The 72,089-nt window shown below is 37.7% G+C and overlaps 1 protein-coding gene and 1 non-coding gene across 2 annotated transcripts; one reads left to right on the forward strand and one right to left on the reverse strand.

Annotated features, from left to right (window-relative positions):
- Window positions 1-7,076: 7,076 nt before the first annotated feature.
- OPN5 (opsin 5) lies at window positions 7,077-33,845 on the reverse strand. The gene is made up of 6 exons (XM_072831591.1): window positions 33,716-33,845; window positions 29,711-29,830; window positions 25,707-25,877; window positions 22,036-22,370; window positions 10,279-10,520; window positions 7,077-7,140 (listed from the first exon to the last, which is right to left on the reverse strand). Exons 1-6 carry the CDS (start codon window positions 33,843-33,845, stop codon window positions 7,077-7,079), a joined length of 1,062 nt encoding a protein of 353 aa, XP_072687692.1.
- Window positions 11,633-11,739, forward strand: LOC140637477 (U6 spliceosomal RNA). The gene has a single exon (XR_012034578.1). It is a non-coding gene; the product is annotated as a U6 spliceosomal RNA (small nuclear RNA).
- Window positions 33,846-72,089: the final 38,244 nt, after the last annotated feature.

The raw sequence follows: 72,089 nt of genomic DNA on the forward strand, positions 1-72,089 counted from the left end.
GCTTCATCTATGCCCCCACATTCAGGCTCAACTGCAGAATTGGATTATCTTTTGGATGGATGCCCTGCCAATTCCCCTCTGGCAGCACATTCCTGCAAAACACTAGTTTGGAAGTGCTTGTATAATCTCCAGGCCTGGGCCTATATTTAGAGAAAGGTGCCAGTTTCTCCACTCACTGGGAGTATTCAGAGTGACTTGCTGTTTTAATACTATTATTCCTCACTTCCAATGCTTTAAAGCTTTTTATCAGTCTGGGCTCATATATGGCTTTGCTTCTACATGGATGGAGTGTCAAAATTTGTAGATTCAGATATAATTCTAGGCAGTTTGGATAAATCCCACATGCTTGCTGCCAAACTTGGCTCATTTTTCAAGTGGATCAGATGCTTTTCTTTTCCTCTAACAAAATTAGATTTTGTTCATTTGGGTGTGTGTATATGTGGGAAGGGTGGGTGTTACAAGTGGATGACTCTTTCAAAATAGAAAATACTTACAAAAATGTAACTCTTGGTATTAAAAAATATATATCCTTCTCTGTGAACAAGTTAGCTCTGGGTAGCTAAACCCTACTAATACTGCTGTATGTAAGGAACATGCTGACTCACCCAACAGCCTCTTATTCCCTTCCCTTGGTTCTTGGGAAGGAGAATGGGAGCCTTGTACCCAGCATTCCAGAGGGAATTATTGTCTTAGATTTCTCCCTCCAGAACACCTTGTGTCATACTATACCCTTGTCCTGAAGATAGAACACAGCTTAGAGCGTATCCTTCTCAGAGAAGACTCTCATCCCCAGTGTCCAAGGACACTTTCAAGACCCCAGTTCCCTCCTGTCATACCAGCTGCCCATTAGCTGGGTGCTACTACTAGGCAAGTTCTGTTTGTTACCATGTACAGTGGGGAAAAACTCATAACCACATTAGTCTTAACATAACCACCGACTTTAATGGACATGCAAACTATCTTGTGAAATCGCAAATTCTGATTCAGTAGATCAGGGTTTTGGCCCAAGTTTTGGGTATCTAACCAGCTCCAAAGAAACACCCAGGTTCTGTGTCTGAAAAACTACACTCTGGGCAGCAAGAATTTAGACCACACTGTATACAAATCATACATAGACATTAGTAGGTTAAAAATCCTAGATAGGCCTTCAAAATGGGACATTTTCTGCTTTAAATACACTCTCCAGCTAGGAAGCAGGGGTCAGGTAACTAAGAATTTCTATAACTAACTCAACCCCCAGAATTTCTGACTCTGCCGCTTTCCCACAAAGAAACATAGCGGGAAATTCTAGTGTTCTCACCTCAGTGAAGTGTCTACGAAAGACTGATCATCTTGATCCTTCCATTAGAGCTAAACAGACAAAATACTCTGGCTGCCTTATTCCAAGATGACTCCCACTGTAATAGAGCAAACCTCTACTCTCTTGTTCTAAACCACAACCTGCTGCCCCCAGCCATGGCTCAGAGGAGCCAGCATCTTTCCAAGATGGCAGTTCTTAACATTAGTAGTTCCCTGTGGCAGAGATACCAGTGGCCACTCCCACAGAATCTTGGTATCATGTTTCTCACCACCTCAAATAGCTTGAACATTTGCCAGATATATAGTTACTGGACAGCTTAAAGAACATACTCATATTACCTTTAGAAAAGCATTTACAGTTATCACTATAGAACCCACTTGGAATAATTCTATGGTTTTTCTCATAGTGATGATAATAATAGCTTCCATTTATTGAATACTTTCAATGGGCCAGAACTGTCTTAATAATCTTACAAACTTTATTCAAATTACAATAAATCCTAATAAGGGTAAGACTGTCCCTACTTCACTGCTAGGACAACTGAAAAGACTAAGAGATCAAAGGATTTGCCCATTTCCATGCAGCAGGTAAATGACAGACCCTGAGTTTGAGATCAGGCCTAGCTAACTCAGCAACTGTACTATACTTTTATATGATGCTGTCTCTCTGATGTTCTAGTCTTTGAGAGAAAATGTATAATTCTCAGTGTACCAAATCACCTGACCAGCCCAATTTTGTTGTATCTAGAAAGAAAATGGATTTGTGAACTTTCCCTCAAATTCCTAGAGAAGACAGGAGATCATTGCCCCAGCAATGAATGAATTTGGCTCTAGAGGAGTTGGTGGAAGCCCCATATTTCCCTCCTCATCTGGGGCACAGAGGCACACATACAAATCAATTCCCAGGATCTGTCCTGACGTTTTGCAATTTCTCAAAGTATCCCATTAAAATAAAACCTATTGGCATCTATTGATCCCCAACTAAAAATTGTTACTATTAAAATCTTTGCAATGTAAATAGAGGTCAAGACTTTGCTAAATCTCCACATTTTTTAAGAACACATTCTCTTCTTCTTTTGTATCTCTCAAAACATTCAGGATTGTGTGTACTGTAGACACTTAATAAAAGCTTCCACAATTCAAAGCTGAATAAGTAAATGCAGTATTTAGAGCAAAAGCAATTAAGAAATACTAATTCAAATATACAATTTAGAATCATTTTTGCTTTCAAATACCATCTAATGTATATAATGTGTGTCTGTCTTTTCTAGAGCCTGTGGTACATGTGACAGTCCCATATACACAAAAATGGGCACACATGCACACATATATATAGTCTATGATCAAATTGAGAAGGTCTATATACACAATTACTACTATTGCATCTCATCTCTCTGGCATGATTTAAAAAAAACAGGTTCAAAGTAATCGAGAACAGTACTTTAAAAGCCAGTGCTTATTCTGATTTAAATCTCTTGGATAATATTATTTTAGGTGTATCTTCCTCAGAGTTCCACAACCTAATGAAGGTTGAAAGTTGTAAAATCTTTGAAAAATCATTCAAGGTCACAGGTGACCAATGGTTTTGCTATGTGGGTTCATGCCTTGACACTGGACATCTCTCCAGTATGTTTTCATACCAAATTCCTTTAGCTCTTATATTTCTTGCCATTCACTCCTTTTCCCAAAGGAGTGCAAAAAAGTCAATCCTTTGGCCTTCTGAGCAAGAGGCCTGCTTCAATTTCTACAAAATTAGTTATTGAATCAAAAGCTCATGCTACCTTCACTAACCTTTATTTTATAATGATGTATATCCTCACTCTAGATAAATCATCCTCTGACATTTCAGCAGAATTTCAGACATTTTATTCTGCAGGCATCAGCAATCCCTTCAATATCCCACTCACTCTCCATCTCTTCCTCTCTCCCTCCTCCTACTCTTTCTTTCTTCCTTCGCACTAACTTAATGGAGAAGCATTCCCATTGGCATATTTGGGGTTCATATTTCTAAAAAAAATCATTAAAGATAGTACTGTGTTTTTCCAGGGAAATATAAATGAGACAAAAATTCTAGTTACCATTTCAGTTCTAAAGAACTATAAGGGGCAGCCCGGGTGGCTCAGCAATTTAGCGCTGCCTTCAGCCCAGGGCCTGATCCTGAGACCTGGGATCAAGTCCCATGTCAGGCTCCCTGCATAGAGCCTGCTTCTCTCTCTGCCTGTGTCTCTGCCACTCTCTCTCTCTCTCTCTCTCTCTCTCTGTATCTCTGTGTCTCTCATGAATAAATAAATGAAATCTTTAAAAAAAATAATAAAGAAGTATAAGGCTTGATTCTTGAAACAATTGCCTTCCTGAGAGTTAAATAATTGGGTTTTGCTATATAATATATTCCTATGCCCTCACTCAGAAAAAAAATCAAAATACTTTTGGATTTTATATGATTCTTGAAATCCAACATTTCAAGTTAATAGGGCATTTCTATTCTTAATCTCCATTTCACAAATTCATTTATTCATTATTTATTAAGGAGACAGTCATACTTAAACAGGTACATGGGAGCAAGTGAATTTAAAATAAAGTATAAATTAAATCTAAGATTTTACACTCTCAATTTGGTACTCTATTCCACACTTCCACATCTCTCCTTATTCAAACCTGACAGCTACTCTTTTGATTTCCGACCATTCAATTTCCCAGTGCCCTTCCCATGGCAGGCTCTAGGCCAGCAACCAGAACCCAAAGGAGACCAGGTATAATGTCTGCTCAAAGTTTCAGTTTCTTACACACAGCCTCACCGGCACAAAATGTAATGTCTTTTTTCTAAGCTATAGTAAGCTTAAATTGAATTTGTAGAAGTGTTTGGGGACACATAGAGCTTTCTCAAATCATTGGAAGCCCCAGGGGAAGGGGCAGTTATCCACCAACAGCCTGGTATATGCAAGCCAACCCTCATGGGCTCATTTTTTTCTTCTCCATTCTACCCTAAGGACCAGCTTTCTCCTTCCCTATCAATACTAGTAACAATCCTGGTGCCTCTCAGCTCCCAGAAAAAACGTGGAACCCAGAGCATATAGAATCACTTTTTAAATCATATTTTTCAAATGGAAGCAGAAGTGAAATTTCAGATCTTCCCCCAAAGATTCTAGTGTTTACCCTCTTCCTCCAGACCCCATAAGTATGCTGATCTTTTCTTATACATTTTTTCCCAGCTGATTAAAAGACCACACCCTAGTCAGTTAACAAATGACAGGATGTAGTCTACCTTCAGAGGCTTCTGTACAGTGTCAATGTGAATGAATTCTACCTTTTAGACACTAATCTGAATGTTCTTTTCCATTTCCCTTCACCATTCGCTTCCATAATCATTCCTTCAAAACAAAATGGAAAATTCTTCACATCATTTTCTTGAGGTCTTTTGAAACCAGCATCTCTACCTTAATGTTCATTCTCTTCCTACCTGCTTAACTTGCAAATTCTAATCCCTATATGTCAGGTCCAATTTTAGATTTTTTTCACCTGTTATTTTAAATATCTTCATCTGTGTTGTGGACAAACCTCTCAAATATGATTCGTTGTCTGCCTCCATCCTTCCCCCCTCCTGCACGTTGCCCCTTTGTAGACACCACTAACTTCACTGTTTCCTCAGCTTGGTTCCGCATCCCTTGGTTCCTCCACCTCCCATGCAATCAACTGCCAAGATCTCCCACTTAAAATAATTTAAACCTATATTCTCATCTCCATGTCTGTTACCAGTCCTTAATTCAGGCCCTCGTAAGCTGCCATTTCTTTATAAAGCTGCCCACCTGGTCTCCCAAAGTCTACTCTTGAACCCCATCCCCATGAAGAACAATCCACCTTCCACGCTGCCATTAGACAGCGTTATAAACCACATCACTTCTTTCCCCTGCCTAAAATCCCACAGGGCTCTGATCCCCTTCGAGGTTAAGATCCACATAACAGCATCAAGAACAAGGCCTGACCACAATTTCATACCCCACTTCTAACCACAACCCCACATGTTCATAATAATTATAGCAATTGCTAATATGTAAGGGCTGCTTTCTTCATTATAGTTATTGTGCTAAGTGATTTATGTGCATATTTTCTCATCTTAGCCTTACAAGGACCCTGTGAGCAAGCTGTTGTTACTTTCCACATTTTACAGGTTTGCTGAAGGGCAAGGAGCTGGAGACACAAGGCAGTCTGACTGTGCTCTGAACCTGCACCCCCCTCCACCTGAGATACCATGCTCTTCCACCTCTCTGTATTTTACTCATCTGCCTACAATTCCCTTGCTCCTCCAGTCTAATGATAATCTTGCCTCTTTTGTTCCCACTTGGGTAAGCAGTCCCAAGTCCCAGGCAGAGTGGTCACTTCTTTGGCTTTAATCAGAAAGTGTTAAAAAAAAAAGTGTTTTATACACACATCTACTGAGCCTTTATCATAAACCACTGATGTACAACAACTCCATCTTCACTCCTACTCTGGAGAAAACTAATTAACAAAAAAAAAAACAAAACAAAACAAAAAGCAAAAACAAGGTACCACATACTGGGGGCTAAACCTTGGAATATGGTCTGATCTCTATAAATCCTCAGATGGAAGATGTGGAGAGATTATCAAAGGCATTGGAGGGGCCTCTCCCTTCCTTCTTCCTCTTCTCTCACCAGCTGTTATCAGCAAGGTGGGATAAAAATTGTTGAGCAAGACTTAGGGTCATAGGAAAAGGAGGAGGTAAATGGGGCAAGGAGCATGGGGACACCCACCTAGAACTGGAATGAAAATAACTGCAAGAAAGATGGCCCTACTCCTTGGATTAGGAAGGAAAATCAGATAGCCATGTCTTGAAGGCCAATTTGGACCTGGTATTTACATGTGTGCCCCCACCTTTCATTAGTTTTTAAGGAGCAAGCATCTGCCTTTTGAAATAATTCTATCCCATTCTTATGTGCATTTCTTCATCTGTACATCTCACACGGTATTTGTTGAAAACAACCAATGAACAAGGGAAATAACAAAGTTAACAAAGAACAAACAAATTTTAAAAATACTTATGTATAGCTATTTTCACTACATTTGTTTCTTGAGTAATTATAGCTAGTAATGCCCTGTTACATCCACAATGTTTGTATGCGCAGCTTAATGAGGAAAATCCATGTGGGTAAAATTATCATCAGTGGGAATTGTGTTTGTTCTCAAATGCTGAGATACAAGAGAGTTTTCCATTTAGGGGCTTAAGGCAAAATTGATTTCCCTAGAGGACTCCTTTGTGGGAATCACTACCATTAGAGTGTGATCCACTGTTAGCATGAGTGTAGAATGGCTGCAAGAATCAGAAGCATCCACCAGTCAAAGAACCACAGTCCCAACAATCACCCATCTAAACGGACCCCAAAACTGCCATCCTGGCCCTCCATTAAGAAATAATAATGATGATGTAATGAAGTTAAATAACATTCTAATAAATAAAACAATTAAACATTTTTCTTAGTATCTCAGAATACTTTGGGCATGACAATTAGGTTTTAAAATATAATAAAAAGAAAATTCCAGGGAGGCTCATCCTAGTTAATATTCATTATATAGTATCCTATAATCTAATTTCCATTTGGCCTTTGGAATTTCCCAGCAAATCCTGGCTGAAGGAAAAGGAGGGAAAGTGTACAAAATATAAAAATATAATATAAAGAGAAAAGTGTAGTCACAATCAAGCATCAACAGCAGTGAAGAGGCAAACAAGTGAATAATTGTGTCCATGAGTGAGGCTGTGTCCATCTTCATACCTCTTGATGTATTTCCAGCACAGCAGAAGACTTCCTGACTGTGGTAACAGTGTGCAGCCTAGACACAGAAGAAAGAAAATGCGATTTAACATGTATATAAACACACAAACACGTACTGTGTATGTATACCATAGTAGGCATGTCTACCATGAAGATTATATGTGCAAGATTTGAATTAGGAGAGAAGGAAAATAATAATTTGCTTAAAAATAGTCAAAGTCAAGAAGTCCCTTGAGTAGAGCTTTCCATAAACAAGCCACTTGTGCATGACACATCTGTGTCCCAGTGAGTTTCCCATCCTCAGAACAAAAGTCATTGCCTACCTATGGACCAACCAGACAGTTGCACCCTGTGACTTACCTACAAAGAGTGTTCTTTGGAAGACAGCATTCAAACTAAAAGAGTCAGGGGAGGTTTATTACAAGGGCAATGCCAGAATTGAGGGCTTTGTTATCTGTTCATTTTTACTCAAATATGAGGAATGTAAAATGCCTCAGTCCTTCGCTCTGTACCCCCAGTGTCATTTGAACATTTATATTGCATGTAAGGTTGGCCTAGTACCTGAAGTCTGGTTCCCCTGTCACTCACTGGTCTCTCTGTAGGTGGGAAGAGAGGCCTCTGACTACATGAGCTGCACTGCCAATATTTTTCTTTCCTGGGCTCTGGTTCACCAGCTTTTAGTAATGGCTGGGTACAAGAACCATCTGGAAGAGTTAACCAATCAAAAAAACTAATGAAGCTTGGGCCCAATCCAGATCACTTGAAGCCAAATCTCTGCAAGGGAGGGTATAAGCAGCAGTTTTTCAAAGTTCCCTCAGTATCTCTAATATACAGCCAGGGTGGAGAAGCACTGTTTATGAAATACAGAAGACTACATCTGGATACCCAGATGTGATGAATAAGAGCATTTCAAGACAGGCTCTTGGCCATATTTTTTGCTGTAGTTCATCAGCTTTTACCAAAATCTCAGAGGACTCAATTTAGGGGGAAAAATTAGTTAACTTTTAATGAAACTATAAAAATTACTCAAAATTTATTTCCACAGTCTCACATTCAACATATTAGCTTTTTTATTTGAATTCAAAATATTTCCCAAGAGAGTCTCCCCTGATAAGCAAATTCATTTCAGAGCTCAGAAGAGGAAAAAACAAGAATATCCATTAATCTAGTTTAATTTGACTGACTTGCTCTGGTGATGCATTAACCACTCTGGACTGCCTTCAGACCGCTTCACCTCATTCTATAAGCCTCAATATTATCCACTTTTTTTCTTTTGCTTCTTTAGAAAATTCTTTCCTGAAACAAGAATCTTCCAAAAATCAGGAACTCATCACACCTCTTCAGCATTCCTTTTCTGAAAATGTTCCAAACTTTAAAACCCAAAGGCTTCTCCCTGCTTTAGTGCTACCACCTGCTTTCTCCACTGCAATCTGCAAGACTCTAGAATAAGGAAATAGCACTTGTCTTCCTCCAGCAAAGCAATTGTATTTCGTAGAAATGGCTAATGGGAGCAGGCGAGCTGAACCAATTCTTGCCTGCCTGGCTGTCCCAAAGGTCTGCGGCCTCAAGTCACTGCCTTCCTCATAAATTTCTCCCTTTTCATTATTGAGTGTTGAATATTTATGTGCTGTTCACACTTGAGAGCTAATGTACAGAACACAGGATCAGTCCAAGGCATGATTACAAGGTAGGTGAAATTTGCCTTCAGCCATTCCTGTCAAATTCCCATCATCTCTTTCAGAGGAAGAAATGCCCATTATTTTCTCCTGCAATTGCTCTATTAAAAATATTAAAAATACTCTCTCTAACCTGGATTCATAACAACGTATTAATAGTTGATAAGGGCAAAGTGTTATTACTGTCAAAATAGATGCATTTGAGCATTCAAATTTATTCAATTCAATAGAAAAGGCATTAGCCATCAACAATGTGAAAGAAAAAAAAAACCTGCTAACACTTGTTATCTAGCCCTTTCCAAACACACATTTGGTGTAATTCTTACAGTTTCAAAAGATGAGTGTTGCGAACAGCTCATTGCAATTCTAGGCTCTAAGTAGTTCTTTTGCCAAAAGATACAGGTAAATCAACCAAATACTGGTCTTCTACCTCCAAATTGTGTATTTCTTCCCCTGTACCACAACAATGACAATACTACTTTTTCTTTGTGCCTTTTTTTTTTTTTCATTTGATCCTGTACCCTATATGGTAATGGTAAGGAAACATTTGTCACTTGCTCAAGCATAGTTAAAGAATAAGATAAACACCCACAATCTCTCCTAGTTAGTTCTACCTTTTTCTCTCTTCTGTCTCCTACTTAATCAAGAAAAGCAGTACCGAAAAATAACTAGACATCCAGTGAGTAAGAATTAATAGAAATCAGAAAACCTCGACCTTCTCAACACCCCTCACCTCAGACCATGCATTCAGGTGCCTGATCCACATTCCACTGCTAGGACTGGTCCTGAATGAACACAAAGCCCACACATCATCCTCGACTCTTTACTCACCCTGAGCCTTGAGTAAAAATGATGCTGGATCCCCAAACTCCCTTGTTTATTTTATAGCAGAAGTAGTTTAGAGTGTTTCCAAACCCAATAGATCTGAATTTAAATCTCTGCTCTGCTACTTCCTGGCTGCGTTAAGCACAGACAGCTCACTTAAACATTAACCTACTTGTACCTCCATTTCCTTATCTGACAGAGAGAAGGTACAATAGGGCCTCTTGTGAAAATAACATAAAGAACCTGACAGAGAGTACAATGTCACCTCCCTTCTCTCCTTCCTTTGCCTGCCCAAATCCTATACTTGTAGCTAGAGATAGAAACATCCCAAACAGGAGAATCCTTTCTGTTGTGAGAACTTCATTTTGAATCAATGCCATGTGGAATCATATTCTTAGAGTAAAATGGATTTGGTCCCAGATAAGGAAGAGTGAGCAATAGTGGTTGCTTGAATGGACATAGCTTCCTATCTTAGTTGCTCTACAATCAAAAATTGAATTACTTTTCTCGTTATCTACCATGACATCCAACCCAACATATCTGATGACTTCAGGAATTTTGATGAATAGAAAATACAGTCTTCTTTAGACTCCTCCTAAGTGAGCTCTAATCCCAAGGAGACAATATTTCAGAGTGGCTTGAAACCCACAGGGTTTTGAAATGATATCATTCATTTCTGGCTTCTGAAATTTTACCTGAAGTCTTCCAAAGATTTCTTCTTGGTTGCTTTCAAACGACCAGTTTGGCAACAGGCAAATTTGTAATCAATGACCTGGTAAATGATGGGGTTGTACATTGCTGCTGATTTTGCAAGTAGGGTTGGCACCACAGAGAGTTGAATGGGGATGGAGTCTGGCCTTCCAAAAGCTGACCACACAGAGACCACTGCATAAGGAATCCAGGCAATCAGGAAGCCAGCACAAATCAGCATTGCTACCTGGTAAGGGAAAGCAATAGAACAGAGTCAAGACACCTGATGGAAATGATGGGAGTGGGGGAGACCAGCAGCTGATTTACATCTAAGAAAGTCTATTATTTTTCCATTTACCTGGCCTGTGGATATATTTCCTATGGACTTCGAGATGTTCAGCCAGAGAAAGTTATTATAATGCTTTATCCCATTGACCATATCCTATTCGTTCTTTACTCCAGAATCTAAATGTACCAAAAGACTCAAAGTTTAACCCTAAGAAGTTGGCAGATTTTACATTGGGTAGGAAGTCATGCTAAGAAGACATCCGTGCCCCTGAAATTTCCAGACTTCTCAACCCACGTTAATAGAAAATATGTTCCATTATATTTGGAGCTAGATGGAAAACATGTTCACCTGGAAGAAATTTTAAATCACTCTTATTTGCCTCAGGAAACAGAAACTTTGCCCTTGTTGGAAATTTTAATATGAACCTTCTTCAGAGATTTCTATTAAGTGTTACTTCTTTTGGCTCATTTTCTCAAGTATGAGGCTTGGATAGTGAAAACTCACTAGATATAAAGTAAAATAGAATCACCGAGTTTTAACTTAAGTGACACAGTGGCATAAAGCAAGACTTTTCCAGAAAGCATTTTTTCTCTCACAAAATTATAATTACTTTAGGAACCTCTTAACTTCAGATCAAAGAAGAGAGAGAGGGTTTTAAACACTCTCACTAGTTTCTCACCATCTGCAACCCAGTCCCTCTACTAATGTAGCCCTAATTAGTGTCCTGTAACTACATACCTGACCCTACAGATTATCTCATTTGAATTCAATAATCCCTTTTTAGCAAGTGTTTGGTGCCAGACACAATGCCAAGTGCTGTTGGGGACAACAGTACACCTTCGTGCCCTATTGCATCCTTCTGGAATACAAACAACTACTGTACAAGGAAGAAGAGTATTTAAGTACCAGCAGAAGAGGATCAAATTACATGGTACAGGGCAAATTCAAAATGGTTTCATGAGGGACGTGACGTATATCCTGCATGATGGCAAGTTGAAATAAAGGAATGGAAGTGAGATCAGCATGAGCAAAGACACAGGTGTATGTGAGGTTTATAAAGAAACTAGCAAGTGCTTGCTTCAGCAGCACATATACTAAAATTGGAACAATACGGAGAAGATTAGCATGGTCCTTGTGCAAGGATGACATGCAAATTCGAGAAACATTCCATATTTTTGAGGGAAAAAAAGGAATTAAAACTAGCAAGCAATTCACTTTGGCATAGGAGATGAGGCTGGAAAGAAAGATAATATCCATATATTCAGGGTTTTTTATTACATATGACTGTACTTGCACTAAATTCCATATGCTTTGAGGCACTAGTAGGTTTTTGGGTTGGAGACTTCATGAGAGCTCTGTTTAGGAAGATTAACCTTACTAGTGAAATAGTGCAGGAAGAAATTGGAGGTAGAAAAACCATTGTTTATTCATTCGATCAACAAGCATCATTGGCATCTCTTACATGTTTTTGTGTCAAGGATAAAGTAAAGAACAAAGCAGACACAATCCTTGGCCACATAGAATTTCCACTTTTAACAGGTTTGTTTAAGCAACAGTCTAAACAAGAAATGAAAGGGCTCTTACTCTGAGTGAAGTTTGAGCTTCGGTGTTTATCTTAAACATGAGCTATTTCAGGTCCTAGTTAAGAGAGCGGGCACTAACTTTGAAGTATTTTTATACTATTATCTACTAGAGTATTTTTTGTAAGATAAATAATGAGATGATATTCAAATGAGTGCTCTTTGTAGTGGACATCTGGTTTTGTTTGCATTTATTTTCCTCTTCTTCTTAAACCTTCTACTGTAGCATCACCAGTATCCCTTCTACCTGTAGGCAATTGTATGGAGCTAGCATCATATGACCTAAGCCTGACCAGAGGACTTCATGCCCCCTAGCTACAACAGCAAGAATAGGAATGGGCAGATGACTAGAAAGAGCATAATCAGACTCATCTTAGTGATTTTATAAGGGATTTGTAGGAAGAGTGGAGCATCCTTTTATCCAAGTGCCCCAAAACCCAGAGAAGACAAAAACATGCAGCTGTCTGGGGCAGACACCACTGCCTCTTTCCCCAGTCTCATTTAAGAAGGAAAAAAATAGTGTTCCTAACATGAGAGTCATGACAAGCTAGTGTAGAGGATCTATGAAAAGGAATAAGACACAAAATGTTTTATTAATAACAAAGCAATAATATTTATGCTTGTTTTTTGTTTTAGTAATCCAACTGGCTAAGTTCTTTTGTAACAAAGTCATTTGTACGACCATATGCATTTCAATATGCTTCCATGAGAACAGAGATGTGGCATGCAGGGAATGATCCATAGCCCTATTTGACCTGTGGAACAGCCTGTAAGTAGGGTGTTTGTCCTGAGAATCCCACATCTGTGGGCTGTGTCAAGAAAGAAGCCTGGAAAATCCACCATACGTCTCAGGTCATAAAATTCTACCCAAGAAGTTCAAGGCTCATCTCTAAAAATTAACTGCAGTTGAGACACACCTCAGTTATAACCATTTCACTCCATTTTACAAATATTCTAAATCTCAAAGAAATGAATGAAGTGAGCTCAGACCTCCTTCAAGTCCTGAAGCCCTGCGCCAGGGTCCTGCAGCCTTGCTTTAGGGTCCTGAACCAAAATTCTTGTCTATGCTTAACAGTTATCAAGCAGGCCTAGATCATACATGCGATCTCCTGCTTGCTTACTTTTCCACCTCTCTGCAGAGGGTTACCCAGGAGAAATTGTGTTTAGTTTGGTCTGTGTGACTTTCATTTGTAAATGGAACAGATGCCTCAAGGCTCAAAGTGAGGGTCTTTTTTCTAAATTCCCAAATAAACAATAACTGTATAAATAAAACTTGCTTTAGCAGATGTCTGGGAACTTAACATAGCTCCACCCTTTCTCTTTGGTGACTCATCTGATGATTTCACGGTGTCTCAAAAGTTGTTTTGTGTTGCTGTCAAAGTCATTGACAAAAAAAAAATAGATTAGCAATTAGTCCATAATATTTTCTACATTTTACATATTTTCTGCTTTTATGAGGGTGTGCAATGGGAAGAGGAAGGACTTCAAACATGTGCATTACATTATCCTTTTTAAAAGGACATTGGATTTAAGTGCCTTAAATTGAATGACTAGAAATCAAGTTTAAAAAGCAGAAAGAAGGATAAAAGCCTAGATCTAAAAGCGCTGCAGAATGCTACTTATGTATTTGAAGTGAATACAAAGTTAACATGAGGCCCATTTATTTTTTACAATCTTTTCCTGTTAAAATATACTCCACAAAATATTAAAACATTAAATATTAAAGGCATTTTAAGATATACTCTATAAAAACTTACAAAACTTGCATGTTACACTCATTTTCCCAGTGCTTTCTACTCAATGTGGAACATGTTTAATCTTTCATCAGTCTGTTCTTTCCTCATTTCTGAGTGTGTACTCATTTTCATTTTCCAGAATTTCTATTCCAGATATCCTTAAACCAGTTCTAACACAGACACCTGTACCTGTCAACTTTTTTCTAAGTTGTTTATTTTTTAGTCACTTCACTTTTATCACTGCCTTTTGGTTTACTGGAAAAGCAGTAAAATTTCAATTATTAAATTAGGCAATTTTTTGTGGGAGGAAATTCACAGAATATGTGTTTTGCTTCTACAAAAGAATCACACATCTGCAACCCAGTTCCCTTTAAATAGATCTTGCTGCAGAGGACTAAGGAATATCTATATGTTCCTGCTACAATTCAAATAGGCATTAACTTAAGTGTCACATAGGCAATATTGTACATAGTACTAATAGAACAATGGGATTAGAAGTAAATATTATATAAGGCTCTGTCCTTGGACCTAATTCATCTGAACCATTCCAGCAGATATGGTTTCCAAGAAGCAAAGTCCAGCCCTGTCTCTGTGCTGAAGCAGTGTGGAATAGCACAAACATCATGGATAGATATATTCAGGTTTGGATTCCAATTGTGGTTCAATTCCACTGACCAGTGTGAGTGAAACGACCATTTTGGTTCCTTCCATCAGGCTCCTTTGCCTGGATATGAGTAGGGCCTCAGCCAATGTTTGAAGTTGTGTACTACCTTGAATAATAAAATGGTTGAAAAGAGGACATGGAATTGATGTGGAAGTGAAGTTTAAAAAGAGAGGCAATAAGATGGAATAAATTCCCCACCAATAACAAGATTGATCACATCCTAGAACCAGTCAAACTAGTGATAACAAGGATATTGCAGCGGCTGGGATGAGACAAGATCACAAGGAGCAAGATCACTACATGTGTGCATTGAGAAAATGGTGGGAGAGCATACAATTGACCAGAAGATGAGGATAATAAGATTTGGTTTTCCTATCTTGAGTCTAGCTGGCAAGCATATGGATTTGCTCCAAACTGATCAAAAAATTGATATGAAAAGATGATAATGCAAGAATAAATGCTAGTTATGAGGCCACTACCCCCACATGCAGGCAGCCTGCCATTGAGAGACACTACCAACTGGGGAGGGGGGGGTGTTGCTTAGCAACCATGATCCACCTTCTTTGGCCCTCAGTTCCTGACATGTATAAAAATAGGGGTGATATTTAGCTTTCACACCACCTTTGAAGAAATAATTTGTTGACCCTAAGCATGTGTAATTTGAGTGTCTTCCTTCCTTTTATTTTATTGATAGAATGACAAAGAAGACAACTGTCCTAGGTCCTTCTTCATGCACTTAGAAAGAAGTGGTTGTGATCCAAGTAGAAAATATTAACTTGTACTTTAAAAAAAAAAAAAAAAAGACATAGAAGGAGGGGTCTGTACTTCCCCACTGCAATTTTCTCAAATCTTAAAATACCACTCTTCTATAAACAAGCAAAAGCTGTGATTGAAAGGAGAGGATGTGAATTAGGTCATGTCACTCTGTACATCTGTGTTGCGGGATTTGGGTCTAAAACTGAACACAACATTCCCCAGTGAGGCAGTGGCTGGCTTAAACAATAAGAGATACAAATCTCTATCTGGCTCAACCAAATGAGGGAGATTTCACTGTTCATTGTAGATGAACCAAACCCTTAAGGTGAAGAAATTGCTACTCAACAGGGTAACATAGGTGGAGAGGCCAGGTAGTTTTAGCAGTAAGAGCTGTTGCTGTCTACCCTTAAATAATTCAACCAATCTAGCCATTTCTATACAACCTAAGAGTTTTAGAAGATAACTTGGGCAGCATTTAGTTCCCCTCCCCCACCTTCTTTCACAGATGAGAAAAACGAGGCCCAGTGAGGTAAAGTGGTTTGTCCAAGGTGAATCAGTCAGGATTCTGAGTTCCAAACAACAGAAATTGACTTTGGCTGAGTGAGACAGGAAAGGAATGGGTTAGTTAGAGCATCATTGGGAGCACTACACTCAAAACTGAGACCAAGCAGACAGAAATGATACCCAAAATGGTGGCCCAAACCAGCTCTGATACAGAGACCACTGCTGCTGCTGCCATACCCTCAGGAGACATCTCCCTGCCCCTCCACTGGAGTCACTAGCTCCTGAGATACACTGGCTGGAGCCTAGGGTCATAGTTGTACTCCAAATGCAAAGGAATCTTGGAAAATCAGTGACTGGTCCTTTTGTATCTTTTAATTTAGGAGTCAGCCTTTGCTTAGATGTGTTGCTCCCCACCATTCCATTCCCCAAGATTCAAAATGTTGGAAATTCCTCAGCACAGAAAGGAATTTATCCACTAGCAACTAAAATAACAAATGTCAGCTATATGAGACTCTCCATGGGCTAGTGGCAAAACAGATTCACCCCTAATTTGAAATTCTTTCCTTCAACAAATACATATTTTTATATGCATTTACTTATATATATCTTTATATTTCATTTATATTGATATAACATAATTAATTATATGTTATATGATTTTATGTCATATCATGTTATAATGTTTAATTTAAAATGTTCAAGACATTGTGCTATACCCTAGGGACACAAAATGAACAAAGTGATACGGTTGTTACTCCACAGGCCTTACTGACTAATGCTAAAGCCGGACATTGAGCAAATAATCACAAAAATAAGTATGTGATTATAAATTAATTATAAATTATGCCCAATTCTAAAAAAAATGTAAAGACAGCATTGACACATTGTAATAGGAAGATCTGAATTGAATTTGGGGAATGCTTTTCTGGGAAGTGGCATTTAAGATAAGAACACTTACAAAGAATCAGAGAAAATAACTTAATTGGTTTAAAAAATAAAAAGCAATGCAGTTCAGCTTTCCCACAAACTGCCCTTAGAGTTCTCCTAAAAGGTTCTCTGAATATGAACCCTCAGTGATAAATAACACTGGATGAGCAATCAAAGAGAGGAATCATTTGAGGAAAGCAGAGATTTACATTTATGATTTTTAAAAAGACTTCACAATCAGCGTAAAAGAACAAAGCGAAACAAAATGCCTGTCAGTAATAAAAGGGACAGAGGAACTCAAGTCAGGGGTCAAGGGACCACTTAACACTCATCAAGGTAATTAGATTAACTTAATTTATTCAATTATGTATTCATTATAGCAATCTTGATTAAGCATCTAGTAGGTGCCAGTGAGGCTCAGTAGCAAACAGGATATTACACTACTGTTCACCTACCTACTACTTGCAAAGAAGGACAAGCGTGTGGCTCAATAAAGTGAATGTATGAAGTGCTCTGAAGACCAATTGCAGAGGGACTTAAACTAGCCAGGGAGGATCAGGAAGGCTTTCTGGTGGAAATAAGGGAAAATAAGAGAAATCCAGATGCCAAAGGATCAAGATACTACTTATAGACCTAGAACTTATAGATAATCTATTTGTGCTAAATAAATAAATATTAAGTACTAATCCACACAGCATAACAATATTTGGAAAAATTAGTCTATGCTTCTGGTATTTTCTGCCTGTTACTCCACCGCCCCCCTCATTAAAGCAAAAGCAAGAGTGTTCACTGCATTGTGTGAAGATTTTTTTCAAGCAGAAATACCCAAAGAAGTAAAACATTCATTTCTCAGCTTGTGAGTTTTAAAATAGAAATTTGAAACTTACAGGAAAAAAAAAAAAATACTTGAGAGAAAGGGGGTTTGAGTATGCAAAAAAAAAAAAAAAAAGGACAGAGTATCCACAGCCAGAAATTTGTAGGACCAGAGGCATTAATCTTACTAAATGGGAACAGTTTTTGAGGGATGCACATGATTACAGGTTTCCCACCCCAAAGTGGGTAAAGGAACTACAGAATACAGCTTGAAGGTGAGGGAGGACCTTGGAGGAGCTGGTAATTGACCTTGAGAAACTGTCCGGATGCTACTCCACCGAGCTTAGCACAAAGGGCCAGGGATGGTGCTAGGGGAGCAAAGACCTTCAATACATTTGGGGATCTCAGAGCCAAACACTTGTGCCTTGCTTCCCAGGGTCCCAGCCAACTCCTAACATACGCATGCAGTCAAAAAACAAGGAAGGACAGAGAAATAGCTGGAACTGCTGATAAACCTAAAGAGGACTTCCAGTTGGAACAAAAAGAATGCGAAGTGACTCATGACAACTGATGACTGAGACTGGAAAGAAACTTAAATATGTCAGCAATACCATGGTCAATAAATTAAAACAACTAGACCAGGAGCCCCCACCCATTAACACCACAGAATTATAAAAGCCTCTCTAGAATTTATACATGGCCCTGGGAGGAGGAGGAAAATCCCCAATTCAACTGAATTTATCTTCATTGTTTAATATTAAGTTTGTTTTACAAAGTCAAATGCAGACATGAAAATGAGATGGTACGGAGTCCTAGAAATATAAAGAGAGTCTTTGTTTGTTTTTATTTCTTGAGCTTTTTTTACAGACCTCTGTTGGCAGTCTGTTAAATTTCAGCCTGCTACAAAAGTCTAGCAAGACCATCGTTCTTAAAAAAATTAATTCAAGGGAAATTACAAAGCAGAGAGATATTTGTAGATGGGTTGTCAGCTTTCAGGTGGATAAGACCAGACTGGCAAAATGCAGTCCCAGATAATAACCCAGCTGGAAATCATTAGAGTACCCAGAAAAGTAAATTATTTTGACTCCGGAATCCAAGGAGGTGACCTTTAAGTAGTAAGCTTTTAGACCAGGCTGTTCTAAAAGATCAAAAGCACCAAATGAATAAGCAAACCACCAATCCTGGGAGGTAGTTGGAGGAAAAGCTTTCTAAGACTATGAAAAGGTGCAGTGTAAGGTTGTTTTTTTACTTATTTTTAGTCAGAAAAAAGTTAAGATAAAAACTAAATGGTAGGGATCCCTGGGTGGCGCAGCGGTTTGGCGCCTGCCTTTGGCCCAGGGCACGATCCTGGAGACTTGGGATCGAGTCCCATGTCGGGCTCCCAGTGCTTGGAGCCTGCTTCTCCCTCTGCCTGTGTCTCTGCCTCTCTCTCTCTCTCTGTGACTATCATAAAAAAAAAAAAAAAGGTAATTGAAAACATTTTAAATTTAGCACAGAGATGCCAAAATAGAAAGTTATGTTTATCATTGTGGGTTGAATTTTGATTTATGTTTTTTGCATAAGTTTTAATAATTAGAAGCTTTTTATATTCAGGTTATTTTAATATAAGTTTTATATATATAAATGAGGTACAGACATATTGTATAATATATGAAATATATAATGTAGACATTATATGTAATAGTGTCATTTAGTATATGTCAAAAGAAGATATGCATAAAATAAAATCATACATATAGATGCCTACACTTTTCATTTAAAGATTTTATTTATTTATTCATGAGAGACACAGAGAGAGAGAGAGAGGCAGAGACACAGGCTGAGTGACAAGCAGGCTCCATGCAGGAAGCCTGATGTGGGACTCAATCCCGGGATTCCAGGACCATGCCCTGGCCTGAAGGCAGGCGCTAAACCTCTGAGCCACCCGGGCTGCCCTACACTTTTCATTTAACATCTCTTTGGTTAATCTGGTCTGGGTGAGTCTGGCTATTGGATCTATATAGTCCATTCCAGGTCAAGGAGCCTAATAACCACAAACCAAATTAAATGGTGTGTGCCAAGTTTCACCTCATATGTATAATGAGCTTCAGAATCCCTCACTAAGCAAATTGCCCACCGTCCAGAATACTCAAAGAACCAGATGCTAGGGTATTTATAAAAGCTAACTGTGGGTGGAATTAGGCAATTTAACTAACAGGAGAACAGATGATGAACAACAGACTCAGAAAAACTGGAGTAGGACCTCATGGAAATAAGGATCCAGGCTCGCTAATCAAAACCATCAAAATGTCTTGAGTCCAACACCACTGGAAGGTGGCAAGAAGAGAGAGAGTCTATGACATCTCAGCAGCTTTCTGGTATGCCAAACTGCAGGACTACAAGGTAAAATCAAATCCACTTACTAATGTGATGGATATCACATCATTTTCCTGAACATACTTCCATAAAGTATTAAAAAGGAAAATTTTTATTATTGTTGCATTCACCCTGTTCCTAGAACAGTAGTTGATTCCGAGTAGGGTTTGGATTAAACGTAATACAAATTTATCTTGGATTCATTTATTTGGGTTAATTTTTTTTAAGTTATAGGTAAGACCTAAAAGGAGACCTAGAAATGAAGAACTTAGTTCATGACCTTGGATTTTATGGAAATAGTTTTTTTCTATTTTATAGCCAGTTATAAGGTAAAACGCAGATAATGATTCCTGATCCTGTGTTTTTGTCCAGGTAAGACTTCTCTATTATGAGATTATGAGTATAGATTTAAAGTATTGAAAACTTTCTGGAGCTGTTACTCAGCACATGGAGTTGAGGAAGTAAAGGTCAACTGGAACCAACAAAAATCTCTAGCTCACATTGTGCACCCAAAAGATCATTGTACCATCTCAAAACATCTGCAATTCAAAGAGAGGAATATTACTAAAATGAAGGCCCTGACTTACAAGAAGTGATCTCAGGTCTGGAGGAAATTGTTACTATAGGTCCTGAGACAAGTGGTCTCCAAAGTAGGCTGTGAGGACACGTGAAGTTGGGATGTCAATAATATGACTGATTGGGATACCAGAGGGAATGGTTAGAACTTCAATCTACATTTAATTTTTTTATCTTTAAAAGTAAAATAGAAATTAGGGCATACTAATGTTAAATATACAGTTTGATGGTATTAGCTGCATGTCATTTATATTGAGATACCTGCTGGGAAAATATCTCTTTCACTATAAGAGTAAGACAGAGGATGACTGGGTGGCTCAGCAGTTAAAGCGTCTGCCTTTGGCTCAGGGTGTGATCCTGGAATCCCAGGATTGAGTCCCACATCGGGCTCCTTGCATGGAGCCTGCTTCTCCCTCTGCTGTGTCTCTGCCTCTCTCTCCCTCTCTCTGTGTCTCTCATGAATAAATAAATAAAATTTTTAAAAAAGAGTAAGACAGGATGAAAGTGGGAGGACCCCTACCTTATACTTCCCCAGAATTCCTGAAAGTTGCAAGAGAATGAAGGAACTACAGTTTCTTTAACACCTTCTAGGCCCCAAATGACAGAACAACATGATTTATCTCATTGAATCTCCACCATAATCCAATGACATAGATGTTACAATTCTTGTCACACAAGTGAGAAAATAGATTTAAAGTTTAGTATCTAGCTCTGGGTCATAAACCTGGCAAGTATTGGTGATGGAATGAGAACCCTAATCTGTTCCCAAATTATGTGTTCCTTTCATTACATTACAATATCCAAGGAACTGTTGACTCTGAAGCTCTGCAGAAATTGCTCTTATGGGATCCCTGGGTGGTGCAGCGGTTTGGCACCTGCCTTTGGCCCAGGGCCCAATCCTGGAGACCCGGGATCGAATCCCACGTCAGGCTCCCGGTGCATGGAGCCTGCTTCTCCCTCTGCCTGTGTCTTTGCCTCTCTCTCTCTCTCTCTCTCTCTCTGTGACTATCATAAATAAATAAAAATTAAAAAAAAAGAAAGAAAGTGCTCTTATGTTAAGCTCCCATAGGATAGTAGATGTGGTAAGCTCTTATGCTAAATAATATGGGGTGGCAGGATGTCCCTAATCACACCCACCAAAGTCCATACAAAATAGTAAGTACTATTAGGCATTTTATGATGCATAGAAGTTATTATTGTTATGACTTAATAATATTATTAAGTTATTATTATTATGACTTAAATAATTTTTGAGAACCAAGAATGTCTTATTCAATAGAGAGAAAAAGCTCCCAGTAGATCCAAATTTAGTAGATATTAGAAATGTGTGATGTTCTGTGTGTGTGTGTGTGTGTGTGTGTGTGTGTGTGTGTGTAAATGAGAGAGAGACAGAAACAGGGAAAAGAAATACTAGAAAGGTTTAGGTAAATAATAGCAAAGTTCAGAAGTCCATAAAGAATAGAGGTTCTAAGTTCTCTCAGTCCCCAACATTCCCTAACCTTTTTGCCCTATGAAGTTTTAATCAATCAGAAAACCCCTCTGTAAATTATTCCTGTAGTTACCTTGGTTAGTTTCATTTCCAGCACATGGCTGCTATGTATCCGACTGTCGAAATGAGCTACTTCTTTGGAGGAGGACTTAACCTTGGCAATGATCTTCACATAGGAGAATACGATCACAGCCGTTGGGAGCAAGAGGCAGAAGAAGAGGATGTTCAGGATGAAAATCTGGCCACCCAGGGAGGCCTGGGCCAGCCACCAGTCCAGCGTGCATGAGGTTCCGAAGGGCTCAGGTGCGTAGTCCCCCAGACCTACCAAGGGCATGGTGGTCCAGAAAGAAGCATAGGCCCAGATGACTGCCAGGCAGATGTAGGCGTGCTTTCTTTTCAGCCAAACCCCTGGAGGTAGAAGAAAAGCATTACCGGGATGTAATCTGCCCTACACCCAAATACCTCCCCTCGATATGTCAATTCCACATCCAAAGAGTTATTCCATTGGATTCTGGGAGAAGTGGTCAGGTAACTGAATTCTGAGGGAGAGTGGAATGAAGGGAGAAAAGTTCCAGAGCATGGGCCTTTTTCCAAGAGAATAAAATCAGAAGTGCTTTCACAGGGAAGGTTTCCATAGGCACGCAGGAGCCTTAGGACGGGTAAGTGACAAAAGCTGAAGAAAGGGGACAGTAGAGAGATAAGAAGATGCCAAAGACAATGAAGGAAGGATCTTAAGAAAGCATCCAGAATGACCTTGAGATCCTATCCAATACGGGGCCAACTGGTAGAATAGAAGGACCAAGCCCCCAAAAGCATTTATTAATGGTTCATCCAAGGTAGACTCCTTTGGGGAGGCTGACAAATAATAACACATTGTTTGTGCCTTTAGATACCCTTCTCCCTAAAGGCTTTCATGTCTCTCATCTCATGCATCCTCCTAAGTACTTGTTGTTGGGGGTTGGTGGGCCACGACCATGACTGTGTGCAGTGACATTAAATTGGCCGACCCTGCATTACAGGACCAAATTTTGAATCTTCAAACATGACTAACACAGCAGTCATGCTCACATGGCCATAGCAAGAGAGGTAGAGAATCTAGGTAGATTTTACCAAGTTCTGCAAAAGTAATTCTGTGAAAATACTTTCAGAAAAACAAAAAATGAGCTCCAGGTTTTTCAGAACTAGTTTCCATCAACCAAAAGAGCATTCCAAGAAGAAGAAATAATGTAGTCATCTAAGAAAAGCTGTAGAACACTAGTGATCATCTTCCAAAGTTTGACATAACCACCAAAATGGGGCAGCCTGATATACTGCTGTGGCCCACTAAGAAAATTATCTCCATCCCCCCATGTATCACCTCAAAGAGAAAGGGTCAGAGTAGTGAATCCTCACTACCTTGGGTTTGGAGTAGCACAGAAAAAAATATCAGAACACAGACAACAAAAGCCAAATGACCCCTTCAACATAGACACAAGGCCTGCTTCCGCTTAGAGCCATATGCTGTTGGGGAAGTCAGTAGGGCCTAATTCTTCTCATTTCTAGCATTTGACCCTCTTCATGTACCCTTTCTAGATGCCCATGTTCTTAGCAGTAAGATGGAGGAAATAAGAATGCATTGCTTACAGGTTTTGTTAAGGGTTCACTCAAATAATACAAGGCCTGATTTGCATACTATGAAGGACTATATTAACATGAATTTTTACTCCTGTGTTTGTCTCAGCACTAACAAGAAATATAATGGATTGTGTCTATACTCTATTGCCTCTTTTTTAAAAAATATATGGCATTTTGTATTATAAAATTCAAATTTCTCAAGCCCAACCAGAGGGAGGTAACAATTATGTAACCACAATATATGTCAGCTCCTGATTATCCATTATAATGGATTAAACATTGGCACAGATAACCACATATATTTAGGGGAATGTGCATACGCATACGTATAAGCATTTATGGTTAGGGTTACTTGGTGAGGTGTTGTATACTTACATTCGAGTATGGTGAAAGGCTGTCAAGTACAGGAGGGAGTAGATTAGTAGATTGGTTCTGTGTTGCTCCAGAAGTCAGAACTAGGACCAATGGGTGGAGATTACTGGGAGGCAGTTTTGTCTCAATATAAGGAATAACATTGTAACAATGAGAGCAGACCAATCAGAGAATGGGCTGCCTTATGCAGTAGTAAGCTCCCCGTCACTGGTCACTGGAATTATTCAAGAAGAGGCCAAGTGGCTGTCTGTCAGGGATGCCTTAAAACAGTTTAGCACATTAATGGGAGAAAGGTCTCCATGTTCCCAAGCGGTCTTCTAATTCCAACATTTTAAGACACTGTGTAGAGGGTTTAATCATGAGTCAAATCAAATGGTGAAACCATTCCATTGAGGTTCAATCTTAAAAGAAGCTGGAAAAAAATATACAGTTCCCATATGGAGTGATGCCCTGCAGTGATTCTGGGGAGTGGGCAGTCTCACCTCTTTAATGGACACCAAGCCTAAATTCAAGAAAATATTTTAAAAGCAGAGACATCAAGGTATAGTATTCCTCAAATATCCCCAGGAAGTTGAAATTCTGACTTCTCATTTGTAAAATCTATTAAGTATATTTAAAATCTACTTATATGACCAAAAACAATTTTATAGAAAGTATATGACTCTGAAGTCATCCAGAATATACATAACTGAATATTTTTTGTATTATTGGAAACTCTGATTTAAGTTATTTCTATTGGAAGTGTTATGCTTTTTAGAAAAAGAGATGCAGATTTAAAAAAAAATTAGTGCTAGTTCGTGAAGATGTTGGTCCATGACCTTACCCTCCCCTGCATGGTTTCCTTAGAGTCTGGGACTATAAACTTTTAAAATATAAAGGAAAATTCTACCACATTGAGAGTGTCAAGTCAACTTGATCTTTCCCATCTCAGGCTCCAGGCCATCCTCCATCTCCATGGTCACAACTGTTCTGATTGACAGATTAACAAACAGAGAAGCTTTTTCCAGAAGGAGCTAATACTATTCCCCAGTTGCACCTGGTTCTCAGTATTAAACTTAAGAGTCCAAATGCTTCTCTTTTGGATTCAATAAGTTCCCAGAACCCCAAGAAGAAAAAACAATAAAAATTTATTTTAACATTATTTTTTTAAAAATCTTGAGCCTCTGAAAACTTTTTTATAGCTGGCTCTCCCCTCACCAATTCTTATAGTCACTCATCTTTCTACCTACAATCCCACAAAAAGAATGTTGAGTGATATTTCTGTGTGTGTCCTTTCTTGCCGGCACAGCTGCACGGCTCTCTAACTTGGAGCTGGACATTTTGGAATTCCTCATCTCTGAAATCACAGGGAACATGAGTCTGAAAGGAGGATCAGAAGCATCTTTCTTCTAATTACACTTACCATATGGGGAACCAGCTAGAACATCTCAGACCTAACATCCTTTCAATGCGTCTTATCTCTCTGTTTGCATGACAAAATATGGTAGAAGCTTATACACGTCATACAAGGAAATGATACTTGCCAAAAGCATTGTAGTCAAACATCAGACATTCCTATAAACGTAGTATTAAAAGAAATCTACATCAGCACAGGTTTAAAGCTTTAAACTTATGTTAGAACAAAATAGGCTAGAAATGGAGATACTCTTGGTGTCCTAGGTTATTAGTAATCTTTGTTCATCACCTATCAGTACAGTATTTACAGTCTGACAATCCACTAGTTTTGACTATCAGGGAATGAGAAACCTTCGTACTTACCATAAGATAAATAGCAGATTTTCAGATATCGATCCAGGCTGACAGCCGTCATGGTGATAAGACTTCCACAGCCAAAGAAAAATCCAGCCCATCCATACCAGCGGCAGCCAATCCAGCCAAACACCCAGCGGTGACAGAAGCAAGAGATGATCGTGAACGGTTTGCCTACAACTAGAGCGCCAAGCAATTTGTCAAGGGAAGTTCCCTCCAGTTAAAATTACCCACCTGCCTCAACTCACTGTTGAGTTATAATCTACTCAGGCAAGAGACAGCTATTTTAGTCAACTTAAGGTTCAATTTGTTTACAACCAGACCCAAAAACAAAATTAGAGACAGAGACAAACCATAAGAGACTGCTAATCCTAGGAAACAAACTGAGCTCTTGGAACCGGGAGGGGTGTGGAGGCATGGGGTAACTGAGTGACAGGCACTAAGGAGGGCACATGATGAGATGAGCCCTGGGTGTCATACTATATGTTGGCAAATTGAATTTAAATAAAATATTAAAATAAATAAATAATAAAAAATAAAAAGGAGGGCATGTGAAGGGGGTGCCTGGGTGGCTCATTCGGTTAAGCATCTTCCTTCTCCTCAGGTCATGATCCAGGGTCCTGTGATTGAGCCCCACTTCAGAAGGAGCTTGCTTCTCCTCTGCCCCCCCCCCCAATCCCCTGGGTTGTGCCTGCATAGGCTCTCTTTCTCTCTCTCAAATAAATAAATAAAATCTTCAGGAAAAAAAAAAAAAAAAACAGAAAGGAGGGCATGGGATATAATGAGCACTGGGTCTTACATAAGATTAATGAATCACTGACCTCTACCTCCAAAACGAATAATTCATTATATGTTAATTAATTGACTTTAAATTTTAAGAAAATTAAATTGCAAAAATTTCAAAATAATTAAAAATAAACTATTCCTCAGCTTCCATTAGTGTTTTGCTTTCTAGAAAGCATTTTTCTACTTTAATTCACACCCCGTGCCCTTCATATTCAGCTATTATATTCAATCTTCACCCTTCCAGAAGGGAATGTGCTGAGGAAGCTCTCCATGACCTCTATTTGCTCTTTGTGATCTATGTATTATAAGGTTCCCGAAACGTATCACCTGAGGAAAACATATTCACAAGAGCCAGTCCTGCCGCATCCCTCCAAGGTGTGTCCCTTCTTCCATAGCAGAGGTACACTCAAGTTCCTGTTAGTGTAGTCAGTGAACACATATTTCTTGAGTGCCTTCTATAGGTCAGAAAATATTTCTTGAGTGCTTCTGTAGGTCAGAAGCAACACCTCCTCTGGTTGTCTGGATAGCTAGTGTCGCATTCCATCTTGCTGGACTGTGCACCCCCATATTAGAACTTCCTGATCCCAGAGGTCTAGCCCCATTGTCTAGCCCCATTGTCAGTGAGGAAACCAAGTGTTAAAACTGTTCCTTATCCAGCAAGGATAAGGCCATTATTCAGTGCCTCTTATGTAACAACCACAGAGCAAGGTGAAAGAGGACAACGTGGAGGTCGAGATCAACAAACATATTTTATAGTAAGGAGGGCAGATAAAAGAAATACATAATTTTAAATATAAGATATGATATGATGGAATGATAGTGATTAGTGCTGTGAGGGAAAAAAAATGAAGCCAAAGGAGATAGAAACTGTTATTTTATGTAAGGGGATCAGGAAAGACCTCTCTGAGAGTGTGACATTTAGGGAGATGTCTAAATCACTGGTAGAGATCTCAGGCAAATGTCTAGAGGGGAAATATTGTAGGCAGAGGAGACACGAATGCAAAGCTTGAGCTAGGTGTCAGCTGGGTGGGTGCTAAAGACAGCAAAAGACAAGTGAAAGTGACTCGGATGCAGTGAAATTAGTATCTGTTGTGCCTGGGACTATTTTAAGCTTCCTTCTGGAGTGGAGCCTTTGGTAAACCTTTGGAATGTCATCTAGATTGCCTCCCTCTTCTTCACTTAATAGTTCTGAGCCCGGCTGCACACTAAAATCACTGGAGGAGTTGTTTTGTTTTGTTCTGCTTTGCTTGGCTTGGCTTTGTCTTACTTTAAATATCAATTTCCAGGAGCCTAACCTCTAGAAAGTCTGATTTAATTTATTGGGAGCAAGCTCAGGCATCAGTATATTTCAATATACTGTTTTTTCTTTTTAGCTCTCCAGTGATCCTAATGCACTTAAACACTTGTGAGCCACCAGGATATAAACAACAAATACTAGTTATATAGATGAACACCCGGTCTCTTCTATGTACTTCAAGGTGTTTATAATGGAATATATATAGTTGACCAAGAAAAAAAATAAAACAGAAATGTTTAAGATTTATTGGAATGGGAAATGTATTAGAGATACTCAACGTTGAAAAATGATCTAGGTTCATCAGCAAAAGCTATCACATGGAAGAAAATGCTTTCTTGTTGAATTACTCTGAAGACACATGCAGAGTAATGAGGTGATTTGTGCAACTCTAGAGCAGATTTGCTTGGTGGAAAGCAATTTCAATGTATCAGACCAATTAAGGCCATTTTTATTCAAGCTTCGTCTAATTCAGCCTAAACATGAACCTGGTATTATTCGCCAGTGAAGGATGTGGATGAAATGGCAGGTTTCATTCGAGCATTTTACGTTCAGTACCAGGGAGAGAGCTGTCGGGGCTCAGCAGGGAGAGCGCCGGGAGAGCCATCATTCATGTTGCGACACTGCCATCGTGTGGCCATTACTAGAATAGCAACCATTCTGCAGCCTCGCATATTGCCTAGGGTTCATTTCAGCTATTTTCACGGAGGAGGCCTGACATAATATGCTTCTGTGCATGAGCATTTCTGATAAGAGCTCATGATATTTACGCCTGTCCATACTGAGTAAACTTTCCCAAGTAATGAAGACTCTAAAGAGCATCACATCTGCTAGTGATAAATACTGGCTTGATAGGTAGAGGCTTATTATTGAGCCTTGTTTTTGGAGATTGGCAGTGACAGAAAAAAATCCTCTTATGAAGGGAGAAACAAATATCAGAAAACATTTTAAAAGGGACCTTTTTGGTGGGAAACTGCTAAAAAAAAAAAGTTTCCAGTAGAAAGAGGAGTTGTGTGCTGTTCATACCCAAATTTCCCCAATTTAGCAGAATTTAGGCTCCAAAGTCAGGTTTGAGTGTATCTAGCCAACCCTGGGACTGAAAACAAAGGGAGGCTACTTATCTAAAATCATTTATAGTTATAAAAATGAATTACAGTTAAAGAGAAATTGTTTTCCAATTCCTCCTTGGCTGGGTTATCAGAGAAGCCAAAGAAGCAAGAAATAAACCAGTGATTTCCAATTTTGGCCCCACATTAACTTACCTGATAATACTAATTTTAAATATCCTGATGCCCAGGTAACATTCTCAGCAAATCAAATAAAAATTTCTGGGTATAAAACCCAGCCATGAAGTTTTTTTTTCTTTTCTGTTGTTCTGTTTTGTTTTTTAAGTTCCCCATGTGACTTTTTTGTGCGTCCAACTCCAGAAACGACTGAACCAGAGGCTTCCTATACTTGCAATCAGTCCGAAAGCCACATTTGAATGTACCAGTGGGGCAGCTCTCCTGTCTTCCTACACTCACCTCTCAGACTGTCTTCACCCATCATTTAAGCTTCAAGACCTAGCCCCTTGATGTTTATTTTAACTGTGTCCCATAAGGATGGCAGAGGTGTGAAGGAGCTCAACACAGGGATCTGTAAGATTCTGTCTTCTAAATCATTTAGCAGGTTCACTTTGAGGTGTAGCATTACAAGGTATCATGCATTATTCCAAATTGTAGTCTTAGCATCTAACGTGCTGGGCACACAGAAATGTTAAATGGATGATGTCTTTGGCCTGATGACACTCACTCAGTTGACTTACCACAAACTCAGTAAAGATGATTTGTGAAGGGAGGAGCAAAAGGAGATGGGGGAGGGGTGACCTCTGAGCCACTGAGGACTTTAGAATGGGGCAGAGCTCAAACCCCCAAAGAAGAAACGGTTGTGTTACCTGAAATCCCCAGATCACAGATTGCTAAATTGATAGTCATTATTTCCGCAGGTCTCAGCTTCTTCTTTCGTCTAGAAGACATATAAAGGACATACCCGTTTCCAAATGTGGACAGAATCCCTACAAGGAAAAATATAAATTCCCACCGTTAACACTAGGATTTGGAGTTCACTCAGATATGAAACACTTCTCAACTTCAAAAATGGACACCATAGACTTAGGAGGGTAGTGAGAGGACTCTAAATAAAAATCTAAATTAAGAAGATGAAGTAAAAAGCATGAGTTGCAAGTGACAGGTGAGGGATGGGTTGCCTCCAAAGGGAGAGGAGTCAGGGATTATAAGACTGAACTTACCCAGAAAAAGGAAATGCTAACTTCCCAGTGAAGCTCAGGAGGGTGTGGGAATCCCCATGGTCAGTTCTTGTACTGGCCCCCAGGATGGAGTATTTCCTCAGCCATTTTTTACCAAGTATCGGCTTTATAGAACTCCCTCCCTCTAAGAAGTAGGGTTAGCCCCTAGGCTCTTGATAAATTCTGAAGTTGAAGTGACCCCAACCAGACAAGGTGCTCTCACTACCACTGTGGGCGCCTGAGGGAGCCCCAGCATTCAGGAGAGGCAGAGGCCAGGTTGGGCTGGCGTAACCCCCCGCAAGGAGAGTCTCTCCTGGAGACACATCCCAGGACTTTTTGCCTCCTGAGGACACATGGACGCTGGGTGTCTGCAGCTGCGACTGGACTAGGTATGAAGGGGAAGTAGGTGACAGTGGATAATATGGGCTCTCCCCCTCCCGCCAAAGGGAGAGAAAGTGACCCTCAACCCACCAACCTACCAATAATGGTATAAATGTGTTCCCACTTTTTTATATCCTTTTATTAATGACTACTTGGCTTTGGCATTACAATGATACTGTTCAAAAGTTCTTACAAACCCAGTTTAAATCCAAAAAGACCCAATCCCTACTGACTTTATTTAAGAAAAGAATACACCTACTTCCATAGCTTAACATGTAGAGTAGATTTCTTCAGGAATTCTTGCTTCATAGTGTAGCTGTGTATAAATGAGAATCTGGTACAGCTGCCTTTAGTAGTAAGGAATAAGGAGAGCATTAACAGGAGAAACCCAGATTTTTCTATTTTAATTTCTACTTCTCCACCACAATTCATTTTGGGGGCAAGGAAAGAAATGTGTGTTTCCACCGATGGTATGAAACCACCAGGAACAGACTGCATTGTGCTCTCAGGAAATTATGAATCCCTGGAGTCAGTGCTGCCTAATGGTCTGTTAAAACCTCTTTAGCTTTCTTAAGAGAGAAGAGGAAAAAATAGAAGAGATTATGGAGTTCTCAAGCAAACCAACTAAAATGAAACTTGCATCTCATTAAAGGAAACCAGCTAGCAAGGCACACTGGGAAATTAAAATGTGAAAACATGGCTTGAAGACTTTTAAACAAATGCCTTCTACTTTGTATCCAAGAAGATTAAAAATAAGCATGCATTTGATACACAAAGCTCCTCTGAACACTCTTTGTCCTGCTACTTCTCCTTTGAGAATATTGATTTTCTTACTTGTCCTTTTTTAAATTATCTTTACTAGTGTTTCATAAGGCTTTACCCAGTGCCCAAAGCATTATCAAAAAATAGTCAACTATGAGCTGCATGTAGATTATTCCCAGAGGCAACCTTATCTGTAGGGGATTATCAAAAGAATGCAAACATATTTGATGATAGTTAAAGGAAAACAAGATTAAAAAAGCTAAAGGCTAAAGGCAGGAGTGGAAGTGGGGAGGGACATTTTATGATTATCAATATCCTGAATCTTCCTAGGAATACAAAATGATGAAATCTCATATATAAACTGTTAATAAATCAAGTATCTATAGTAAAAGAGTTGATGGAAATGGGTCTCGAATTTATTTCTCCTCTATTCCAAACTCAGATTTCTCTTCTCATCTTCCAGTTTTCCCTAAGACTTCCTGTATTTAACAAAACTCACCAAGAAGGTCATTCCACTCTGGTCCCTTAAAAAAAGAATCGGGGCATATCTCCATACCTATCCTAGGAGGGGTGAAAACCAGACATAGCACCGAATCCAAGACTGAGTCTAGGGGAGTCCAAATCCCTGCAAATGACCCTGGTCTCACTCTGAATGACTGTTCTGGAACATATTTTTGGCTCCACCCCTAGCTCCCTGAGTCACCTAATGTTCCCTTTGTTTGGGGACTCTTATTGGACCCATTTTTCTAGCTCCACCTGAGCATGCTCATTTGAATCTGACTGTGGATTTTCCTTCCATCCCCACATACAAGTGACAAATTTTCCTGACACCCCCACCCACCCCTCCTGGTTGCCTCTCTTCCTGAGCTCCTCCATACCAGGGCGGGGAATGGACTGCGATCCCTCCCTCTTTTGTGCTTTCTGGAGTGCTATGTTTTAAGTCCATTCTTGCAATTGATTGAGACAAATTCAATTTATAAGATGTCAATTTTTCTGCTTTTTCTGATAATTGAAAGTACTTATGTTTAATGAAAATGCAATGTAGATTTTACTACCAGATAGTCCCTGTGCACAAAGAGAATTTGCCCATTTTGTTCACTGCTATATTCCCAGAAACTTAAACGGTGGCAAAGAATGAGCAGTCAATATATACTTGTGTTTGAAAGGACATGAGGGTCCATTTATAAGAAATAGAATTTAAATCAGTGTGATAATAGCTAATCATAAAGCCAAGGACCCAGGGAACCCCGTTACAGTGGAATTTCTGATTCAATCTCATTGATTTCTTTTGCCTCAAGCACTGACCATAGAGGTGTCTCCAGACTTTTCTAATGAGTTTTGCTAATTTCAGGAGGTTAAATGAAATTCTTAGCCCGTAATAAATAGATGAGAAAGGAGGAAGGAGGGAGAGAGAGAAGGAGGAAGTAAGAGAGGAAGAGAGAGAGAGCTTGACCCAAATCTGAAAAGATTAAAGGCAGACACACCTAAAGACATAACCCACCTGTGCACTGGTTACCCAAATTTAAAACAACAGTTTTAAATTTAAGAAGTATTGTGGTCTAATTCTAATGGCCTAGACTAGTGCTGTCCAATAGAAATACAATGTAAAGCAGAAAAGTGAGCCATATATGTATTTCAATTTTTTTCTGATAGCCACATTAAACAAAGTAAAAATACCACTAAATTAATTTTAATAATATAGCTAGCCTAGTACAGACAAAATGTTATGGGTTTGACATGTAGTCAATTTTTTTAATTATTCATGAACTGTTTTACATTATTTTCGCTAGTGCTAAGTCTTCAATGTCTCACATATATCCACACTACAGCACATCTTTTGGACAAGTCACCATTCAAGTACTCAGCAGCCACAAGTGGCCACCACATTGGATAGCATAGTCTGGAAACAGGTGCACCATGTTTTGGATGATGTACAAAACTTTTTGACCCTGGGCTGACTCCCATCTTATTACCAATACATTTTTTTCAACTCTCACCAAAATCACTTAGTGATGCCATCATGGTGCAACTCTACTTTAAATGCAATAAACTTAGTATGTCCATTGTGACCACAGCCTGGGGACGGTTTCCTCAGTTGTGATAAGAGGAATTTGATCTGGTGATTTCTAAGGTCCGTTCTGAGCCTATCATCTTACAATTATACCAACAGCATTTTTTTTTTAAAGTAAAAGCACTCTATTTAAATAAGATCTCATTATCATTAATTTTGTTATTCAAAAGACAAACCTACTTGTAAGGCAACCAAAATAGTCTCAGGATAAATGATTTTGCTGTAAAACTTCTTTGATTATCGAGGGATATCCATCACTAATTATAAAGATAATAGTCATTTGCATGAAACATTCACTGAACCCCGCAATGCCACACCAACTTCTACCTTTCTCCCACTCTCCACCTCCAGTCAAAATATCTATCTTTGTGCAAAATCAACATATTACCCTGTGAATTTTCTAGATGCAGGCTTTGCACAGAAAAATTAAGGAAGCTTACCAATTATTGTTAAGTAAAAGCCAGCCACTAGATCCGCTTCCCAGGAAAGTTTGGAAGCAAAGGGGTCCCCTTCTCGAAGGTAGTGTGGCAGGCGCTCATCCTGGGGCCGGGCAGTGTGGTTTAGCGCCATGCTGTGCTCAAGCGACCAGGAGTCTGGAAGGCAAACCAGTAGAGATGGCAACAGACCCGAATAAGCCGACTTGAACCATCTCATAACCATGCCCTCTACTTTATCTTTTCAAAAGGTTTTATTTGGGACACTGGGTGGCTCAGCAGTTGAGCGCCTGCCTTTGGCCCAGGGTGTGATCCTAGAGTCCTGGGATCAAGTCCCACATTGGGCTTTCTGCATGGAGCCTGCTTCTCCCTCTGTCTGTGTCTCTGCCTCTCTCTCTCTGTGTCTCTCATGAATAAATAAATTAAATCTTTAAAAAAAAAAATAAAAAATAAAATAAAAGGTTTTATTTATTTACCTGAGAGAGAGAGATAGAAAGCAAGAGTGGGGGGGGGGTTGTGCAGGGAGAAGTAGACTCCCTGCTGAGCAAGGAGCCCAATGTGGGGCTCTATCCCAGGACTCTGGGATCATGACCTGAGCTGAAGGCAGATGCTTAAAAAACTGAGCCACCCAGGTACCCTTATACTCCTATTTTAAAATAAAAATGAGTTTCTAGGATCATGATTGATTACCTAATTAATAAACAGTGAGTATCTTAACACTTTTCTTCAATGACCCAAATATATCAGTATTTAATTAACTATTCAGTGTGCAGATAGAGTATCCAAGCCTACATTATGTCATTTCTTTATCATGCTACTCTCTTGTGTCACTTCACCTCTCCCTTAGGTGAATAAAACACTGAAGGCCAAATCGTATCCATTTTACTGTTTCTTAGCAAGTTTTATAAAAGTCTGAGCTAAGAGATTTATAGAGAGTGTACTTATATCTATATGTCTATATAGATCTCTATATCTATATGTAAAAGGGGAGCGAGGGAAAACATTCCATCAATAATTAAAATATAAATATATAAAATGTTTTTTAATTTACCAGAGTATGAATATATTTTTCATTATCCAAATTGCCTAGAAGAGCATCTCTATTGGTTATATGTTCAATGAGCTTTAGAAGCTTTCCAAAAGAAAAAATAGAGTCATCAGTTACTAGAACATTGAATGCAAAGGAACATAGAATCTTCACTAAGTGAAGTTAAAAACTAGAGATTTTAAAGGATATATTGAAATTTTTAGAAATGAATTCAATCTTGTCTGTAATTCACAAGGCTCATGCACAGGATGATTTGGGTTATAGTTTCCTAAAGCAGAAAGCAATTTCATTATTTCCCACCACCACCCTTCAAATCCATTCCCTAAATTTGCTCAGCCCTGTTCCAGGATGAAATCTTGAGCTGAGCGATAAGAAACTCCCAAAACACACAGGCCTTTGAAGTGTTTCTATTGAATTTTGATTTTATAAAAGCCTTTCAGAAGTCTTTGATGATCCCTAAAAAAAAAAAAAAAAAAAAAAAAAAAAAGTCACATACTACCCCTAATACTGAAAGTTGACTGCTGTTATTTTGGAGATAAAACATACTGCTGATGTCATAACTTCCTCTGGAATGATTATTATTGTTTGTTTTGCAAGGGAGAAATATGACTCATGAATGTTTCTACCACTTTTGAGCTTGTTATTTCAATTGAACCAATAGATGTCACTGTTCAGCCCTCTAGGAAGCCTTGGAGGACAGAACCCATTAGCCTTCCCGTAGAACTTAGAGTCCTATGCCCCACAATTGGTGACAAGACTAATGAGTGGATGTCTAAGGAAGCCATTCAACCCCCAAAAGACACAGATTAAATCTTTTTCTAACTTCCAACTTATAGCTTCATAGGAATTCTCAACCCATCCATGACCCTCCTAGTGCCTAGTGGCTGAATCTACTGTCACCTTCCACACACAGTTTTAGGACAGTCATGTGGTTAATGTTCATTCAAAATCCTTCTTCCTACAAGCTGTAAGAAGTGGAGCTGCCATAAGGAGAAACCTCTGGCTGCCAACCTCCCCCCCCACCCCAACCTCACTATCCTAGACACCCCCCAAAATCTCAAGTCTTGCCCTGAGTCCAAATTTATCTTTAGAACTCCTGATTTCCTTTTAATTGCATCTCCTTCTGGTATTCTGGTAAATTCTCTCCTCACCACAGATTCCCCATTCCTACTACCTGACCAGTCCTGTCCTCCACTTTAGATTTAAAATCATAAGATGAGGATTTGAGTCCTACTGTGATATACATCCTCTATTATTTCAATTCTCTGAACCCCAGTCATTTCATTCATAAAATGAGTTATGTCATTCTTACCCACCACTCAGGCTTCTTGTAGAAACAATACAACATTGGATGTGAACTCACATTGCAAATAGGAAGTACTGTCTGGTTATTACATGCTGGGACACACTTTTCCCAAACTTGCCCATCCATGAGAATGCAACTATTAAATGACAAATTTCCTCGGGGTTCCATGCCAAATAAATGTATCCTTGAGTAACAACTGAAGTACTTACTGAGCATCTACTATTAACCAAGATAAGGTAGGATAAGATGTATATGTCATAGACTTGCTTAGACTTAAGGAGTATAATTATCATTTTGGACAGGAAAAAAAAAACCACAATTAATGATCAGAAAATAATAATATGAGAAATTTACTAGACAGGGAGCTTTATTGGACAATAAGAACAATGGCAGGTATTTTCAGTGGGGGGATGACATAAGCAAGTATTTGGAGGCAAAAATTAGTGTAAAGCATGTAAGGAATGGAAGACATCTGCTTCACTGGAATAGGGCCCATGATGGTGAGAAGTGAAAGCCATCTTGGCTTGGTGAAATGGGGTCTTGTTCTGGAGGGCCTGGCAGAGAAGTTGCTTTTGACATATCATATGTGGGCTTATTCTTTTCTGGATCCACTGATCAGAATTTATATTATTCAAGTTTGGCAATAAATCCTTTAAGGGGAGCTATTTCCAATTCTTTTCAAAAATACAACTTAGGTAGTTTCCTAAAGCAGAGTAAGAGAAGGAAGTAGGAAACCCTAAATGTATTGGTTATTTGGGGACTCTTCCTCATACACTGCAAGCTCATTTTCAACTCCACACTTTGCACCTGGGGTTCCCACTACATGTAGCATCTATTCCCTTTCTTCCTAGTCTTATTCCACTTGACCTTCAGGCCCCCATCCATAGTCCATATCCTTCAGAAGGTGAATCTGGCTCCTTCAATATCTACTTGAGAAAAGAGCCTCTCTTCTCTTCACTCCTTAACATTTCCTGAGTGGTACTTCATCATGCTTAAATTACTTAATTCTTCTTGTTTACCTACCCATGTGTAAAATAGCTCTTGGTCCTACAGGGAAAAGGCAGAGGTATCAATGCATAGAAACAGAGCATCCTGGGCACCTGGGTGGCTTGTGGATTAAGCATTTATCTGCCTTCAGCTCAGGTCATGATCCTGGAGTCCCAGGATCAAGCCCTGAGTTGGGCTCCCTGCTCATTGGGGAGTCTGCTTCTCCCTCTGCCCCTTACCCTGCTCATGCTCTCTCTCGGGCATGCTCTCCCTCTCTCAAATAAATAGATAAAATCTGAAAGATGGACAGATAGACAGAAAGACAGGCAGAAAGAAAAAAGAAGAGAAAGAAAGGAAGGAAGAAAGAAATCAATCAATCAATCAATCAATCACTGGCAATGGTATCATTCTCATTACTCTGTGGGTATGTTGTTTCATCACTGGAGTAAGCTACAAGAAGTCATGACCCTACTTGTTCAGAGATCCATCTTAGGGAATTCCTTTTCTGGTACTGAATGGGCCTGAGTTACTTCACTGTGTAAGTACCACAAGACTATTTGGTTATTTGCTTTCCTGTTTTATCCCTGTATTTGAAGACTGCCTATGGCACATAGCTTCCCATTCCATCTTCCTATGAGCTCAGAACCCTCACACCATATTTCCCGTTCCCTGGGATAGCATTCTGCAATCAAAACCAGTGGTTCTCAACCAGCTACACATCTGAATCACCTGCACACTTATTTTTGCTCTTGTTTTAATGTTAGCCATTGGTTGTGTTCTAGTTGTTTTCTAGACACTGTGGTCTAGGGACAACTTCCAGAGACTGTGTGAGAGCTACAGAAAGATCATTTCCAAGAGAGTCCAATAGTATTCAGAGCCTACCAAATTTTGTAACCATGGAAACTTTCTTTTCTGTCACAGTATCTCCTGTTACTAGTGCTCAGAGAGACAGCATACCCGGGGAAATGCTGCTTTAATAAATTGCATTAAAAATCAAGAATTAAAATAACATATTTGTGACTAGAGTTTCTAAAAGTATATGGCATGTAGAGAAAGGTAGCCTTAAATTGAAATATAGAAGTGTTTGGCTCTATGGAAAGATTGCATAACACCAGAAGAACTTATTTGAAGAGTCTAATATTTCAGGGAAGGTGTGAGAAGGTTGCAAGAGAAGCATCTTGTCTAACAGTGGAGAAAAAAAAAATAAATGACCTCTCAAGATCGCTGCTGAATTTATGATTCTCTGCAAAGATATAAAGTAACCTTTTGGAGTAAATTATATGTGATTATTCACATTACTCACATCAGCATAAGCCTTTAAGCAATAAAATATACTCTACTGCCCTCACATTTGCTAATTAATGGTCCTTTTGACCATGAATTATACTATCAAGACTGCTCTCATAATAGCTTATTACAGAAAAATCTGAAAACATCCTCACTCTCATCACTCATAAAAATTTTAAATATTTTGTTTTACTAAAATAAACCTGAAAAAAAATCCTTTATGATTCCACAATAAAAACTGAAAGGTAACTTGAAGCATAGCCAGACCCAAATCCTCATGTCTAAACTGAACACACTTACAAAAACAGCTATTTAGCAGCTATGGAAAAGAGAATGACAAAGGAGCACCTCTGAAGAGGAAATAAAAACAATGACTATCAAGGATGGTAGCACAATTCTGTTCACTTTATTCAGTATTAAAATTAACTGCAAAACATGTTTAGGCAAGGGGCATCTGGATGGCTCAGTGGTTGAGCGTCTGCCTTCGACTCAAGTTGTGATCCTGGGGTCCTGAGAGAGTCCTGTATCGGGCTCCCTACAGAGAGCCTGCTTCTCCCTCTGCTTGTGTCTCTGCCTCTCTCTGTGTGTCTCTCATGAATAAGTAAAATCTTAAAAAAAAAAAAAAAAAAGTTAGGCAAGAAATCTTCCCTTTGATCTGCTAAATTGTCACTGGTGTCAAGCAGGAATTAACAAAAGGCTTGGGCATGCAGATGGCTATTTATGCAAGACGTCTGAGAGTGTTCTGCTCAAAACAAGCTTCCCCATGTGCTTTCGGCCTCCTCTGGCCTCTGAGACTTTTACCACTTTTTTGCCTTAAAGAATTTTGCCAGAAATTTATTGCCAGGTATATGTTATCTGAGAATAAAAGATTTTACTCTATCAACCCCCATGAAAACTTTAACATGAAGGAGTTTATGAAATTAGTCACTTGATACCTTGCAGCAGCCAATGGAGCTGAAATTAGCTGTGATATGGCTATTATTAATTATGGCACAGAGAAAGGAGCTGGAAACGATTAATCCACGGGTACCTTGAAAGAGCATGAAGGTCATGAAATATCCAGAAAGTTAACAAAGGAGCAACCAGGAGCTAGGGAAAGGATGTCAAAGAAAGATGAGCAGTAAGAATTGAAATATTCAAATTTTAGGAGTAAATTTTCTTAGTGTTAATCCTGATAAAACTTAAGCAAGGCAACACAGGTTTTTAAAAATTCAGAAGTCCTGTGGATGACTTCTATAGGTCTTCATCAAGTGGGTTTTTGCCCATTTTTACTACTATCTTTAAGGGTTACCCACAATAAGCCTACAAGAGAGAGGATCTGTGGTTAGATTCATTTTGATATCAACTCCAGAAATTTGTGCTACTCATTAGGCTATTGTTTTATGGTGAGGGGCCACCAATACGGAACCAAACATCTTTGCTCCTTAACCCCAGTGATCAGCAAGCATGGGTCCATCATTTTGCAGGAAGGAAATTATTATAGACCAGGAAGGAGAGATTTCCTTGGCTCCTTTGTTCTACTCTGCCCTCCTCAACCTCACAGTCTGCCTCCCAGCTGGGCGTAGGTATCTCCTGCCATGGCCCCTTTCCTTTCCTGTCAATTTCTTCTCTTAAAAAGATAGAGTTGATACATTCTGTTGACATAGTAGGTTGCTCACAATATATTTGGTTAAAAAAAAAAAACCTAATTATTGAAGAACTATGAAACTTTTTTAAGAGAGTATAGAAAGAAATATTTAGGAAACTATATGTCAAGGGATTCAAGCTTTATTATGAATAATGTCATATAGTTATTACGTATAGGGATGCTAGGAGTAAGTTTTTCTTTACTTTTTATTGGGAAAGGTTGATGATATATCCATTTTCTAATTATGCAACATTGCTATGTTACCTCCAGACTTATTGTCCACATGTTTAACAAAGAATTTGTTACAAATTATTTATAACATTAGTGCAATGTTTACATTTATCCACACATTAATTTATATAAATATTTAATGACCACAGATTATGTGGCAGGCCCCTACAGAGTCCGCTGGGGTATTTCCCCCAGGGCTTTGCCGTTAATGGGGCACCTCACAGGAGCTGAGATAGAAGATTTTTCTGCAAAGGATTCTACTCAGAGTCTGAAATCCCACCACACAAGTAGCAGCTCAAATCCATGCTCCCGATCATGTGCCAGCACTGCATTGGATGTGTGTCAGCCACAGGTCAGAGCCCCAGGTGACACCTTGGGGATTTTCTCCCCAATAATTGTGTCTCTTCTTTCTCACTGAGTGTTTAATGAATTCAATAAGCACAAGCCGTGCTCTTCATAAATGATTTCTTTTTTTTCTGTGCCAGCAGCTACAGGTGCTTTCTGTGTATCAAGCAGTAACAATACTCTTACCAATATATTGTCGATCAAATCAAAATCCAAAGATCTGGATTCTTCGGCATAATTAAGGATATTGTGTTTTTTCTTTTATATGTTAAAAGGAAAGCTACAGCAGTTCCACAGGGAAAGTAGCAATCAAGAAATAAAATAATTTGGGGCTCAGAAACCCCCAATCCGGGTTGCCAGAGAGGGAACCTTTACCTATTAGTTGGTGCTAATGAGATCCCTGCCTTCTCTTCAGGGGAACTGTTCACAACCACAAAGAAAACTTCTGATCTGCTGAGGTTAGCCGTCACACAAAACTGCACCGCACATACACTCTTTGGATTTTTCCGCCATGGTTAAATATGATGCTAGAGAAGAAAATAAAATACCTTGAATCTTTTCAACCCACTTAACTAGAAATAGGGCAGGAAACATGGGAAAGGATAGAGGGAGGCAAAAAGGAAGGAAAAGAATATTTTCCTCTACAGAACCAAGCCAGCAAGAGAGCAATCAATTCAACTCAATAACTTCTAAGTCAAGTAAAAAACAAGCAGAGTTGTCTGTTCAGAATAACAACCACTGGGTCAATTTATTCCTAAGCAGGTTCAGCTTGAAGCAAATTGACAAGTCTCAGGTAACAGGAGAATTGTGAACGATAGAAAGGCCTGCTTTCGTATTATCATAAATTGTTCCTACTAATTCTTTTAAGTATCAACTGTCATAACTTCTATTTCAACCATCTCTCATCTCCTGCATTTCTGAGTAATAAGTTTTACACTAATTTACCCCCACATTCTTTCCAACCCACTCACTTCCCCCAGGTAAAAGGGATGAGGCCCAAATTTTATAAAATAATTACTATTTGAATTGCCAGCCCTCAATACCTTTCATTCACAGAACAAGAGGCTCCTCTGACTCAAGTTCCAGATGACATTGCCTGCCTCTGACCTGAGGCCCATTCTTCTCTCCCTCTCCCAGGGGACCCAATACACCCAAGAGCCCTTCCTAAGGAAGCAATCCAACAGCTCAAAAGTCTACAGATAATCAAGGTAGCGCCTGGTGTGAGCCTATGGGAAACTGTAAACCCCAGAGATTAAACTGGAACCTCAGGATTCCTGTCAGCATCATTATAGAACACCAGACCTGCGCATCCTACTTGGACTGGGAATATTTTTGTCTGCATCCTCGCCCTGAAATTTTAGTGTAAAAAGACACTTGAACAAAATAAAATCATCTTTAAAAAAAAGTCAGAAATTCCCTTTTTTATTCTTCAAATTCACATTCTCTAGCTCATACACCTCTACAGATCCAGTTAGCTGTGATTTATGGTAATGAAGTTGCCCTCAGTAATTATAATGGCCAACACAAGTACATGAAGAATTTTAAGCAATTGAATCTATTCATTTCTTCTCGAAAAGAAATAAACCACATCACACAAGGTTTAAAAAAAAAAAACAAAAACAGGGAGGAACAAATAGACAAAAAGACACACAGTTTTTGGCAAGAAACCCAGAGTACTTCACACGGATCAGAAACAGCAGCTTTACAGTTTCTCATTGTTCTACTGCTCGGCGCCTGCCTTGTTTTATTCCTGATCTGAAATTCTTTTTCTGAGATGTCTTCGTAGTATATAAAGTTGGTAAGCATTAGTTGATAGATTTCGGCCTAAACTCAACAGGAGAAAAAAAGTCCAATTAACTTCATCAATTTCCACAGTTCTATTCAGAATAAAGATTCAGACCAAGGACTCTAACTTGCTCCTAGTTCTTACGGCCACAAAGACAAAGGGGGATCCCATTGTCTGTGTACCCCATGAATCATGCCTCACCTATCCTCTACCCTAGTAATTCCCTTCGACTGACCTTTCAATTCAAAGTCCTATTTTCCAAACAGTAAATCTTAGAATCTGTTGTTTCTTAGTTATTTCATCCTCTGGTTAAAACTCACCAATTTAAGGGACTGCCAGAAAGAAGTTTCTTTCCCTGGGCTTCTCAGGCTGGGTTTGCTCGGATCTTGCTATGTCTTCTTATTGGTTCTTTCCAAAGCAACCTCTATTACTGGGCACTTCAGCTGCTTTTAAACATTGTCAAGTGAAAGGTATTCATTTTCTAGACTTTCCTGCTCTCTCCACCCCTCGGCTGAAAGGACCAATCATATCTTTGGAAAAAATAATCTCATCTTATTGAATTATGAGGAGAGATGCAATTTTTGGAAGCTTAACTTTTTGGTGATTAGAAAACCAGCAGCAGCTCCTTGGCCCCTATATTGATCAGAAACTAGAATAACACCGTTTGCTGACTGTGCTTTAAAACACCATATTCTTGCTTTTTTTTTTTCTTTTCAGTTTTAAACATCTCAGATCAATCTTTAAATAATAAAGAATTAAATCCTAAAGCTTTTATTCATTATCTTCTTAGGCCATTTTTTTAAACCAAAACATACTCTGTTCAATTGCCTCATATAATTGCCTAAGAAAGACCACTAAAATAGAAAAAGAGAAGCTCACACATCATTTTTATAACATAGAAGTTAACACTTTGCCCTGACCTGGATTACAGCCCTAAAAGGTGTGTCAAGCACTAAAAATGAAGCTTTTGTGCTTTGGCATGAGGCAGCCACAGGATGGAATGTCCAGCACCGAACAGGTTCACTCCCCATAACTGGCCCAGTGCCTAGCGTTTCCCATGTATGTTCCACATACTACCACAACAATGCTTTGAGGAAGGTTTTGTCATTATCCTTTATTTTGACAATGAGAATACTGAGATGCAGAGAAATTCAGCACCTGTGCAAGGCTTTGCTGCTCAGCTACGAGTAGAATGTTGTTAAACATTGGTTGACTAAGTCAGTGAAGCTTTATCCCACACATAAAAGTGCTTCAAACAAGTTTTCATGGAGAAAACAGAGAAATTCTATTTATTTTAGAGGGGAAAAATGTAACATGCAATTAAACAATCATTTTAGGCAAGCCTTCTTAAAGATAAGGTGAGCTAGCTCAGACCAGGCTCTAAAAATAAATATTTCCAGATTTTCCAATTTAATCTGTTTTAAATATCCTATCCTATCAACACCATAATTGTGCTTCTCCAATCATATGATCCCATTTTTTTTTTTAATTTCAGTTTTACTGAGGTATAACTGACATACGAAATTCCAAGATATTTAAAGTGGACATCATGGTGCTTTCATACACATTGTGAAAAGATTCCCTTCCACTGAATTAATTAATAGCTCCATCACCACACATATTTTATCTTTTTTTTTTGTGAGACCATTTAAGTTCTATTCTCTTAGCAAATTTCAACTGTCTAGTAGTACAGAGTTATCAACTTAATCACCATGTTTTACATTAGATCCTCAGGCTTTATCTTATAGTTGAAAGTTTATACCTTTGCCAACCTCTTCCTATTTCTCCCAACACCCAGCCTTGGCAACCACTTTTTTACTATTTCTAGGAGTTTGACTTTTTTTTTTTTTTTTTTTTTTTAGATTCCAGATATAAGTGATACACAATCAGTATTTGTCTTTGCCTGACTTATCTCACGGAGTATAATTCCCTCAGGATCTTTTCATGTTGTTACAAAAGGATTTCTTTCTTTCTCATGGCTAAATAATATTACATTCCATATGTGTGTGCATGTATGTGTGTGTGTGTTTATATATATAAATGTGATACTTGATATATATATCAAGTATCTTTACCTATTCATCCCTTGATGAACACTTAAGTTGTTTCCTGGCTATCCATATGATTCCACTTTTGAAAAGATTCTTATCATGAATCATGCCTCAATTCATTTCCCACTCACCCACTTACACCTGGAGAAAAGATACCTAGTTTTTAAAAGCCTGGGCTTAGAGGAGAAATTTATCTTTCTTGGAGGTGTATTATTTTCTTTAACCTAAAAGCTATGTTCCTCCAAAGAATGATGCTAGAATGAGAATAATAAAAAGATGCTCAAACGGGTTGTGAAAGAAGGTACAGAGCAGTACAAACAACACTGATTTCCTTGATTTGCCTATAGATTCTACTATAATCAAGGCAATACTGTAGAATTTATACTACACCTTGTGTATAAATTCAGGCTTGCCAAAAAATGAAATCTCTGTAGATTCAGCAGACTGAGGTTCCAGGGTTAGTTATCTTTACAGTCTAGATGAAAAGATAACTAACAGCTACAGAAAGTCAGAGTTAAGTGACCAAGAAGAGGCCCAAATACTGGAATTTCAAGGAGGAAAACACAATGTTTTGGAAGATGCTGACATTGTCTACACGTTATAATAGTATCCATATGACAAAAAGGGTAATATTTCTATTTAAAAGAAAAGAATATCAGTTTGTCCACTATAAGTCAGGAAATCTACTAGGTCCTGAGATACAACAGTGAAAGACAAAGTTGGCTCCAGCTTCATAGAGTTATAATGGAGGTTTAAGGTCACTACACAAAAAATTCTTTTTTACAAGTTTGTATTCAAATTCCAGTTAGTTAATATACAGTGTAGTTAACTACATTGGGTTCTTTTTTTTTTTAAGAGTTTATTGATTTATTCATTCAGGACACAGAGTGAGAGAGGCAGAGACACAGGCAGAGAGAGAAGCAGGCTCCATGCAGGGAGCCCGATGCAGGACTCCATCCTGGGACTTCAGGACCATGCCCTGGGCTGAAAACAGATGCTCAACCACTGAGCCACCCAGATGTCCCACATTAGTTCAAATGTAGAATTTAGTGATTCATCACTTACATACAACACTGGGTGCTCATCACAAGTGCACTTCTTAGTCCCCATTACCTGTTTAACCCATCCCCTGCCCACCTCCCTTCCAGTAACTCTCAATTCTTTTCTCTATAATTAAGAGTCTTTTTTCTGGTTTACCTATTTGTTTTTTTTCCCCATGTGCTTTTCTGTTCATCTGTTTTGTTTCTTAGATTCCACAAATGAGTGAAATCATATGGTATTTGTCTTTCTCTGACTGATTTATTTTGCTTAGCATGATACTGTAGCTCCATCCATGCCATTGCAAATGGCAAGATTTTGCTCTTTTTGATGGCTGAGTAATATTGCATTATGTGTGTGTGTGTGTGTATATATATATATATATATATATATATACATATATCACATCTTTATTCATTCATCAGTTGCTGGACATTTGGGCTCTTTCCATATTTTGGCTATTGTTGATAATGCCGCTATAAACATTGGGGTGCATGTATCCCTTTGAATTGATATTTTTGTATTCTACAACACAAACGGTTTTCATTACAAGTATAATAAATACCTATCCAATAACCATTAAAAGGAATTTAAAATGACTCCAAAACCTTGTGGCAGCAAATCTCTATTTTAATAATAAAATATAGGCCAAAAGAAGTGAGAGGAAATGCTTCTGGAGGATACTGAAATAGGTCAAATCATCAAACCCAGGACAAGGGTCCCTTTATCAGATCCAGCACCTAACCTCTGTTGGGACCCCTTGTATCCATCCAATGCAAGAAACTATAAAGTGCACATCTCACACACCGGAGTCTCAGCCAAAAGTATCTGAATGCCACTCCAGGACAAGAGTTTCCAGCATCTGGACCACTAAACTGTGATCCCGTGTTATATATTCCCAAATAGTCTTGAACCTCTCCTTTGTAAAACTGGCAATTACCTTTTTAACGTGTCTCTTGTGCCTGACAGAAAAATTCATGAGAACAGAGACTATGTCTCCAGGTCATGGATAATGTTTTCAGGGCCAAGCACACAACCAGAAACATACTTAGTAGGCACACAGTAAATATTTGCTGAATGAATCAATTGGTGGAAAGAAGGAAAGAGAAGAGTTTTGTGTTAGAAGTAGAACAAGGGGCAAAGAACCAGGATGATATTGCAGGGATTCTATACAGTAAGACTTGATAATGTTGATTTGTCCCCTCATGAAAAAAAGAGAAAGAGTAAGAATCTGACTTTACTTGCATCTCTTCTCTCTTGCTCCTAAATTCTTTAAATGATTAGTCATTGAACTATTTTTCTAATCCTTCAATATGACTTTTTACTTATGAGCTCTTTATTAAGCTTCAGACTCCAGATTTTGATAAAGGAACATTTTCTTGTTTGTTCATTTTTCCTTAATCTTCTCTGTCATTTTGACTTACCACCAATAACACTCAAGCAGAGAGTTCCACGTTAATGCTGCATCCCTGAAATTTAACATATAAACTTGAGCATCAAGAAAGATGCAGAATTGTTCCCCCAGTCAGATAAGGAAAGCAATAATTGTACAAATCCATTTCAATGAATGTTCCTTCCATACAGAAAGTGAAGAAACAAAACAAAACTATGCATCAACTAAAGTGAAGTAATCCAACTTGTCACTTGAGCTACAACAAATAATTTATCCAGTAATATTTTATTTTCAGAATATTAGCCTATATTCAGTTGCTGGATTCATGGTTTTGAAAGATTGCTCTCATCTTAGCTGGGAACAGACTTGAATTTATCTAAATCATTTCACTGGATGCAATAATTATTTTAGATATCTATGCCCCAAAACAAATTACTGGATAAGTAAATTAGTGCAACACTTAAGTTTTAGGATAGCTAGCTATTTTTCAATTCTCCTTATTTCTTCCTCTGGGCCTTGGCCCTTTTTCTGGCTATAAGGTTCATACTGCAGACATCTTCAAAGATTTCTGTCTAACCTCCTATAAGACTATGAGACTCCAGTGTTTCACATACTTTACAACTCCACCCAATGACATGTTTATGTTTGTCCTTCCCTGGCACCACTTTCTGCCTTGAGTTTCCAAGTGTGACCCAGGGAGGAAGAATCCAGACTCCTCAAGTTGAAGAAATGGAGTTCAGAGGTAAAAAGACAGGAAAATGCCATCTCTAATGAGGAGATAAGTCAACCAATCAAAACTGACCCAGAACTGAGCCAGATGTTAGAATTTAGCAGACTAGGACATTAAAACAGTTATTTGGCTGTATTCCATATATACATTTGAAAGTTAACTAGAAGTATAGAAAATATAAAATACAAAAATGTCCCAAATCCAACTTCTAAAAATGAAAACTAAAATGTCCAAGATAAATATATATAATACAATATATATAATGCATATATATATAGTAAATTATATATATTCTAGATGGGAGTGACAGTAAGTACATTAAACAAACTAGATCGAAAAAAATGGTGAATTTGATGTAGGACATCTTCAAATGGCCTAATATATGTGTAATTGGAGTCACTTGAGCAGAAAAATGCTCCAAGTTTTTTCCAAATTTGAGTAAAACTCTAAACCTACAGATCCAAGTTCAACAAACTCCAGCATAAAACACATGTTAGTAAGGAGAAAAGGAGGAGGGGTGGAGATTTACCTAGAATTCTATAGCCAGACAAAATGTATTTCAAAAACAAAGGCAAAGATATTTTGAAATATACAATAGCTGAAGGAATTTAGCAGCAGCAGACCCACACTACAAGAAATGTTCAAGGAAGTCTTAAAGGTGGAAGGACAATGATGCCAGATGAAAATGTGGGTCTACAGAAAGGAATGAAGAAAACAGAAACACAATCATATGCTTAAAAATAATCATATGCATATACATTTTTCTTATTATTTAAATCTCTTTAAAATTTCATTGTTTAAGCAAAATAATAAAAATGTAGTATAGTATGTGTGCCATATGTAAAAGTGAAGTAAATCACAACATTACAAAGAACAGGAATGAAGATATAGAAGTATAATATTGTACGGTCCTTATGCTATATGTGAAATGCCTATCACTTGAAAGTAGACTGTGATCAGTTAAAGATGTATATAATAATTCTTAAAGCAACCACCAAAATAACAAAATAAAGAACTGTAGCTGATCAACCAACAAAGAAATAAGATGGTATTATAAAAGTAAAAGATGAAAAGAGGAACAAAGGTGAGATGGTCTATTAGTCAGGGTTCTTCAGAGAAACAGAACCAACAGGACATGTGTGTGTGTGTGTATGTGTTAGAGAGATTTATTTTAAGAAATTGACTCACATGATTTTGTAGACTAAGAAGTCCCAAGATTTGCAGTAGGTAAGCAAAGGACCCAGAAGAGTAAATGGTATAGTTCCAGTGAAAGCCTGAAGACCTAAGAACCAGGAGAGCTGAGGGTACAAGTTTTAGTTCAAGCCCAAAGGCAGAAGACTGAGGTCCCAGCTTGAGGACATGCAGTCTTCCTCTACTGCAGGAGGAACTTTGTGATCTATTCAGGTCTTCAATAAACTGGATAGAACTCATCTGCATTGGGGATGGCAATCTGCTTTACTCAGTATAGATTCAAATGTTAATCTCATCCAGAAATATCCTTGCAGACACACCCAGAGTAATATTTAACCAAATATTCAGCACTCTGTGGCCTAGTCTAGTTGACACATAAAATTAAACATCCCACATGGGACAGGTAGAAAACAAAGATGTGGCTATTGATACTATTAAGTTTATGTTAACTGGTCTAAACACCTCAATTAAAAGTCAGATATTGGGGATCCCTGGGTGGCGCAGCGGTTTGGCGCCTGCCTTTGGCCCAGGGCGCAATCCTGGAGACCCGGGATTGAGTCCCACATCGGGCTCCCGGCGCATGGAGCCTGCTTCTCCCTCTGCCTATGTCTCTGCCTCTCTCTCTCTCTGTATGACTATCATAAATTAAAAAAAAAATTAAAAAAAAAAGTCAGATATTACCTTATTGGGTTAGAAAGCAAGAGCTAACTACATTTTGCCTACATGAAATGCACTTTATATACAAAGACACACATAGATTAAAAAAATTAAAGATGAAAAAAAAATTAAAGATGAAAGAGATACCTCATGCTAATGACTAGGGAGCAGAAGGCAAGCTGAGAACAAAGCACAAACTGACACCCCATAACCCTACCCATTCTCCATCCCCCCACTCCCAGGTGGGATCTGTGTGACATTCCTCAGGCCTTCCTGGCTCCCCTAAAGCTAAGGGAAGGAAAACCAAATGGTTAATTTATAGAAATTACAGTCCAGCATGACTTGAGTCTCCCTCAGTTTACACATGTCTTAGTTATTTACAAGGAAAAAGCATTATTATCAATAACCTAACTTCCTGGAGAAAATGTAGATTAAATTAAACGTCCTTATAACCTGCAGCCCATTGACAAATACTTGAGGCAGGCAAAGTATAACATTCCTCTATGAAGCTCCCAATTGTCTTAATGTTAATGTTTAGCAAAAGGGAAAAACAACCTTAAACTGACAATGGCAACGCGTCTAGTATTTTGTAAATCCTCTTTAGCATATGAAAAGTCCTCTTAAAAATCTCTCTTTTTCCTTATCCCCAACTCCCAAGTATAAAATCAATGGGCCATCCCTCACAACTGGGATTCAGCATCTCTTTCTACCCACAGGTCTTGCTTTAATAAAACCACCATTTTGTCCCAAAGACATCTCAAGAATTCTTTTCTTGGTCGTTGGCTCTGGACCTCACCTACATTCAAAAACTACATCACTAATACTGATCAAAAAAAATCTGTTGTGGTTATATTAATATCAGAAAAAGTAAATTGCAGAGCAAAGAAAATTACAAGGAATAAAGGCCCTTTCATAGTAATTAAAGGTTGAATGCATCAAAAGTATGTAAATACATAATTTATAATGAAGTTTCTCAAATCAAAGACTTAAGAGTCCATCTTTAGAAACTAAAATGAAAAATAGCAAATATAAACAGAAGAAAGGAAGTAATAAAGATAAAAATGGGAATCAGTGAAATAGAAAACAAAACCAGTAAAGAAAAATCAATAAAACCAGCAGTGGCCATTAAAATGTTTCCTGAAAGAAAGAACAATCCATGAAACTGGGTATCCAATGGCATTTGTCTCAATGAATGATTAAACAGTGGGAGGATGAAAATTTATAATTATGTAGGTTTAGCTCAGGGATTTAAAACTTTAACTGAACCTTAGAATTCCTTAACAAGCTCATTTAAGTGCCTGGGCCTCACTGGGGATTCTAATTCAGGTTTTTTTAATGTATTTTTAAAAACCCTCCTGATGACTCTTATGAACACACATCTCATGAGGTATTGAGATGGAGTTCTCCTAAAAACAATTCCTCAGAAATGAATGTGTGTCAGCAGTAACATCAGGAGAGCAAGAAATGAGAAGAGCCTTGGACCCTTAGGGTAGAAAACAAACATCACAACATACCCCAAGTCATAATGTAAGATGCCATCCATGACACCCAACAGGAGAACCCAGTGTCCTCCATGTAATTGCCCAAAACATGATAGAAAATAAAACACAACTGGGATCCCTGGGTGGCGCAGCGGTTTAGCGCCTGCCTTTGGCCCAGGGCGCGATCCTGGAGACCCGGGATTGAATCCCACATCAGGCTCCCGGTGCATGGAGCCTGCTTCTCCCTCTGCCTGTGTCTCTGCCTCTCTCTCTCTCTCTGTGACTATCATAAAAAAATAAAAATTAAAAAAAAAAAAAAAAAAAAAAGAAAACACAACTGAAAATGAAATCAGCTATCTACATTATGAAATACCAGTCGGGGTCCTTAGGTTCTAAAATAATGAGAACAGAACAAATTTCTCAAGAAAAAAAATATTTTTTTTTAAAAAAGTGAGAGAAACAAAGATCAAACAGCACGTGATGGAGAAATTTATCCCAACCACCTAAAGAAAAATTTTCTTCACCTGATAACTAGGACTGACTAAGATGATAGTTAAAAAATAATGGTGATGATGGTAATAATAATAATTCCTCCTGACTTTTTGAAGATTTTATTTTTAAGTAATCTCTACACCCAACAAGGAGCTTGAATTTACAACCCCAAGATTAAGAGTCACATGATCTGCCAGTTGAACTAGCCAGGTGTCCCAATAATTCCTACTGTTTATTGAGTCACTAATATATGCTAAACCTATACTTGTGCCACTATGTGCACATGTATGTAGGAGGGAGAGAGATTATATGGGGAAGGAAATAGTCCCAAAGCTAAGTTCACAAGAAATGTTCATCCTAAATCAACAAGCCAATTATGCCCATCACAACCATATTTTAGGTTATTAAATATTAGTATCCCTTGCTTGAACCACATAAACTTCCATGAACTATCCTGGCTTTCAGTTGAAGACCCAACGGCAGAGATAGGATGGGGCTGTCTACATGTTCCATCCAATAATCCTAAAGAGGAGCTTTTAAAAGCACTCAGAGAAGACAAGGTAAGATTGCTGGCACATCAGCCACTGATCTTGATTCTGCACAGCTTCCTGCCCAAATGAAGCAGCGAGGAAGATGGAGTCCAAGCCAGCTGAAGTATTACTGGGCACACTCATGAGTTCTAGCACAAGTCCCCAGAATGTGTGTCACTGCTGAATGTTGTGGTTAAATGAAACATGAAGCCTGTTGGATAAAAAAGAAAAAAACACAACCTTGATAAAGAGTTCTGTGGGTGTGTGTTTTGAAGGGAATTTATAGATGTTCTCATGGAATTGGCTCTCTAGAGATTTACAGGGAGCAAAGTGCAGAAATATTTCCTGTCACAGAGACTTTCAAGGAAGAAAAAAAGTGAGTGAAATGAAGCAAATGATATTTTAAGACATAGTTATTTTTGTATCAACTGAAATTTCCATTCAGACATAATTGGAGAATCCCTCAGGTGACACTTCCTGTCTATGAAAAAATGCTATAACATAATGACAGTATTTTAAATATCTATCAATCCTCAAAATTCATTTTAACAGCAAACAAAATTTTCCCAACTTTTCTCATGTCAATCAGGAGTATAAATATGACAGGTAGTCAGCTAATAACCGGGGTGATCATGGACCTCAACAAAATGATTTCTGAACAATAGATTTTATTTACAAATTTTATAGAAACTATTACTGCTATTCATAACCTCAATACAAAATGAAATATAAACATTTTTTGCTTATGCCCATTATCTAGCTATATTCTTCATATTTAGTATAATTATGTAATAATGTATAAATACTGTGAATAATAAAATATAAAACCAGAATGATCATATCAATGTGGGTGTGTGTATCACAGAACTTCTTTGATTAGATCTGTGTATCTTTTTACTGTTACTTTATATTTTTAAAGATTCTATTTATTTAATTGTTTATTTGAGAGACAGAGTAAGTGAGAAAGAGAACAAGTGGGGGAAAGGAGAGGGAGAAGCAGTGTCCCTCCTGAGCAGAGAGCCTGATGCAGGGCTCAGTTGCAGGACCCTGAGATCATGATCTGAGCCGAAGACAGACATTTACTGGACTGAGCCACCCAGGCATCCCTTACTGTTACTTTAGACACAATTCTAACAAGCTTAGTTATCTGGCTTCCCTGACTGCAGGATATCGGAAAGAGATTAAAAGTACAGAGGTAGCATAATGTCTTCAAAGTTCATCGATGTTGTAGCATAAGACAGATTTTCTTCTTTTTTGAGGCTGACTAATATCCAATTGTATGCATATGCCACATTCTCTTCACTCATCTGTTGATGGACAGTTAGTTTATTCCCAACTCTTGGCTGTTGTGAATAGTGCCGCAATAAACAATGGAGTGCAAATATGTTTTTGAGATCCTATTTTCAATTCTTTTGGATAATGCTCAGATGTGGGCTATCCGGATCGAATGGTAGTTAAGGATAAATATTGCCCCATCACTTATATGAGGATCTAACATAGTGAACTCATAAAATGGAAAGTACAATGGTGGTGGCCAGGGGCTGCTGGAAGGTGAAAATTAGTTGCTGTCCAATAGGTTTAGACGTTAGGTCATGCAAGATAAAAAAAGTTCTATATATTTGCTGTACAATAATGTGCATATAGTAAATAATACTATTCTGCATACTTAAGAATTTAAGAAGGTAGGGGCACCTGGGTGGCACAGTTGGTTAAGCATCCAACTCCTGGTCTTGGCTCAGGCCATGATCTTAGGGTCATGAGATTGAGCCCTGTGTGGGGCCTCCATGCTCAGAGCAGAGTCTGCTTGAGATTCTCTCTCCCTCTCTCACTGCCCCTCCCACTTGTGCACTCTCTCTCTCTAAGATAAAGAAATCTGGGCAGCCCGGGTGACTCACCGGTTTAGGGCCACCTTCACCCCAGGGTGTGATCCTGGACACCCGGGATCAAGTCCTGAGTCCAGCTCTCTGCGTGGAACCTGCTTCTCCCTCTGCCTGTATCTCTGCCTGTCTCTCTCCTTGTGTCACTCATGAATAAATGAATAAATAAATAAATAAATAAATAAATCTTTTTAAAAATTAAGGGGGTAATCTCATGTTATGTGTTTTTACTACAATAAAAAAAATGTACAGAGGAAAACTAGAGATCTCAAAAACAGAATTGATTGCAACAGTCACTTTGGAAGACAAGTTGGTGATTTCTTACAAAACTGAATATACTCTTACTATATGATCCAGCAATCACATTCCTTGGTATTTACTCAAGTGAGTTAAAACTTATGCCCACATAAAAACCTGCACATGGATGTTTATTGCAGCTTTATTCATAATTGCCCAAACTTGGAAGCATGCAAAACATACCTCGCAGGTAAACGGATTAAAAAAAACTGGTACATCCAATGGACTATTTTACAGTGCTAACAGGAAATGGGCTATCAAGCTACGAAAAGATATGGAGGAAATTTAAGTGCATGTTACAAAGTGAAATAAGTCTATCTTAAAAAAATGCAAGAGCAGCTGGCTGGCTCAGTAGGTAGAGCATGCAACTCTTGATCATGAGTTCAAGCCCCTTGTCTGGCATGGAGCTCATATTAAAAAAAAAAACACACACACACATAGCATTATTCTAGCTATATAGCATTCTGGAAAAGGCAGAACAATGGGTACAGTAAAAAGATCAATAGTTGTCAAGAGATAAAGGTGAAGAAGGGATGAATAGGCACAGCATGGCAGATTGTTAGAGCAGTAAAACTATTCTGTAGAATACTAAGGGATACTTGTCATTGTACATTTGTCAAAACTCATGGGATATATAACACCAAGAGTGAACCCTCATGTAAACTCTGGAGTTTAGATGATAATGAGGTGTTAATACCAGATCATCAACAGAAAAAATGTACCTCTCAGACTGGGAATGTTGATAGCATGGGAGGTTGTGCATGTGTGGAAGCAGGAGATGTGTGAGTACTCTGTACTTCCTGCTCAATCTTGGTATGAATCTAAAACTGCTCTGAAAAAAAATTGAGCTTGTTCATCAAAAGAAGACATGATTGCAGGCCACTAGCCAGCAAAGGAAAGACAAATATATATATATATATTTGTATATATATAAATAAATGTATATATATATATATACAATGTGTGTGTGTGTGCATAACAAAAATATACTCCAATAAATAGTGAATGTATTAGAGGATTAAAATGCAGAGAACTGGGATCCCTGGGTGGCGCAGCGGTTTGGCGCCTGCCTTTGGCCCAGGGCGCGATCCTGGAGACCCGGGATCGAATCCCACGTCGGGCTCCCGGTGCATGGAGCCTGCTTCTCCCTCTGCCTGTGTCTCTGTGCCTCTCTCTCTCTCTGTGACTATCATAAATAAATAAAAATTTAAAAAAAAAAAAAAAATAAAAAATAAAATAAAATAAAATAAAATGCAGAGAACTTAGGGTCAAGGTAAATAGCTCTGCATAGGATGATAGCACCTGGGATCATCAGTGCTTATAAAGCTTATAGCACAATGCAATAATGAAATATTAATATCCATAACTATGATGTTAGTAACTACAGATATATTTATTTATTTCCCAGGTGACAAATATTGAAGGGAAAGATGTGGCTTATGATGATGTCAGTCAGAGATGCTTACCTCCATGGGCTTTTAGTCTGGTAAGAGCAGAAAAATTAGGATGTGCAGTACAATATCTAACCACACAATGTAAGAAAGGTCTAGGGCCACAGTTCCAATGGTGTAAGTTAGGTGCTTGGGAACTCAGCCTTACATAGTCTGAGACAGTGTAACAGGTAAGATGAGCTCAAGTGTGGGAATTTGAAGGGTAACTAAGATTAAAGAGGAATATATTGTAGTGGTTATAAGCATAGTGTCTGGAGTCCTAGTTCCTGGGTTCACACAGCAGCTGCACTACTTCCTAGTTGTTTGCTTGTGGGCAAGTTACTTATGATTAAATGAGTTAATATAGGCAATGTTTAGAACAGTGCATAGGAAAGTTTGCTGTCAACATTTACATAGGAGAGGAATGAGGGTTAATGATTCCAAAGGATGTATACAAAGTGAACAATATCATCCATGTGGTCAGACAATCATAAATAACCACTGTATATGTGCATCTGCCCACACAGGTCTGTACACTGAAAAGAAATCTCACAGGATAGAGAAAAGCTTGCAATGGTCACAAAACAAACAGCAGTTGAGAAAATGTTCTTATGGACAAACGCATGGGTTCAAATACCCGGTCTGGCTGAGTGATCATAAGAAGATACTGGAACTCTCTAGACTTCATTGCCCCAGAAGCAAGATGGAGAAAACAGTATCATGCCTACATTACAGAGTTGTGAGGAATAAATGATATTTGGCCTATAACACACACTGCTCAACAAAATTATGAATAAATTTCTGGCTAACTAAAGGAAGAAAACATCTTCAATTACAACCACTTTATTAAAAAGATCAGAAACCTCATAGCTTGTTGTCTAGCTAGAATGTGACTTTTGTCAGAGATTATCTCTCTCTGCCTTCTCATATGCTGTCACTGTTTTCTGGAATACTCATCATTTGTCCTCCACAACCAGCTCAATGTCACCTCTATGTATCGTTCCATTCCTGTCATCACACTCCAATAGAGTCACTAATTCCTCACTCATTTTGGTTCTCCTAGTTCCTGTATTAACTGCTAACATTGCATACATGCCATTGCATTTTAGTTAATCTCCTGTGCCATTGCTGACCTCATTATACTGTGTAATTCTTAAACAGAGTCTATCTTCTGCTCATCATCTTTGTATGCTTCACACCTTCACTGTGCCACCTCGTTTCCATTCAAGCCGATCTCTGAAACCTTCTCATTGACATCTACATAGTGTGTGTATATTATAAACTCATGGTCAAAATTTAAGGACCTGAGTGGTTAAGATTTATTGAAATAATTTTACTCTAATTGCCTTTTGCTGATTCATCTAATGTGCAAAACGGAAATTAGCATTTGTTGTCCAACAACTTCCTTAATTTAAAACCCTAGACCACAAGATAACTATTAGCATGATGTCATGGGGGAAGCATTCCTGGAAAATAATGTTACTCATTCTCATCTCCAATCTATACTTAAAAGTTGAAATCTCAAGCTTGTCAATATATATATCCTTCTCAGGGAGATTGCCTTGGGAAGTATTGACTTTGCCTTATTCTCATTCATTCTCAAGTAATTTATTTTTCCTTAATAAATGTATCAGAGCTTAGAGGGACCTTTATTTACTTTTATTGTGGCACTATGTTTACATTAAAAACCCAAGATCAAGGGCACCTGAGTGGCTCAGTGGTTGAGCATCTACCTTTGGCTCAGGTCGTGATCCTAGGGTCCTGGGATTGAGTCCAACATCAGGCTCCCCATAGGGAGCCTGCTTCTCACTCTGCCTCTGACTTTCTTTCTGTGTCTCTCATGAATAAATAAATAAAACCTTTCAAAAAAAAAAAAAACCCAGAAAACAAAAACCTGAGATCACATTAGCTATTTAGTTTCTTTTGGTTCTGAGACAAATTCCAATGTGTGTGTAGCAGGGGACATACCCCCATACCACCAAGCAATTCTCTAGACACCAGTAACAATTGAACTCAATTCTTCCACCATCTATCCAGAAACAGCATCGAAGTTTTCTGGCTAAAAAAATAAATAAGTAAAGTTTTCTGGCTAAGGGTAACTCTTACAAGCCTGCTCCTCCCCCATCACTCCCCTCAACTTCAGATGCCAGTTGAAAACCAGGTTATCTGTGTGCCTGACCAACCCACTACAAACTAGAAGTTCTAATAAATGGTAGTCCCTCCTCAGGTTTGATTACTTTACTAGAGTGCTCATGAGAAACATTTTACTTACTAGATCACCATTTTATTATAAAAGGCTGTAACAGCCAGATGGAAGAGATGCACCTGTACAGGTACAGGGAAAGGGCGCAGTGTTTCCATGCTCTCTCAGAGCTTGCTACTGTCCCCAAATCTATAGGAGTTCATCAAGCTTCCTGGTTGGAGGGTTTTGTCTAGGCTTCGTGACACAGGCATGGTTGATGAGATATTAGTCATCCATGGGCCCCTTTCCTCTCCTGAGACGTTGGCTGGGGAAGGCTGTGGGGCAAGACTGAAAGTTCAACCCGTTCATCAAAAGGTTAGCTCCACTGGCAACCAGCCCTGAACCATAAGTAAAGGTCCTAATGCAAATAAAAGACATTTTTACTTGTTCTCATCACTTAGGAAATTCCAAGGTTTTTAGGAACTCTGTGCCAGAAATGGGGATGAAAACCAGGTATATATTTCTTATTTTAAATCACAATCACAGGGACACCTGAGTGGCTCAACAGTTGAGAGTCTGTCTTTGGCTCAGGGTGTGATCCTGGAGTCCCAGAATCGAGTCCCACATTGGGTTCCTAGCATGGAGCCTGCTTCTCCCTCTGCGTATGTCTCTGCCTCTCTCTCTCTCTGGGTCTCTCATGAATAAATAAATAAAATCTTAAAAATAAATAAATAAATCACAATCACAAGTCACAACTATCATTTCAATGAGAGTGCAATTAAATTAAGCTCCTGGGTCCTTTTCATGTCAGTTCATCTGGTATCTTACTGGTACTTGTTATTCTTTTGAAACTAAAATATAAATTAATTTATTAAAAGACCTATATATTCCTATCAAATTTTCTTTCTTTCTAGTTATTATTCTAAACTGTAAAGATCTTTTTTATCACTGTTTTGAAAGCTCACTATCTTCCCCATAAAAGAGGTAACCCATAAATCTAGCAGGAGATAAATGATTAAATTATGGTATATTAACATCATGAAGTACTGGAGGCCATTAATTGATATCTATGAAAATAGGATAATAGAATGAAGAAATGTTTTGGATGTAATTTACACACATCAATTAAACTTTCAAAGCTTAAAAAATGCTCAGATGTCACAAATATGTAAATGAAAATTTGTGGAAGAAAATGTAAAAGGTTGATTCTAGGTGGCAAAATTATGGGTGATTTTTTTTTCTGTTCTTGTTACATTTTCCCAAATGTTCTAAACTCCCCTATTGATTTTTAAATCAAAGAAAATATTTAAAGAAAAAAAATGAGGATGGAGATTTTAGATTATTACTCTGAGAAATCAGAAGAAAGTAATTTTTCCCAAAATGATTCCGCTAATTCCCCGGTTCCTGCTGCCATTGCCACCTTTTGCTGCATGGCCTCAAATGTGCTTTCCAGCTGATTCTCCCCTCCAATTGAAAACCTATGGGGTAGTCACCAGGTATGTCACTGCTTGCTAATTACTGACCTGCTTTTGTGCCTCTAAACTTTAGCACATGTACTTTGGTCTAGAACTCTTTCCACCATTATTCTTATAATCCTATATGATGTTTGAGGTCCATTTCAAGAGCCACCTCCTTCATGATGGTCCCACTTTGTTGAGGATTAATGTGCTTATTCCAAGTGGAAGAAAATGAGTTGAAGTTACTTGGAACCAAATGAATAACAGCAAAAACTTATATGAGTTTCTTAGGCTATGCTGTTCAAGGAGGGAAAATCCAGAGCCCAGACAATGAAACAAGAGGAAGCTGGCCTTAGCCACCCTTCTCACCCCACCTCCCTCAGATTCTCAGGCTTCAAATCACAAGCACATGTCATCCTGACCTGCCACTGCTGCTTCCTCCCACCAGCAGTACTCTTTACCTCCAGTTCTCTGGTGACTCTTTCCAGTGTCTGTTCCATTGCTAATCTGCTCTATTGACCATTTCCAACTCCTCTCCAACATTTTCAGTCTCCAGCACTGATGACTGCCTCATTTCTTAGCCCCTGACAACCTCAACACAGCAAAATTTTTCTCAGGTGATGCAGCTCTTTCAGCCAGTTTTAAATCATCAGTCTCTAAGTAGTTTGTGCCCTCAAAGGTAATCCTTTGCTTTGAACTTTATTTTTTTTAAGATTTATTTTATTATTTATTCATTTATGATAGACAGAGAGAGAGACAGAGAGACAGAGACAGAGACACAGGAGGAGGAAGAAACAGGCTCCATGCCTGGAGCCCGACACTGGACTCGATCCTGGGAATCCAGGATCGCGCTCTGAGCCAAAGGCAGGTGCTAAACCGCTGAGCCACCCAGGGATCCCCTGCTTTGAACTTTAGAAAAGTTCCTTGAAAAGCAGGTCTCATGTCCCATAGAATCTGAATCTGGAAAGTTTCAAAATGACATTTCCTAGCTGACTTCTTCTAAGAACCCTGGCCAATCTCCCAAAGAAAAAACATATCACTTCACTCACACAGGCATGAATCAGACCCAACTCTTCCACAAGCACCCTTCTTAATTCTTGTAGTTTCAAGGGACGTGACCTTGAGCCCAAAGTCCCCTTTCTCAGTTCCTCTCTTTTTCTCCCAACCCTTCTGAGGTCCCCAAGGAAGAAATAAAATGCCCAAGGTCCTGCTGTGACTTTCTAGAGTTCTTGAAGTAGCAATGTAAATTTAGCCCCACAGATGGTCAAAGCAATCAGGACTATAGATAGCAGTTGGACTTCTAGAAGTTTGAGGTTACTGTACATTGACAATATAAGAAATTAAAAAGGCAAATATTTGGAGTTGGAAAAACAAAATCCTAACACTTCCTTAAGTCCCTAACATATAGGAATCAATTGTTTATTCGCTATTTAAATTGAGGACCAAATCATATTTTTAAGAGCTTGAGAAATATGACATTGGATTCTAGGTACTTAGAGGTTAATTATTCTATTGTCTCTACTTTTTTCTATGTTTAAAATTTTCTAGAATATGAAGTTTATATATATATGTGTGTGTATACACATACATATAAACACATAACTACTTATTTAAATTAACTGCACATTGAAGAATCTGTCATGATGAAATAGGAGAAAGAAAGAAACTATGTATGTGCATGTTCATCATAGCATTACTTTAAATAATAAAAAGTTAGAAAAAATCTAATTGGATTCTGTTATTAGTAAAATATGTAGTAGAATAATATTTGATGAAACAAAAAATATTTAACACATTGCTAAATTTAAATGAATCAGATTATAAAAAGCATATATAGGATTCCATTTACTCAAAAACCAAGATATGTGTATGGTAGAGATATATAACCAAGATATATATATTGTCAACTCAGACTGCCATAACAAAATATTGTAGACTGGGTGGGTAGCTCAAACAACAGAAATTTATTTCCCACAGTTCTGTGAGACTGGAAGTCTGAGATCAGGGTGTGCCAGTATGGTCAGATTCTGGTGAGAATTCTCTTCCTGGTATATAGACAGCTGCCTTCTCACTGTGTCATCACATGACAGGGAAAGAGACAGTAAGGTCTCTGGTGTCTCCCTTTTATGAGCACTAATCTCCCCTGACCTGGGCCCTGCCCTCCTATTTCATTACCTCCCAATGGCCTCTGTCCAAATATCATCACATTGGGGATTAAGGCATCAACATGTATATTTTGGATGGACACAAACTTTTAGTCCATAGCATATATGAATGTTAAAAAGTAATTATTTGGAAGATGAATGACTTATTTTAATATTTTCTGAGTCTTCTATAGTTGCTACAACAAATATGTATCCTTTATATAATCAAGAGGAAAAAAATCTATAGATAGTGCTGGTTTTAACAGCTTATGATAGCTTTCGCTTCCAGCTCTAAAGGCTTAACCTGGAGAAAACCAATTCTCCCAACTGAAAATAACAACGGAAGTTTGTAAAATACTAAAAAGAAAAGATAAGAAATGCCACCCAGGCAGCCAGGATTTTATAGGCAGAGATCAAAGAGATGAGTCTAACCTTCTTCAATGCTTTCCTCTTCAAGACATTTGCTGGTTCAGAAGTGATACCAGCCAAGAGACAGATACTGAACAAAACTTGGATAATAGAAGAAAATTTGAGTAGAATTTCCAGTGACTGAAGAGACATATTTGTAGTTTAGGGCTGCCGACATAATCAGGAATTGAGCAACCAAAATCCTACAGAGAGAAGCTCAGAAAAGTGAATATGACGCCTATGGTCCACAAAGAATGCTTGCTAAGAGGCTGAAAATCTCAGCACAACTCTTGCCAATCTCAATCTGCTCAATGTGTGGAGCAGATAAAAACTGCAGTTTACAGGTGTGCTTATATGGAGGGATAAACAATCTGAGGCTTTAGAAGGACTGAATCCTAGAAATTAAGGTTAGGTGGAAATTGATCAGGTCTTTTAAAAGATTGAAATAAAACTAAGAATCAATTTAAGCCCCAAGTGAAGATGGAAGAAAATAATCATCTAGAACCTCTGCAATATTTCATACACAATAAAAAATCACCAGGCACACAGCGCCAGAGGAAAAAAGAAGATATAGGACAGATAATAAAAAATACTGGGCTACAGATATTGCAGTCAATGAACAGAATCACTTTTTTCAAAAATCTGTGATTACATGTTCAAAATTTAATAACAAGAAAAAGAACCAGAGAACAAGAATTAACAAAAAGAGGTATAAAATGGAATTCTAGAACTGAAAAATATAACTGAATTTAGAAATACAATAGATAAATTAAAGAGCAAATTAGATTCTAACATAGCTTCAAATATATAAAGCTGATGGAATTAAAAAGAAAAATAACATTTCTCAATCAGTGAAATATCTGGTTTTTTAAAGTATTTTATTTAAACTCAATTTGCCAACATATAGTATAATACCCATTGCTCATTCCATCAAGTGTGCTCCTTAGTGCCCATCACCCAGGAAAGATCTTAACATATTCTCTGTTTTTGATAGAACAAATGCAAAAATACATATATCGGGATCCCTGGGTGGCGCAGCGGTTTGGCGCCTGCCTTTGGCCCAGGGCGCGATCCTGGAGACATGGGATCGAATCCCACATCGGGCTCCCGGTGCATGGAGCCTGCTTCTCCCTCTGCCTGTGTCTCTGCCTCTCTCTCTCTCTGTAACTATCATAAATAAATAAAAATTTAAAAAAAAAAAAAATACATATATCAATTTAGAACTGTGCAGTCCAATTTACTAGCCATGAGCCACCTGTGACTACAACAGAAGAATTGAATTTTTTATTTTATATATTATTTTAAATTATTCAACTTTTATAACTGAAGGACTATAAAATAATTTTTGTTCAACATAATTGTGTTTTGGTAAGGCTGCATTTCATTTTCGACTGTTGCAAGCTGTTATTGCAGTATGTAGTACATGTGTCAGGTGCTTGTACCAATTCTAATATAATACAACAATCTAGGTGGCATCAACAGATTAAGTTGGAATGACTTTTTTCCTACATATCAATGTAATATTTTAATATGTGTATTTGAATATTTTGTGGAGACAGCAAGAATTAAAGATTATGTGATTAATTACAATGTAATTAAATTATTTCAATTTTAAAAATTAGTAAGAACAATTTTTTAATTTAAAATTAAGACAACTTTCAGATACAGAAATGAGATTAAATGCAGAAACAAAAAAAAAACAACAACAGCAAAAAAGATGCAGGAACTAGTGTTATAACTGATACAGTAACTTTTTTTGATACAGTAACTTTTTAAAAACTGGGGAAACAGATGCTACAAATCTCATAATAAATGGCAATTTTAACTTTTTATGACGGAATAAAGCAAAAAAGCCTTTTGTTAAGTTAAAAAATGTTTAAAGATACAGTGAAAATATTGAGACATATTTCGCATTATATAAGAAGTTCACCTTCAACAGTCAAAAAAGAATTGGCAAAACTAGCCACTTAGAATCAGAATTGAATGTCCAATAACAAGTGTTAAACAATTTTAATAGGAGCTAGACCTGTAACTTTGCCCAGCTATAAAGCAGCTTGATTTTTGCACAAAATAGAAAATCATTTTTACATAGAGGTATGAGAACATTATAATCTTAAATATGGAAATTTAGCTAGAAAGTTATGGAAAAAAGCCCAAAAATAGATTTTAACACAAAGCAAAAGATCTTTGATTAAGCCGCCAAACTATTGCCCATAAAATATAAAACCTTAAAATGCAAATACTTTTCTTTAGCTTTAAATGAGTTATGTAATGTAACAGACTCTGCCTGGTTAATATTTGGGACATGTATCGTCTCAAGGGCTTCCCAACTTACAAAAAAGTTGGAAATTCACAGCCAAAACTTTTGTACTGATGGCATAGATATTCTTAAATCTTTTACATCTGTCAAAGAAAATTTTCAACTAAATATTTAAATTAGTTTCTGACACAACAGTGCTCCAGGAACTTTAGATCAAAAAATCCATATTTATTGGAATTTTAAACAAGAAATTCATACTTTCCTCATTAATTCATTTGAATATATGATACATATTGAAAATATTTGTGCTCACCTTTCTGAAATGGTCTCTATGACCATATATATATATGTGGTGGGATTCATCACCAATTTGTGGACCTACTGAGAGAAATAGAAGACAATGAAATTCATTATCTCATGTTCTTTGCCAATGTTCAGTGTGGAATATTTAACAAATATTTATTGTATTGTTAACTCCAATTCAAGATTTCCTTGAAAGAAGAAGATGCCTTTCAAATATCTAATAGTCAAAGACAAAAATTTAGAAGTGTGATTTATGTTTCCTCACTGATATCACACTGCATATGAATGAGCTAAATTTTCAGATTTCAAGGAAAGAAACAATTTATTATAGTCTAGCTAAATAGGTATGACAATCTATGTTAACATCACAACTTTACATAATACAAGTCAGTAATACTTAGTTTTACACATTTTTCTAACATGAATCAACATAGACGTTTTAATTGTCTTCAACACTATTATATAAATTGGCAGCAAACACTACAAGAAAATTTGAATGATGCTTTCTTGATGTTGATAATTTTAAAATTGCTTTTCAACTTAGCAATATGAATATAAATTGTTATTATTGAATTGGCACAAAAATTAGTCAACTTATTAAACTTGAACAGATATAATTTTGAAAATTATATGCTTTTGCCTTAAAAGTGAAATCAAATATTCTAGAACAGATAAATAAGTTTTGACATTAATGTAAATATTAAAGGAAAATTATTTTTGGCACTTAATTGAAGTATTGAAAACTTTTAAATCTGGGTAGAACAAGCTGGATATGTAAGTCTGTATCCATTTTTTAAGGAGTAAATTTTGTGAAATCTAAATAAGGGTCAAAATTTAGCACTTCCATTGAAATGCACTGTAAATATCAAACATATATCAGACACTGAAGGATAAGTTAAAAGAATAAGATTTAAAAACTCATTAATTTTATACTAATTACACATTGAGATGATGTTTGGGGCATATTGCATTAAGTAAAATATATAATTGAAATTAATTTCACCTGTTTTTTTACTTTGTAATGTGCCTCCTAGAAAATTTAAAATAAGAATTATATATAGAGACAGCATTTTATTTCTTAGACGGTGCTGATATAGAAGATTTGAAAAGCAAGAATGATCAACGTCACCTAATTAACACATATAGAACACTGCATTCACCAGCAGAATATACAAATTTTCATGTGTATATGGAACATTTACTGAAATAGATCATACACTGGGCCCTAAAGCTAGTCTCAATAATTTTCAAAGAATTTGAATTGCCAAAAGTATGTTCTAAAACTTATAATATATTTGCTGTACATTTCTAATAGTGGAGAAAACATAATGCCAAAAAGAAAGGAAAGAAAGAAAGAAAGAAAGAAAGAAAGAAAGAAAGAAAGAAAGAAAGAAAGAAAAAGAAAAGAAAGGAAAAGAAAGGAAGAAAAATACCCAATAGCAAAATAATACTCAAGGAAACAAAAATCTGGCTGGTGGACATATATTATGTGATCATTAAAATGGAAAGTATGAAGAACATAATACAAAGTTACATGTGAGAAATAAATTTTGCATAATAGCAGAACCCAAAATAATATATATCTACACATATGTAAAGTTTGTATTTTTTAATACTATACAAAAAGACCTTAGAGACTATTTCAAATATTTTTAGTGAAATTGTTAAAGACTATATTTTAAACATTTTTTAAAAACATGCTTCTTATTAGTTTGAAAAAATGAGATGTTACCTAATGGTAGTCCTAAATCATACAAAAGACACCATAGCATCATAAGCAACTATAATTTGAATGTTCCAATTAGGCATTTTTAAAATACAACTTAATTTCTAATTCACACGAATAGGACTTATTAAATGATCATTCAGTATTAAACTACGAAGAAACAGAACTTTGAAATATACTGAAATATAATAAAGGGGTTTTCTCTGTAATAAATGCATTAACAAAGTTAACTATCATGATTCATAAATAGATAAAATATATTTTCTTTAATTTCCGGGCCAATTGGTGGAGAGTTGAAAGGGATTTTCTTTTTTTTTTTCTTTTTTATTTCTTTTTTAGAAAATAAAATAGAAGCTACATTTAGGTGGAAAAAATGAACCATTCAGGTTCATTTGGGTTCAATACATGCAGAAATAGGATAGGAAACAAGCCATTATAGAAACTGACACTTTCCTTTATATTTGCACGTTCAGTACTTGTTTTGCAAAGAACAAGAATGTGTGAATATTGTCCACCAGTTGGCTGATTTAGAAGAGCTGTGCTCTACAAAGTCACTAGTAGCCTAAACTTTTAATTGGACGCTAAAAAAACATCACTTGCAGTAATCAGAAAGTTCAATATTATAAGTAAAAAGGATAATAAGCGAGGAGCCATCAAAAAGCTATATTTATTTAAAGGAAAAAGATTAAATTGGCTTACTAGGGAGAGTAAAGTGAATTACAGTAAACTTCCCCAGAGACCAGGCTCCCATTAACGCATGGGAAGAGTCTTTGTAGCCAGAACCAAAGAACACTTTTCTTCTCTCCCTGTGATTTCAGGATGGCAGAGAACACAAATTGCTCTATTTTCTAAATTTTTCTCCATCTGTTCTTGCTATATTATCAATATTTTTCTAGGCTTATTTTTTAATTTATGTGTTTATTATCTTCTTTAGACTACCCAAAAACTTTGTGGAATAGTATGGTCAGTTAGTGAAGAAAAAATTCACAATAAATTAGTTACATAAATATTACGTTTGCCTATTTTCTCTATTGTTAAGATCCTGTAACATAACCTCTTAGCTCTGCTTCTCAATAAAAGATTCTTCATTTTGTCTCTTCTTAACTTACAACTTGTAAGTTTATAAACATGATGATCTTCACCATAATGGCTGGTGTGTCCTCTTGGATTTATTCATTCAGTTTTTATTCACAAAGACAGGATGCTTAGTTGAAAGGTAGGATGCCATAGAGAATGCTGTCCTGGCCACTGGTCTTCTGTACTGAGAGGGTGCCAGCAATATGGTCTACTGGCTCTACGCATCCCTTACTCTTCACTCCTCTTGGGGTCTAAGCATTAAGTAAAGAAGCAAGGGTTAGACTGGAGCTCATTGAATAGGCAGTCATCATAGGAAGTCTTACTGAATTGGAAGACTTATGTAGAAGAGTTGGCAAAGAATGGAATGAAGGTATGCTCCTAAGCACATCATAAGATAAACAGAACCAGATTTCCAGTGAAATAATGAAAAAAAAAAAAAAAAAAAAACAGAGGCAAGGATCATAGCTGTTGACTTTGAATCAGAAGATAATTATTGGAGGGGTGTCTGGGTGGCTCAGTGGTTGAGCGTCTGCCTTTGGCTCAGGTCAAGATCCCGGGGTCCTGGGATCAAGTTCCACATCAGGCTCCCCCTCCAGAGAGCCTGCTCCTCCCTCTGCCTATGTCTCTGCCTAAACAGAGGCATGTGTGTCTCTCATGAATAAATAAATTAAATCCTTTTTTTTAAAAAAAAAAAGAAGATAATTACTGGAGGTTGGTATTCCAGTAAAGAATGCAGTAATGTCACAGGAGCATACTGAACACTTTTTGTATATTCCTAACATACAGGATACCATTAAGAATGTGATAAAAAAATAATGTTTCTATTTCTTAAATGATCTTATCAGTGCTACCTGGTATGATAAAAAGAACTAAAGGGGCAACTCAGAATATCTCTCTGCTAGTAGTATGTACCTAGTTCTATTAATTACTCTCTGCTCTTCAACCAAGACCTCGTAGAGTTCTCTTCTCAGTGATTCCAGGCAGAGTATAGCAGCAAGAACGTCTTTTTGCAGTGTATCATTCCTTTCTTTATGCCCTCAAAATTGACTAAATAAGCTGGCTTTGTGACTGCTCTTTCAACAGCACTTGCAAGTCTACAATTAGTACAGTAATCCTGCAGTCCTGAACCAGCAGATACCTGAGCCACTTTATCATAAGATCAGTACTCTCATCCCTACCTTCTTGGATTTCCATAAAACATGCTATAAATATAAACGAGTCAACATGGACTATTATTCAGAGAAAGCCAAGCAGGTAAAAGTATTGATAACTGCATCAAGTGAGTTGACACGATGCCCTAGGCTATGCTCATTCATTGAAAGACACAAACCTTTCTCTTAAATCTGATGATCATCTAGATAGTTAGTAACCTGGCTAAAAACTGTCCATTAGAAGGAGAGCAGAAGTTGCTTTTTGGTGCCTATTTTATATATATATATATACTATGTACTATACTATATATTATATACTATAATACTAATACTATATATTATATATATAATACTAGGTAGATTTTTTCCAAAGTGCAATATATATGCTCATATCATTTCTAATGACAAGATTAATATTAGTAAGAACAACTTCATGCAAAGAGACACAATTATATCAAATCACAGACCCATAGTCAGATATAAAACTTAATAACTCCATCTGATCCAAAATCTTAAAGATGATTTTTCATGTGTTTTCTCCATACTTACTAAAATAACAGCCAACTATTAATTTTTGTCTTCAATACTTTAAAATAATAGAAGTGGATCATTTGTCCTTATAAGACACCTATAAAGTTTTTTATTTTTTATTTCATTATTTATTTATTTATTTTAAAGATTTCATTTATTTATTCATGAGAGACACACAGAGAGAGGCAGAGACACAGGCAGAGGGAGAAGCAGGCTCCATGCAAGGAGCCCGACATGGGACTTGATCCTGGATCTCCAGGATCATACCCTGGGCTGAAGGTGACACCAAACTGCTTAGCCACTGGGGCTGCCCCTATTAAGTTTTTTAAAATGATGTTTATAACTTACATACTTATATGGACTTAAACCTTTGCAGAAGTAGTTAATGGAATGAAAAGTATTTATAAAACACTCTCTTGTTCCTAACATATGAAGCCCACTAAAATCTGCTTCCCTGTAACTAACACATATTCTTATTAGAAGTTTAAATGGGATCTTGAAAGATATATGATTTCTAAAGATAAACAGACCAAAATATATATTGAGTCTGGCAGCCACCAATAGTATCACTGAACCACTTACAAAGAAGGACTGTGGCTGTACAATCTCTTGCGATTATTTCTTGGCTATGCCAATATTACTGACATGAAAACAAACTACTTTTATAGCAGTAATGATATTGTAGAATTAGCACTAACTTGACTTTTTGGCATTGATATCATTAGGGTCTCTTTGCCTTTATTGAGATATAATTGATATGTAACATTGTATAAGTTTAAGGTATACAACATGATGACTTGATGCACATATCATTAGTTTTTTAATTGAAGATAATAAACCAAAAACAAATAAACAACCAAAAATGATAATGAACTAAGAAGTCAGATCTTCTACCTTCCAACCATTTGATTTTCAAGATGTTTCATGACCTCACTAAATCTCAGTTTCCTTATTAGGAATTCAAAAAATACATTCCCTTCTGCTTAATTTCTTCAACCATGCAAAAATCCTGATGAAAACATTTCTGAACTAGGAGGACATGAAATCAGTACATTTGCTAGCACTTCTACGAACTCTGTGTTATAGAAAGTCAAATTATGTTTTATCATTTGTAGTAGACTGAATTATAGCTTCCCAAAGATGCCCATGTTCTAATCCCAAGAATATGTTACTTTACATGGCAAAAGAGACTTTGCAGATGTCATCACTAAGTTAAGGATCTCAATGTGGAAAAGGTATCCTGGATTATCCCGGTAGAACCAATGTAGTTACAGGTTTTCTTAGAAGAGGGAGGGAGGAGAATCTGAGAGAGAAGAGATGTGCTGGTAGAAGCAGATTAAAGAGAGAAAGATTTGAAGATGCTGCACTCCAGGCTTTGAAGATGGAGGAAAAGGATGCCAACCAAGGAATTTAGGCAGTTATAAGTGCTAGACAAAGCAAGGAAACAATTTTCCCCTAGAGCATACAGAAAGAATGCAGCCCTGCTAACACCTTGATTTTAGGACTTCTGACACAAAAACTGCAAGTAATACATTTGTTTTACTCTGAGTCACTAAGTTTGTAGCAATTTGTTACAACAGTACAGCTTTTAATACTAATTCCACTCAGAGAAGAGTCTGCTTGAGATTCCCTCTGCCCCTTCTCCCACTTGTGGATGCTCTCCTCTCTCTCTCTGTCTCTTTCTCTCTCAAATAAACAAATAAATAAATAAATAAATAAATAAATAAATAAATAAATAAATACTGTATAAATAAACACTCAAAAATGTTAGGATAGAATAATTATGGAATAGTAAGAAAAATAACAACAATACACAATTTGTATAAAGAGTCATCCTCACAGCATCTTTAAGAAAATATCTGTATAAGAATAAAATGATAACCAATAGAAAGTACAATAAAATGTAGAAAATGGTTACCCTCTGGGTGAGTAATTCTTATTTTTGAAACAAATATCTTTGTAGATTTTCCAAATTTTCAATAATAAGCATGTATTATCTTTACAATTAGTAAAAATAAATGTAACACTATGTTGTTAACCCATGCCACAACTCAAAATGGAAACAGATGACTAATGAGAAAGGGACTCCCTGACATATAACAAAAACAGTCAATCTGAAAGAAATCAAAAGGATTCATTCTAATGATAAAAACTGGTCACCAACATCTATCTAGAAGAAGGTCAGACACATGTCTGACACCCCAGCTTCAGCGGCTGGGGTCCAACTTCTGTTTAGCACACATTGAGGGGCTGGCTATGATCCTCTCCAGAGCCTGGAGGAGCTAAGGGGCACTTCCACCACCTGTTCCCTCCTGCTCTCTCAAACAATAAAACCAAGTTGCCAGAGTCTTACTAGAAGGAGCTTGTTCAAATATCTAGCACCTCAACTTTTACAACTGCTGCCTGAAGTACAGACCCCCAAATTACATAGCTCTAATAGTTATTATGGCTTCTGCTTGAGTCCCAAAGGACTGTTGCAAACAAAGAAGCCGTTTTTATATTGGAGAAGGAGCATCTGCTGTAGCTATACTCCTGGATCCAGCACAGAAAGAGCAGGCAAAACCATGCATCTCCCAGTTCTTTCTGGAAGGAGTTTAACTAACTACATACTTTCCCAGCTGCTGCCTGAGGGTCTGGCATCTAATCAGCCTGCAGCTAGGTGCTGTTTGTGATCCTTCCCTTTGGGACACAGACAGGTCTTGACATACTCACAGATGTGGGGAGACTCTGTGAACAAATGTGGCTGGGACAGTCACAAAAGTTTCAGAGATAACCAGGAGCTCAGTCAGGGCTGATTAACAAGGTTCATCTCCTACATGAGACCAGTCTGTCAAAATTGAGAGAGGTGATTGTTTTCTTCTAATGCACAGAAACCAACACAGAGAGTTAAGGAAAATAAAGAAACAAGAGACTATGTTCCAAACAAAAGATCTAGATAAATCTCCAGATACTAATCTCAGTGAAACAGAGATAAATGATTTACCCAATAGAGAATTCAAAGTAATGGTCATAAAGATGCTCACAGAGGTCAGAAAAACAATGCACGAACAAAGTCATAATTGCAACAAAGAAAAAATATTAAAGTACCAAACAGAAATGATAGAGCTGAAGAATACAGTAACTGAACTGAGGATTCCAATAGAAAGTTTCTATAGCAGACTAGATGAAGTGGAAAAAAGGTCCAGTGAACTTGAAAACAGGGCAGTGGCACTCATCCAATCAAAGGAGAAGAAAAAGAGTGAAAAAGAATGAAGATAGCTTAAAGGACTTAGAGTATACCATCAAGACAACCAATATATGCGTATGTCACAGAAAGAGAAAAGAGAGAAAAGGGAGCAAAAAGCTGACTCAAACACA

The sequence above is a fragment of the Canis lupus genome, chromosome 7 (assembly GCF_048164855.1).
Source record: "Canis lupus baileyi chromosome 7, mCanLup2.hap1, whole genome shotgun sequence".
NCBI lineage: Eukaryota > Metazoa > Chordata > Mammalia > Carnivora > Canidae > Canis > Canis lupus.

Excerpts from the sequence above, each read along its gene's own strand:
- OPN5 (XM_072831591.1), bottom strand. The coding sequence starts at position 33,845 with ATGGCGCTAAACCACACTGCCCGGCCCCAGGATGAGCGCCTGCCACAC. Across the intron at positions 29,831-33,715 it reads CTTTTACTTAACAATAATTG|GGATTCTGTCCACATTTGGA; the intron begins GTAAGCTTCCTT and ends TTTTCCTTGTAG. Across the intron at positions 7,141-10,278 it reads AAATCTTTGGAAGACTTCAG|GCTGCACACTGTTACCACAG; the intron begins GTAAAATTTCAG and ends TTCTGTGTCTAG.